Here is a 55,368-nt window from a genome sequence, read left to right on the forward strand (position 1 = left end):
ATAAAAATAGTAATACAATTAGAGTAATAATAATTTGGACAATTTGAATTAGGACAATATGAGACAATAGAGACAAAGAGTTACGGACGTCTGGGTACCTTTTTCTGGGCAGCACGAGCCCGAAAAAGGACACACGTTAACAAAGGATTAACCCTTAAAAACAATAGCCTGTTGCATATTCATACACCTCATACATGATGCATAAATTCCATTCAAACACAGGATTCTGTCTGGTCAGCGTCAGCTTCTTCCTATTAATCCTAACAGCGCCTTCGAGGCAGGAAGAAGTTCGTTTCTTCTGATAAGAGAGCAATAAATTCTTTTTCTCTGAAAGATTTAGGTGTCCTGTGGCTGCTATCTCACTGCGAGTCCTTTCTTTAAAAAAAATATCCTACATAGCAGTTTCTATTTTAACATTTTTATAACCTAAAACTCCATTTAACACACTACTTAACAGAATTAATACAGCATTACTTTCTAACACAACACATATAACATTCATTTTAATATTTGCGAAAAGCCGATCATAAAATACGCATTTTTCACATCAGGAAAATATTTTTCCCACAGAGGGTGGCTGGGCACTGGAACAGCTCCCCAGGGCAGTGGGCACAGCACAGCCTGAGGGAGCTCACAGAGCATGCGGACATCGCTCTGAGGCACTCGGTGTGACTGTGAGAATGTCCCAGCAGGGCCAGGAGCTGCATTGGGTGACCCTGAGGTCCCTCCGGCCGCGCCCATCCCGCCCTTCCCTCGTTCCCCCCATCCGGGGCGGCCCTGAGGAGCCGCGCTCCGGCCGGAAGTGACGCGCGCGTGCGGGCGGAAGCGGCGCGGGGCGCGGGGGCGCGGCCGCGGGCGGCAGGTGAGGAGCGCGCGCGGGGGCGGGGCCGGGCCCGGGCCCCTCAGAGCCCCGGGGGAGCCCCGGGAGCCGGGCAGGGCCGGGGAGCAGCTCCGGGAACCGCTCCGGAGAGCGGCCGTGCCTCCGGTGGGTGCCCTCCGGCTGTGCCGGGGCTGCGGCCTGTCACGTCGGGGGCCGCAGGCGCTGCCCGGGGGAGCCCCGGCGGCTCTTAGGCAGGAGAGCTTGGCAGCGCCTGGGAGGGAAGGACAGCAGGGCTGGAAAATGGTGCTTGGCAATGCTCTTGAGAGCCTGCAAATGGTTCTGCAGGTTCTGCAGAGAACCTGCAAATGGTTCTGCAGGCAGTGCTCTTCTTAACGCGCCCACTTTTCGTGCGTGCCTTTAGGAAGAGCATTGCCTGCAGGTCGAGGGAGGTGGTCCTGCCCCTCTGCCCAGTGTTGGTGCCGTGTCCAGGTCTGGGCTCCTCGGGGAGTGTGACAGACACATGGAGGAGCTCCAGCAGAGAGCGACAAAGCTGGTGAAGGGACTGGAGCATCTCTCCTGTGAGGGCAGGCTGAGGCAGCTGGGTCTGTTCAGCCTAGAAAAAAGACTTTCCCAACAGCTTGTGGAGTCTCCCTCGCTGGATATTCAAGGACCATTTGGGTGCAATCCTGTGCCAGGTGCTCTAGGATGGCGGCTTGAGCAAGGGGTTGGACCAGATGGCCCTCGGAGGTCCCTTCCAGCCTGAGCCCTTCTGTGATTGTTACGTGGTGCTTTGGTGCTGAGCCATGGAATGGATCTCCCAGGCAGGCATGGAGAATGGAATTCTCAAGTTGGCAGTGGCATACAACACTGCTGAGCTCCACACTCCTGAGCTCTACACAGTGTTTCAGGGAATGGTGAGGGCAATGCCTCTTTTCAGTGCAGGTCAGGTACCCTGCAGGGACAGATGGGAGATGCTGCAGCCTGAAGGGAGGAACAAAAAAAAGAGAAGGGGGTGTCAGAGAGACACGGGATTCTGTGTTATGTGATTTTTCCTCAGAATGTCGACTGATGTCTTGTGATGGGATTTGGGTGTTTTGTAGTATTCCAAGTAGTTGTACAATTTGTATTACAAATAGTACTTTGTACTGTTCCCAGGCCAGTACTTGTGCTGGTTGTAATGATTTGTCAAATAAACCATATTGTCAGTGTTTCACCAAAATTGCTGATGCATTTATTGGAATAATCTTTTTCTATGTTTAAAGTAAAGAATGAGTTGGCCAGCAATAAGGAGACCACAGGACTGCTAGACCTAGCTGTGTACATGAAGAAAGGATGCTGATGGATGTAGGGAATGCTGTGAATTCACATCTAGCAGTGATGGTTGTTGATAGTATTTATTTTAGTAATCAATAGGAAATCCTGTGATAAGTTTCCCCCCTCCTTTTTATTTTGTTTGTTTGTTTGTGGGGGTTTTGTGTTTTGTTTGGGTTTTTTTTTTCTTTTCTTTTTTGGTTATTAAATGTGGTTCAGATGTTGAATGGTTGAATAGCACCTGGATTTTCCCAAAGACCTCTTTCCAAAGAGGAGGCTCTTTATCCCTGTGCAGAGCAGGCTAATTCTTGACTCTGTGCAAGTCACAGTGCAGCTTCCAACAAGCAGTGTGGGGTGGTTGTGGTATTTCACGGGGCTGAGGCAAATGTCAGCTGGCAGTTTGCTTGGAATGACCTCTCTATTTCATGGAGAGTGCATGGGGGGTGTTGCTGCAGGCTGGGCTCACCCATCCTGGAGGCAGAAGTTAGAGCTGCCCCCATTCCTTGGCAGCTCCCTGCAATACAGAGCTTTCCTGGAGCAGTGAAAGGAAGCAGAGCAAAGAGTGCTGCTCTTGCCAGAGGCAGGGCCTGGAAGCAAAGTGGCTTTGGCATGTCCTTGTAGAGACCCTTCTGCATGACAGTTTTCTGGCAACCAGAGGTGCTCCAGTCAGCTTGCCCTTGCTTATTTTAGGAAGGTTGGCTGATAAGTTCTCCTGATATTTCATGATGTTTGTCTTGTCTGAGTAGTAAAGCTGGGATGTAGAGGCTGCCTGATATATCTCTGTATTCCTGGGATGCTTTGGATGAGGGGGGAAACAGCCACAGCTCCAGTGCCTGAGGCAGAAGGGTGCCTGAGGAATGCCTGGAGCAGCACAGGCTGCTATTCTTAGCATCTGCCCTTCTTCTATCACTGCAGATATTTAAACTGAGTTTTAAATCTTCATTCCTTCAGATGCAAAGTGCTGTTCTCTCAGCTCAGAGGTTCTTGGGCCAGAAAACTGAAAGCAGATAATTCCTGGGAGCTACTCTGCAATCTGGCTTCTGGGAATACCAGGTGACTGTGGTCACATCAAGCTCAGCTTGGGGAGTGAAAGGGAAGGGTAGGAATTGAGAGCTGGGGAAGAATAATATTGAGGTAATCCTGAAAGCAAGGCAGATTTTTTTTTTATAACATTTTTTTAGATTAAAGGTAATGTGCAGAGGAAGAAGAGGATTATGTCTGAAATTGTTATGTTTCCCATGGCTGTGGTGTAAGAGATTGAAGGGAATCATTTTTATCAGTCAGAAAAGCAATTTCTGTAGCTAATCAGCTCTGCTTAGACTCCCTCACGAGATAACCTTTCCCAGAAAAGACTTCATCCAGGTGTCATTTTTTTGACCCAGCTTTTCATCAGCTCCTGTCAATCAGGCCACTCTGCAGGGATATTCTTTCTAGCAAATGTGAACACACTTGAAGGCATTCCCTCTTTAGTGAGTTCTCCTCCTGTCATCTTCTAGAAATGCCAGCATTGCCTTTGCTTTTGAATGCATAAAACAGGCAGGAATTCATCTGGTCCCTGGTTTCATTTAGTTGTTTCCTTAACTGAATGTCTAAGGCTTTGTTGTAGTGCTGCACATGGAGCCTGGGGGCTGTAAAACTGCAGAACTTTGGAGCAGAGGGTGCTGAATGTGGAGGTGAGAACCAGGACACTGCAAGTTATGGTTTGTGGCAGTGGTTGGATCTGCAGCTGAGGTCCCTCTGCAGGAGGGTGGAGCTCATTTTGCATCAGAAAATAAAAGGGCAAAAGTAGGTGAATTTTTTTGTTGTTGTTTGGGTTTTTAGGTTTGTTTTTTTTTTTTTGACATGGTGTGTTCCTGGAAGTGAGTATTGTTGTGGTCTGATAGTGAGGGTGAGAAGCTCCAGACATTCTGCAGGAAGCTCTACAGCAGCATTCTGGTTAGCCTGGTTTTGGAATCCCATTGTTTAAAATTCCTTATTGCAGAGAAATGCCTCTCTAGAGGACTTTGCATAGCCAGTGGCTTCTGTGTACTTCAGGCATACAAAACCAAAGTGCCCCCATTTAGGACATCAGAGAAGGAGCTGTGTCTGCACGTTTGGGATGGGATCTCAACTTTAGTTATGAGGTTTGTAGAGTAGGTGTCACTAAGCTGTTTGTTTAGGCTTCCTTTGTAATAAATAGTGATAGGCAATTAGCAGAGTGTTTGTGGTCAGCTGTATGTGCTGCCCTGGAATCAGATCAATTGTTCATTCCAGCATCTGTTTGTCTCCATGACTGATGGGAGCCAAAGGTGGCAGTTGCAGAGGGGATTATCTGCTTAATTTATCAACATCTGTCTGTCAAAATGAGCTTTATGTATCCAGCTGGAGGAAATGAATTTCAGCCTGTGCTTAGAGGACAGGGCTTTCTCAGCAAGGTGATGCAGTGAGGGGGGCTGCCTGTGCTTCACAAACAGAGCTCTGTGTTGAGGGGAAAGATTGTCCTGAAGACAGTAGTGGCTTAGAGGGGGTCTTAGCTTATGGAGCTGGCAGGATTGAAGTGCACCTCTAAATTCCTTTAAGTTTCTACTTTTCAGATTCTCTTAAAAAAATTAAAATATAATAGCATTCTCTCTCTGGAGAGTCAATGTAATTTGTTGTATCTAATCCATCTTTAAATGTCAGGTATTTTGCCACATGCTAGTGTAAAGCTGGACTCTGAGATCTCAAATTTTGGTTCTTTCTCTTAAGCCTAAGTGGAATATGCCAGTAGTGACAAAGCAATAATCTGAGTGGCTCTGAGTAGTTTTTTTGGTAAGGGGGAATCTCCAGATTTCACCTAGAGAAGCTGCCACAGCTCTTTCTTTCAAAGCAAAGTGTCTGAGCCAAAGGTGTTTTTAACAGGCTCTGGCTTCTTGAGAAGGAGATGCCTTAAATGTTGGGCCCATGTTTTCAGAAGCAGATTTTTGACAGACCAGTGCTTTTCTCCAGGTAGTCCTGCTGACTGTCAGGTCCCTCAGTGCTCTACTGCTTCTTCAGGGCCATGGTGAGATTGTGAGGCTGACTCCTTTTGAAAAGGGTTTGGCTGTTCAGAGTGTCCCATATCAATGAACAGCTGTGGGAGCAGGAGATGCCCTGTAGGATTCATTTTCTACACTGAGTTTTTCACTTTCCTGCCCCTGTTGCCAGTTTCTGTGTCTGGGGAACTCCAGCTCCTCTGTTTAATTGACTCCTTGGTAGTGGGCAGGGTGGGACAGCTGGAATGGACAGAATTCCAGAAATAGCACTGAGAGGCAAAATCACAGCCAATGCCAAGCCCTCCAAAGATGGAGAAACCCCACTCTTGTCTAAAATAGCTACTAGAGGTCTTAAGACCAAAGCAGCAACATCTAAAAAGGAGTTTGAGGGTGCTACTATGAGAGACATCTAGTAACATGAGCACCCTGGTGGAGTACAGCCTGCTACGGGGCCTAATTAGGGGCTTATTAATGCTTTCTTTCATCACTGCCTTGCAGCCTTCAGATGGTGATTAGACCTATTTATAGGGACAGAGTTCCTTAATATACAGCACAGTGTGCTTCTTGCCAATCAAATCAGTAGCATCTGCATCTTTGATTGCTGCTTGATAACATTGTAGAAGATTGTTAATTAAAAAAATATAAATAGACCTTTCATCCTCTTAACTTACCAAAGTGCTTCTCTCCTGCCCCCACCTTGCTTCCCCAAAAAAAGGGTGAAGTTGGATTAGCACAGGGACTGTGGTGAGCCTCTCATCTCACTGCTGGAAATGCATCCTGCTATCCTATCCAGGAGAGTTACCTCTTGTGTGCTCTGCTGGAGGACTGAATTTCATCCCCTCCCATGAATGTCAGCACAGGGCAGAATGATTGTGTGCTGCATAATAATAGACTTGTATGTAGGCTCCTGTGCTGCCTTTGAGCAATTTCTAGCTTTTGTTTCACTGTCTACATTTGTGTGCACACACTGCCTTATCCTGCCCTGAACAGCATTTCATATGCAATGGCATATTTAGCTTTTCTAGCTTTTCAAGTCTCTTTTTAAAATACTGTTCTCTGTTTTTGCAACTGGTAAACTCACAGGAGTGTGCTTTATCTGTGGAGGGCAAGGTGTCATAATTAACTTTTTATATTGTTTTTAGTTTCTCCTTAGAGGATTTAATTCTGATATTTTGTTGGGATAGCCTCTAGGCAAGCCTCCAGAACAATCAAGGTATGACTTGAATATGCTAACAGATTTGACCAGGGGAAAATGTTTGCCCAGGTAAAAATGGTAGAAAGTATTATGTATATTATGTAGAAAGTATAATGTAAGAAATTACTCTCAGGGAGGAATTTGGGATCACTTCTTGTGGTTAACCAAGTTATGGACGTGACTTTCCTCTGTCAGAGGAGACAGCACTTTCTGATAAGCCTTGCCCAGAGCCTGTCTGCTCCATCTATTGAGTGTGTTTGATCTTAAACTGCAGTTCATTTGTGGTTTGGTCTGTCCCCACTTTGGAGCCATACTGGTGGTGGTGGAGTGTGCTGAGGGATATGGAGATGTGTTTTATTGCGTATTGCTGATCCCTGTGTCTTCACAGGTGGCTATGAGGCATTGATCTTTTATTAGGATCCTGTAAAAGAGAGATATAGGGTTAGAGATAGCCTGTCACTTCTTTTTGGGGATGTTACTGCCTGTGGGAATTAAAGGCCTCTAGTTCTTGCTGCCTTTCCAGTGCAGTGACAGAGCAGCAGCACAGTAATTGCTAAAGCAGCCATTGTAGCTTTGAAGTATACACACCGATTTTTTTCAAAGTATTTAATCCCTCTTCTCCCCTGAGCCTGCTCTTTTTAGCTTCTTGAAGCATGCTAAGGAAGCAGGTATTGTTGATGGCTTGCCTTGTTCTCCCTTTACTTTCACAGCAAAGTGCACATCTGGTAAGTGCTTGTACACAGCTTTACATTCTGCCTGTGTTAAGGGCAGCCATGCTATTTTTTTAGTATTGCCTTTTTTATGTTCCTTTGAAAAACTAAAATATTTTAAGGTTGTGGGGTTGTTTTACTTTTAGATAATCATCCCAGTAGTCAATCCTCCATAGAGCAGTATTTTCTAAAGAACTTAGGGAAGTGTTCTTTTACAGACTTTGTTTGCTCTGTAACAAGTTCTTCAGGGCTTGCCTTAACATGAGGATGTAATTATTCTTATGGAGAGAGGTGAGGAAAGCAGGTGGAGTATTTCTCTATCCAGAGCAGTGAATTATATCCTTTCTTTTCCAGGGACAGAGCTCCACATGTCCCTCCAAGCATTAGACTTAGCTGTGGTGAGTGAAGAGCAAGCCCAGTTGTTGGTTCTGAATGCCTGGAAACGCTGAAATGCTCAGCCTGGTTTAGGTCTTCTGGAGAGGCCAGACAGTCTGGTGGAGGCTGATTGTGTTTCCCACTCCTGCTGTTTCTCTCAGCTCTTGCCAGTGTGAGTGTTGTAACTGAGAGAGGGAGAGCAGCTTTGAGTGTGGAGGAATAGCCACCAGCCCTGAGGAGCTTTGGAGCAGCTTGCCTGAGGTGAGAGGCACAGACAGCTTAAGGCAGAAGTGCAAATCTAAGCAGTCAGGAGCTTTAGTCAGAACTTCCAAATCAGAACATAGCACTTGGAAGCAGGTGGTGCAGTGAGAAAACAGCCGTTTTCACTTTAATAAGGTAAATGAGGTTATTATATAACACCAGAGCATATTTGTCTTGATCATGAAAGTTGACATAGAAAAAATAATTGAATAAAAACTGGCTGGAGCCCCCAGATGCTGCAGCTCTTTTCCAGAGCCTCTTTGATCACAAAATAAAAAAATCTCTGTGTTGCTGTTTCTTCTGCTTTGTGCGACACACTGGTGGTCACACCACCAATGATTAAATTTCTTGGTTGATCTGACATCTGGTTTTGTGACTCATACTTTCTTTGGGCACGTGTCCATTTCTCACTGTAGCATCAGAGTATTTCATGTCAGCTGTCATAATTCCAGCATTGCTGTACTTCCTGCAGGAACACACCCTCTGTAAGATTCTGGAGTGATTCTGGAACCAGTTGGTTGCTTTGCTGGAAGTCCCTTCTGTATGTAAGATATAAGCACTTTATTTGCACCTTTGCTATTCATGTTACATGAAGGCGTGGCACCCATGGGATAGGGTAGAAGAGCTGACATATTTTAACACCCAGCAGTCACTTTTTTATTTTTTATGTACTAATTCTGATAGTGAAGCATGGCAAGAAAACGTGCTGCTTCCTTCTCAGTGCACTGGAGTTTGAGATAAAGGAAGAGTCGGTCTTACTGAGTGATGTTCAGTCTTTGCTTTCCTTCCTGACTTCTGCTGGGAATATTTTGAATTTCCCTTTTAAAATATTACTTATTCCTGCAGTCTCTCTCTGTTAAGTGAAGCAATTCTCCTTTTATTCTAACCACGTGGTGGCCTTTACTCAAATTGTTTGTAAAACTGGCTTATTTCTCCAATTCATTTGGTCCTAGGAAGTAACAAATAGCAGCTGTAGCATGGGATTGTGCCCAAGTCTAGTCATTTAGTTGTTGCTGGTTTCCCTCCTCCTTGCTATAGCTCTCCAACTTGTTCTCTTGCACAGAAAGAATTGTCTCTTGTATCTATCTCTGTAATTTCCAGAGTCTGCCATGTTTCTCCACTTTTAGGAAAGGTGAGAATGTGAAGCTCCTTTGAGAGTCTTCATGGAGAACCTGTGAAGGTGATGTTTACCAACAGATAAATTGTGACAGTGTGAGCAGGAGCACCCAGAATTGTCTCTTGTATTTGTCTCTGGCAATAATTTCCAGAGTCTGCCATATTTCTCCACTATTTGTTTTAGGAAAGGTGAGAATCTGAAGCTCCTTTGAGAGTCTTCATGGAGAACCTGTGAAGGTGATGTTTACCAACAGACAAACTGGGACAGTGTGAGCAGGAGCACCCAGGGATTTTCCTGCTTTGCCCAGTACTGGGGGCTCCTCTCTTTGCAAGGGAGCAGTGGGACCTGAAGGAGAGGCTGTAGCTTCTGACTGTAGGGAAAGAAATGTTTTGGAATTAGCTAGAAGAGCACTGCTCCCAAGTGGGAGCATCTGGCAGTCAGCAGCTGAACTGACTTTGGTTTTAGGAAGGACACTAGGGGAATTAGGATTGGTGAGAGTCTGAGAGATCATATTGGGGCTGCACAATCTTATGTGGCCTCAAGAGGTGAAAATCTTGGCTTTCTCAGGATTACCTTTACACAGGAATGGTTTTGATAATAAAACAAGTTCCAGAAGTTTCCTTCTTACCCCTTTGTTTTATGACTGGACAATTACAGCTGTTTATCTGGCTGTGGTAAATTGGGTCATTGAGCTGATTGGAGTTAAAAATAGGCATCCCAAACATCAGGAGCACTGATGCAACAACAGAGTTTTGACCAGCGGTAGGGAGGATTATAAACTCCTTTTGCTGCTGGGCCAGAGTAACTCATAACCATGTCCTTGCTGTGTTATCTGGCCCCTTTATTCCATGGTGACAGTCAAATAGTAGCTTTGAAAGGGAAAATATTGAAGCCTGATTGCGGTCAGCAGATCAAAAACTGCTGTCTCAAAATTAGCTGTACTCATCTCAGATTAACTTGTATGCTTTACAGCTCTAAATAATAATTTCCTGTCTGCAGAGCAGGCCCAGTCAAGAAGACTAATCAGTGTGCAAACATTGCTGCTAAAGAGTGCAGATACAGAGTCTTGCTGCCAGTGATGCATGAAATGAAACAGAGTAGGTCTAGGCTTCCTAGACTGGCAGCAGAACCAGCTTTGTAATGGCTGGGCTTGATCTTGCAAATTTGTTAACTGTGGAAAGGCTTCTACATACCCTTAAATCTCATATGATTCATTACTAACACCCCCACCAAAAAAAAAAACCCAAAACAACTCAGCAAACCCCACATCCCAAAAGAATTCCCTTAAATAACAGCCACATCACATTTACAGAAGGCTTTTCCTACCCTACTGTGGTATCATCTTAAAGGAAAAATTTGGAGAGAGTGATGTTTCTTAAATATACAGAAATGACTGCAGGCAAGTCTAATCTGTTATCTCTTTGTTTTGTGGAGCAAAATACGTAATGGAAGGAATGTGTGAAGACCCCTCTAATTTTCACATATTAAACTGATTTTTTATGTTGTGACTCTCTCTCTTCAGGCTCCTGATTTGTGAATTTCTCCAGTATGGGCTGTGTTTCTGTGTCATTCTCAGCCTGCACTGCTATGGAGCCAGGAATGCAGGTTGCACACAGCACTGCTCTCTGAACTAGCTCCTGCAGACTTCCAAGTACCACACAGGGAATGTGGTGCATCCTGAGATATCCCTGTCTGTTTGTGATACCTTGGATTTTCATCCTCCTTTGTTTTGCTTCTCCTAGGCTTAATGAATATTTTCTTATACAGATGTATGAGCTCTGTGTGATGAAACCCTGTAATGAGCACCTTGTAAACTGTCTGGTTTTTACAGCCTGAATGAGAAGAGACACAGAGAAAACAAGTTTGGAGGGAGTTGTGTAGACCTAGCAGTAGAGTATGGGTTAGAAAACTGTATGGATACTCTGTTCATTCTTTAGGATGTCCTAGTAGAAATGTATTTGTGAGTTTGCAGTTTATATTGTGCTCAAAGACATGATTTTTTTCTCTTTATGTTCTTCCAAGTCCCAGGAACTTTTTTGTTATTTTTGTGAGTAAAGACATGGGAGACCAACTTTTTGGGAGTTGCTGAGGGAGAGGTGAGCAAAGCTCAGGATGGAAGCATGGGTGGTGGGTGACCTTCTCCTGGCTGAGCTGTAGAGCAGTGGTACTGGCCCATCTGCTTCCAAAAGTGTGCATACAGCTCTGGAGTGTGGCACACAGCTGAAACATTCTGGTGACTGGTTAGGCTAGAGATGTAAAAGGATTCTAAAATAAGGAGCCTTCTTTCAAGATAGTTACTAAGGAAAAATCCAGTCCAGAAGCAACAAAGAGCTCCTGGGAGTGTCAGAATGGAAGAACTCTCATTAACCTACTTGGAGCAAGGGGGGGTGTGTGCCCATGCATGCTTTGTAATTTCCTGGCTTCTGTTCTTGGAAGGGCCTGATGGTGTGTTTGTTGGAGCAGAAGTGTAAGATGAAATACTGCCTTTTGCTAATAGGGTTATTAGCAAAAGGCAGTATTTCATCTGAGATATATCCACGTGGAATATGAGGAAAGGGAGGAGGGGACGGGGTGATTTGTGATGAGTCTTATTGCTGCTCTGAACCGACTTTGCTTCTAACTCTGGTCTTTGTTTTCAGCACAATACTGAGCAGAGATTTGTTAAGTAGCATGCTAAAATAAAATTATGGTTTCCAGGAACATTCAGATAAGCAAGAGAGTCTCACCTCGCTGTAGCTGCCTTGAATGTATTAAAAATCCAATATGTCAGCCTTACTACTTGTGCCTTTTTCCTCAGCTTACCAATCCTGTTGCAAATGCTTTCCTAAAATAATTAGTGGAGCAGAAAGTAGAAGCAGTCCCTGAATAACTGCTGTGATAAAATGGCAGTGTGTTTAATGTGTAATGACCTATTTGTTCTTTCCCTTAGGTACAATGGCCACAGTAGCCCAGAAGCACTTTTTGGAAGGGCAGACATACTCAGTGCCCCTGATCCAGCCAGACCTGCGCAGGGAGGAGGCTGTGCAGCAGGTGGCAGATGCACTTCAGTATCTGCAAAAGGTGTCAGGTGATATCTTCAACAGGTAAAGTGCTCTCCTGGGGGGTTGGGTGCTTAGCATTCAGCATTACACAACAAAGTGCTGGAATTAGGTTGCAGCAGTGAAGGGGAAAGGGCATTGGGTTGGTAAACAATGGAAGTTCAGAAAAAAGATGAAAAAGGACCAGATGCACTTCAATATGAGTTTATTAGATTTGAGTCTGTCAAAGTTAAGCATAATGAAATGGCTGCAGTTTGCCAGAGATTGTTGGTTATTAATTTTTTCATTTTTATTAATGACTAAAAAATTGCATTACTGCTTCTGCTGCATTTATCCCTTATTCCTTCTTGCTCATGCTTTGAAGGGGAGGCATTGTAATTTGGAGTATCTTGAAGATGTGTCTTTTTGAGTCATTGTACTTGAAGCAGTGAAGTAGAAAATGTCTCTTTGTTCTGATCTCTGCAATGTACAAACTGTTCTCTTTGTGCTTCTGGTGCTTCACGCTTCTCTTCTTGTGTGTTGGAAGAGCTGAGTGCCCTGAGTAAGACTGGGTTTCTTGCCACAGTATCATAATCCATCAAAGTCCATCTCTTCAAGGATTTGGTCCAGTCTTGGCACCTCTTGCATATGATCATCTTTAGGATTGGATCTTTAAGGCTGTCTGTATAGCAGATTCTTGTGTTTGCTCGCAAATGATGGTAGATAACTGGAGCCTTTTTCTGTCCAGTGCCCACTTTGACATCTCAGTGCTCTGAGGTGGTGTGGTCTATCAAGGGGAAGGAAACAGATCAGCATTTATCTTCTCAGTCTAATCAGTAAAAGCACATGCTTTGGTTTCAGTAGGTCCCATGACTATCTAGTTTAATTTCTTATGACATGAGCAGGATCATGACGTTCTGTCTTTGAGTTTTGGAAGGTTTTTTTAAGGGTAAATTGAAGTTCTGTGATTTCTGATAATGATATTTTGGAGGGTAGCCTCTGGTCAAAGAGCAGTCTCTAAGGCTGAGCTCAGGTTATTGAGGTTAAGGTTTTCCACTGGAATGGTCTGTCTTTGGGCAAGGGCTCTGTGTGGGCCGGATTAGGTTGAACACAAGGTCTACTTCATTTTGCTCTTCAAAGTAGGGGAAGCACTTCATGATCTAAGGCTGGGAGAAGGCTTTCTAGAGCTGCCATAAGCATGTGGAAAGCCCTTCTCAGACTTGGGCCTGATTGGCAGTGCTGTCCCTCTCTGTGGGGTAAATGAAGCTCTTGATAATGCAGGAGTTGCTCTTTCTGTGTCTCTATTTTCCCCTGTTTTTCCTCTCCACTCTGCTGTCTAACACAGTACCCTGCAATTTCCCTAGGGAGATAAGCCTGCTGCTTTGTATGCAAGTCACTCCAGAGTACTGAGCCGTGACTGTGATGCTGTTCCCTCTCTCTTTGGTGCACTCATGACTTTTAATTACCAATTTTCTCCAACAACAGAGGAGGCTTCATTGGCTTCTTTGTTTGCTTTGCCTTTCCAGTGAGGTCTTGGCTCTGTGATATAATTAAGAGTGATTTAGTAATTATGCAGGCATCTGATTAAAAGTTCCATGACCTTGGTTGTTCCATGTCAATCAAGGGGCAAAGCTTTCAAGGTGAGAACTTTGCTACTTAGTGACCTTTTATCTTCCTTTTCCTGAGATAAGGCAGCTCAGTCTTCCATTTCCAGGAAGGAGTTGTCTTACCTGGGGAAGCTGGCTGTTTGATCTGCAGAACAGCAGCTTGCAGTGTTGATGGAAAGGAAATTTGTTCACTGTGGGAGACTTGGCTGTGTGTGTCCAGCTCCTTACTTCAGTACAGCAGAGATGCAGATGTTCTGAGGTTATTTTGTGGGAGCAGGTAGATTGGTACAGTGCTTTTGAGAGTGGCAAGCCAATCTGTACTTTACTGAAGGTGGAGTGAAAGTGTCTCCTACTCTCTATGAAAAAAGGAATATTTCCACAACCAGATATTTGTTTCCATTTTAGCTAATCAAAGTTTCTGCTCAGAATTGTTGCTGACATGACAATTGAGTATGAAATCTTCAAATGAGCATGTTGAGATGACACAAGAAAGATACCTTTCCATTTAGGGAATTAGAAGAAAATGCAGGGAGCTTTCCTCCACTTCCCACCTTTTTGGACAATTTGGGAGATAACCCATGTGACAAGTCTCTGCCAACTCTTCTTTCCAATCATTCTCAAAGAAGTTTACTTGCTATTAACTATGGCAAGGTACTTGGTGAATGAGACTGCAGAGTTCATTAGTTCATAGACAATCAAGGGATATGTGGGTGCAAAACCACAGGCAAGCTATGGCTGAGACCTAGAGCATCCCCACTGGGTCCAGCCTTGGAGAACAGGCCTGGATTGAATCAGGAATCACTTAGAGCAGGATACATCAGCTCAGCATCCCTCTCCATCATATCCCTAACTCTCAGGAGCAGAAACCCACCTGCCTTTTTTCACATGGGGAGCATCGAAGCTTTGGTTGCTGGGCAATAGAGATTGATGTCTTAGGCCAGTGCTGTCCAGCAGTGCCTCCCTCTGAGGAAGTCCTGTCCTCTTGGGGCTGATATCAGTGCTATGACAAGACCAAGAGGTTGCATGTCCTTCTCAAGCTTATGCTCTGAAGTAATGGAAGTTTTAAGCTTTTGTGTGTTAACTGAATCCAAGTCATGAATCTGTTGTGGAAGCTGCTGTAAAGATCAGATTCACTGCCTGTAGTTACTTAGATATTAATACTGCTTAAAACATAAATATTCTAACATGGGCAATCTGACATAATATCTGTTTGAATTTAACTCCTGGGTTTTTAGGAAGGGTTTTTGATACAGGTCACAGGAGCTGGGATGACCAGTTTAAAAGACCAGTAGTCTTTCATCTATTTGTTTTCTCATTATCAGTATTTTCTGGGTGGGAGATTGTGTTGGAATCATGTGCTTTGGAGTATTTTACAGGAATGTTGTTGGGATAAGTGCTTAAAATAAGTGATGAGTTTAGATTTCCTGATATTCCCTCCTTCAGAATTTCTCAGTTTCTGAGGAGTTTATGTTGTCAGGAGATGTTAATAATCTCTAATATTGTCCATTTGCTATTCAAAGTGTTCACTTTTGAGTAATAGATGTGTGGAAAGCTGTTTTTGCAAGTTATCTCATGGAGTGTTACAGTAGCAGAAAGAAATCAAATGCTTGGGATTGGAAGGTTGTTATCAAGGTCCAGGATTTGCCTGTAATCCAACCCCAAGTTGTCCTGTATACAAAATTTCCCATCCTTATACTTCTTTTTTTTTTCAGTTAATGGAAAAATTTCTGGTTGTTATTTTTTAAAATCTTTATTCAGTGTCTTTTGTTTGTCTGGAATAATACTTTGCTAAACCAGTGTATCCTGTTTCCTCCCCAGCTGGATTCCAACTAATTTCATATTACATATTTGAAAAGGGCTTTAATATTAAGCAGAAGTTTAACTGAGAGCAGCACTTCTGAAAACCATAGCTGGAAAACAGAAGCACTGTGGAAATGCTCTTTGAGGTGGGGAAGAAATCTGGTAAGGCTGTGGTAAGGAAGGTAAGGAGTAGGTGGCTGGGCAGCAGAGCCTTCAGGGATGTTTATGACAGGAGCAGAGCTGAGATGTGAGTAGTTCTGAAATTGAAAATACCAACAAAATCTTAATCATGAGGTACACTTGTGGGTTTTAAAGACCTCCCTGTTTTAAACTTCCTACTTTAATTAGTCATGATCATCAATAATGGAAGTGGGGATTAGTACATCAGTGTAAATGTATTTAATTTAGGAGGTCTGTGGAGTGGAAACTTGCCAAGAAGGGTCTTGCTTCAAGCTGCACTGTGCTTTGTTGTGCGGTGGGGCTCTGGGATGCACCTTGGAGCTTGGACACTGCGCTGTGTGTGTTCCTCTGCTGGCTGCAAGGGTTGGTTTTCTAGGAACAGAGCTGTCCCCTGGGATGGCTCACTGGGCAGGTGGGTTTACACCAAGAGACACACTGTAGCACAAGGAATCAATTTGTTCTCCAGTTAATTTGAGAGTGTTATGACTCTTGTTTAACAACAAGGTGCCTCATGGTACTTTGAAGTTGTCCCAGAGGTCATCTGAAAGAGGATGCTAGGTCTAGTTTTGTTTCAGGTACCTCTCTTGAGAGGCTGTAGGAGCAGTTGTTTGCTGCCAGGAAGACAAAGCTGCAGCAGTGAGGTAAAGAGTGAATGGAGTCTCCTGCAGACATGCGGAAGTGGAGAACAGGGACATTTTGCCTGCAGCTAGTTGTTATTCTTGTAGATACATGTCCAAGTAACGTGGATTTATTTTCCTTTTAAGTGTAGCACACACTTTGTAAGGCACCATTCATTTGTTATGGCTGCCATGATCCTCTGGAAGATAACATTGGCAGCTTGTGAGGATGTAGCTTCAGAAAGGTTCCTAGACTGTAGCAAGAAGACTTTAGGAGGTGACACAAGAATGTGATCAGCATCCTTGGGAGGCTGGGAACAGCTAGCAGGCATCCTACATCCCCATAAAGAGGCAAAGGGAGTGTGACTGTTCTGCAAAAGACGAGGTCACAACTCTTTCTGGATGCTGCTAAAATCCTTAAGTTTAAGGTCTTCTGGAATCTGACCTGTGCAAAATTGCAGGAGAGGTGTTCTCCTACTTCTGGAATTAGTCTCAAACCTGCCAAGCAAAAGGAGGCACACAACAATTTCAGACTTTAAGGAGCTCTTGAGAGCATTCTTTCTACTCTTACAGCAGTAGTGGAATATCTTGTGGAAATATGAGACAGTTTGCTTTAAAACAGATGGCATGTGCAATAGGAAAGGCAAACAGTAAGGAGAAACCAAGGTAATTTCAGTACATATGAATTGTTGATTTATTTTAGTTCATGGGGTTTTTTTTAATGCTGACAGGGAAGTCTGTTGTTTGTACTCTGTTCCTTGTTGGAGAAATTCAATATTGAGTAGCAGCCTTCAAGTTCCTGTGAGCTAATTTTGTCCAGCAGTAAGTCTCTGTTAATTAAAAGGGTTTTGGCAAAGATCTTATGAACTTCCCCATGCAGAGAGTAATTCCTTTACCCCTCAGTCCCTGACTGCTGTGGCTGTTACTCTCTGGAAATAGGCAAGGAGAAGCATGTCATAACAGCAGTGTGAGGCAGAGTGTGCCCCACAGCAGAAGTGTTCCCTTATTTCTTAGCCCGTGGTTTAGGCAATATTGTTGGATTCTCCCACTCCCTCTATTCTTGATACAATAACATCTGCCATGTTATTTCTTTATTACACAAAGTGATAACTCTACCTTCTCAATCAGCTTCAGACCCTGGAGATTCACACATGTTGGAGTAATTTTCTATTCCTATGGATGACTTTTGTGTACTCAGTCAGCCCTGGAGGAAGAGATTCAAACAAGTAGTTTTGTTTCACAGGCATGATTTCCATTAGGGATCCAGCATGGAGAAAACTGTCTGGAAAATAACACTAAGTGGCTTGAAATGTGTATTACAGGCTCATTCTGTGGGAGTGCGCGCACTGAGGGGAGAGTTGGGGGAGGAACACCAGTGCCAAAGGTCTGTTCTTCACACATGACTGGTGCATTAAATTCCCTTTCCATGGTGCTTCTTTCTGTCTGGCTGTGGTGCTGTTGGGTTCTGCAAATGGGGAAGGTTCTAAGGGTTTAGGTGTAAATGCAACTGACAGCAGAGACAGAGCAGTGCTTTTGGAGACAGGAGACCTATTTGTAGGTGCTAATGAAGGAGTTTCTGATTTTCTTCCACCTACATCTTCCAGAACCTAAATTACTCACCTGGGGTTTCTCTTTAACACGCTATACCATCCAAATTCTTTAATTCAGGCTCCAGAAACTTTCATCCCCTCCTCTAAATCCACCAGACAAACATTTTATTGAAGGAATTCACCATGCTGTGCCATTAATAATTTTTATTCCCTGCTCTCCCTGGCACAGCATGGTGAATTGGATTCCTTTCTTAATTCATCCAAGAATATGATCCTTATTCTGGATTAATGTGCTTTATAAAACCAGGTATTTGCATTTTAATTTACTTCTCGGACTCTTGTTTTAGATTGACCAGCAAAGCTGAATCTGAAAACATGCTTGAGAGGCCTAAGAAGCATAACAGGACATTCCTTTTAGAAGAGGAGGTAAAGCTGTTGCATTTCTGCTCTGTGGGAGTGCAGTAGGAATAGCCTTCTGGTTGTCTGTGACATGTATATAACATTCCAATATATATACACATATATATAACATTCCAGTAGCTCAGGACCAAAAAGCAAGGAAATTCATGGTGTCTCCACAGTGCAGTTCTCTCTGTTGTTTTGTCCCAGTGACTGGGTAGTTTGGTTTTGCTTCAACAATGCTTTGTGAGTGACATCCTGGATTTAAGCTATTAAAGTGTGTGAATTTACAGTTCTGGCAGTTTTGGAGTGGGGAAGGAGGTTTGGAAGGCACACTGTATGAATTTGTTCTGGTATTACTGTGAGGATAGTGTTTCCATTCTTAATGACTGATTGTGAGTTAGTGCATGGGAAAGATAATTTTTAAAATGACAATGGGGGAAATGAAATCATGTGTCTAGACCAATTCTAAAGGTGTCTGATCACTGATGTGCCTTAGACTGTTTCATTGAAATGACAGAGCAGCTGTCAGTGCAAGCACAGAGATACCTGCTTTTTGATGCTCTTAGGAGCATCTCTGCCTGTGGCCCAACGTTTCTGGGGGAAGAGTAACTAGAAATCCCTCAAGAAAGTAAGAAAATGTTGTAATCACTCAGGAAAGGTGTTAGATGGATAAGGTGGCATAAAGAATTGTCCTGATTTGTTAAAGCACACTCAAATTAGCTTGTTGACGGGCATATCACAGAAGGTGACTTCTGAGATTTGAGTGTGACTGCAACTGATTGTAGGAAAATGAAGAAGTAACACTAAACAACCTCTGTTTCTGAAGAGTAAATTTTATTAAATAAAAAACTTTAGTTGCAAAAAATATGTGAAGAAGTCGTTCCTTTAAGAGAAGGAGGCCTGTTTGGAAAGAAGATCTGTTAAAGAAGTTCACTTTGGAAGCAAGGGTAAGAAAGGGAAAAGCTAAGTTAGCAAGGAGGTTTTGTAGCTGACAAAGGGCTGGTAACTGTTCCTGAGAAAGTCTATCTTATGTAGTTGGACTTGTTTTAATTGTAGCAAAATTTTGGGTGGATCTTGGGAATCCCCACTAGTTCTGGCAGGATACTGGAGAGTGTCATTGCTGAGCAGAAGCAGTGGGTGCAAGGAAATAGAAGAATTTTCACTGAGATGTAAGCTCTTGAAAAGTACAGGGATCACTGCAACAAACTTGATAAGCAGAAACATAGTGCTGAGTGCAAAACAGATTAATGATCTGCTTATTCCAAGTCATGCTTCAAAGGCCAGTTTGGTCATTTACCAAGTATCTGATTACAACTTCAACAGGTCAGGACAGTGAGGGAAGACCACAGAGGCAGACTCTTATTATGTGATCAAAATCAGAAAGGAAGTAAGAGTTCTGAGAAGACATGAAGTGTAGCTGTCTTTAAACAGACATTTTATGGTAGCAAGTCCTTTTTCTTGGTTGGGCTTTCCTTCTCCTGAATATTCAAGTTCAATTGTGCAGGACAGCAATTTTTATAGAGTAAGCACTAGCTTGTAAATGATAGTTTCTAGATATATTTTATTGAAAAGGAGACTGAAGGGTTCAACTTGTGACCTGCAAGTAAAGTTTCATGTGATTGGCATCAGCTACTTGGAAGTGGAGAAGATTTCAAGTCAATGCAAAAACCTTTACTTGTAAACATGTGTCTTAAATGTGGGTAAAGGCTGCATTTTGGATCACAAGAAAGAAGTGGTGGTGGTGAGAGAATTGTCAGTGTTTTGTGTCAGTTCTTGCTGGCTGTAGTTTATTCTGGTGAGCAACAGTGGGGTGGATTTGGCAATGGCAAGACATTGAAAAGGGCAGATGAGCCTGCACAGGTGGCCTTAAACTCAGTAAAATGGAAAATTAAGCAGCTACTGAAAAATATGTGGTAAGTCCTGTGAATTAATGCAAAATTGTTCAAGTTAGTGAATAATGGACTGAAAATCTGATCTGCTGAGACTGTACTGTGAATCTTTGTTCTGGGGAACAAATGATTCCACTCTTGGTTTCACAAGCAACCAAGACTTAATTAACACTTGGAAATTGCTTGGAGATCTTTGGGTGAAAAGCTATGAAGTTCTGAGGATATTTGATTAAATGCAAAGAAAAGCAGTGCTTTTCTTGGAGAATGGTGAGAATGTGAACTGCTATCACCAGGAATCATTTTCTGCTCTGGAGGCAGGCGTGTTTTGCTCAGCATTCTTATCCTTGATGACAATGATTTGTTTTGGTGAGATGAACAGACTAAGAGCAGTGTTTTTGCTGTGTGCTGTCACAGTATGAGAAACCTCCATCCCAGTAAAGGAGTGGGAGCTCAGCTTTCCTGATATTTTCAGCCTTACATCAGGGCAAGACCTTTAGAGATGATCACTTCATTGCGTTTTGTTTTATTTGTGTAGCTGAGTACTACTTACCTTAAGAAAACTGATTTAAAACCATTTGGAAGGTATGGGGGAAAGCTAGGAATAAAGAGAAACTTCCTGACTGCCTGGCCGGCGGGGGGAAGGCTCTGCAAATGTCATTCCTCCCAGATGATCATGGTGATGTATGTTTGGTCAAGTGAGGCACAGCCTAAAAGGGCTGCTGGGGGGGCTGCTTGTCAGTGCTCCTCTGCTGCTGTTGCTACCTTCATGTGAAGCTCAGAAGAAACAGTATTTCTGGCTGGTGGCTTATGAATTTCTCTTGCAGCCCCACCTGAGAGAGGGCACAGATCAGACATTTCAGTCCAGGCTGATCTGCCTCCTGTAACTATTGCTGGTAGGGAAACTGGAGCATAATGTCAAATAAGAGTGAGCTGTGTAACAGAAACATTGTCTGTGTAGAATCAGACATGGTACCCTCAGTGATCCAGAGGAATCTCAGGTCTTTTTAAAGACATCTTTTTGAAGAGATCAGGGTCACCTGGCCATTTCTCCGCTGCTTATGTTTGCTGTGACTCTGTAGTGATACACATTTTCTTTTCAATGGGAACACGGAGGAAGATCTTTGGCTAGCTTGAGAATGGAGCTTTGATGGGAGAATGAGAAACCTAATCTTTGTGTACACACAGTTGATTAATTTAAGGTTACAAGGTGCCAAAACACCTTCTCAAGCTATCTGCCAAGTATGATCTATTACTTCAAGCAATATGGAAGCAAAATTTATTTTTGACAGCCTTGTAAAATTCTGTCCAAACAGGATTAGCCCTCATTTGACAAGTGATTAAAAAAAAAAAGAACAGAACTGAAAACACTTAAGGCTATTACTACAAAAGATTGAGCTTCACTGAGTAAATACTTAAGAAATTTTTTCAAGGATGAGTGGAAAGTCTAAAGATAACAAACTATACTTTACTAGTACCTTTTACTGGTTACAGTACTAGTATCAGTTACTACAACTCCTCTCCTGTGAGGAAGGGCTGAGAGAGCTGGGGTTGTTCAGCCTGGAGAAGAGATGACTTGGAGAAGACCTCATTGCAACCTGTCAGTACCTAAGGGGCTCATAAGAAACATGAGGACAAACTTCTTAGCTTATTGTGATAGAACAAGGAATGCTGGTTTTAAATTAAGAGGGTAGATTCAGACTAAATATAATGAAGACCTGTTCTGTGATGAGGCTGGTGAAACACCAGAACAGGTTGCTCAGAGTATTCAAGGCTGGTTGGCCAAGGCTCTGACCAGCTTGATCATCTGAAGATGATTGGGTCCAAGCTTCCAAGCCAAGCTATTCTATGATTCTGTGATTTTATACTGACTATCATCAGCTGCCTGATATGTCAAGACTCCTTCTGTGGCTGCTGCTTTGGGAAGCAATTCCACTGCCAGTGGAAGAACTCAAAAGGTCACTTGTGAAACTCCAGCAACACTGGCAAAGAAACATTTTTTCCATTGCTTCTTTTAGGAGTTCTTAAAGTTGTCTTTCCCAAAAGTTGTCACTGTGGTGGTAGGACCTGTGTTGTAGTGTATATTAATACTGTTAATGGAGAAGTAGATTGGCCAAAAGTAGCCTGTATAGTTTAAAGATCTAATGGTGTACTTCATTTGCAAACAGACTTTCTGCATAGTTTACACTGACTTTCTATTTAATATATATTCTTCTAAAGAAATGAAAGTGCATCTGCTTTCAGACCAGTCAGTGGTATGAGACAAGTGAAAAGCTTGGAAGGTTAAAGAGGAACTTGTTTGTGACCTTTTTCTACAAAGAAAAAAAGAGAAGCTGCTTTTCTGGAGAGGAGAGCAAGCTGCAGGGGAAGAGGGAGAAGGGTGCTGTGATGGTAGGTCAAAATTCTAAGTTTCCAGTTTTTACATAAACTTAATTCACTGTAGTGGGAGTGCCTTCTGAAATGAGAGATTAAAAATCAAAATATTTTTGTGTGAGAACATGACCTGTGGAGAGTGATATATGCTGGATCCTGCTGAGGATAACCTGGCAACCTTGATCACTCTCAAATCTGCAAGACCTTTCAGCATCACAGGAACAGGGCAATATGCAAATGCTGGAACACCTGCAAATCAGGCTCGAGGAGCAATCAGAGTGAGATAAACATTAATTAGTATAATACCCAAACCCTTAATGGAGGAAGGAACGCTGATTACACAGCCTCACTTGGGACTTCTTTCTGTCAGAGATGGTGTATGATGACAGTTTCTGATTACACTTACTCAGATAAGAAGTAAGACTTTAAAAACTGCTTAAATATGGAGAGAGAAGAGCAGAAAGCAAACAAGTTGATCTTTCAGTGAGTGGTTGAATGTGCTTAGCTCTTCATAAGAGTATGTATTTTTCCTTTTTGCCTTTCAAACTTTTGAGGTGAATTGGCTTTGTGAGCTGATTTTGAATGCTTCCCTGGATCACTGTAAGCCATAAGTGTCTTAGCAGACTTTCCTTCGCTCTCCCCATCTTGATCCTGAGATGTTGCCAGCTGCAGGGGCAGAGGGACTGAGTTGGAGTGGGGAGTGGGCTTCTCACAGTGTTCATTTTGACACTTCCTTTCCTTGTTACCCTGCTCCAGTACCTGCTGCTTGGAGTGTCTGAGAACAAAATTAAATACAACCATAAACTCAATCCTTTCTTATTCATGCCTCCTGCAGTAAGGGAGAAATTTAATAAAAGCATACGTCATTTAGCAAAGAAAAAAAAAAAAGGTAGCTTGACTTTTAGGCAAGAAGCCAAAGTTTTATAGAATAAATTTACTATATGTACCCTGAAGTTTAGAACAGCAATGCCAAGCATCACCCTGCTATCTCTAAGGCTTGGAGCTTGGGCTGGGAGGTGATGAGAAGCCTGATTTTTCTGTGATGTGTACAGTCCTCATTTAAGAAAAAAGTAATTTAATACTTCGTCTGCCTTATCCTCCTGTGCAACTTCATTTCTCATTCTGCTCTGTAATGTTCTTTCTCCTTGGTTGATCGCTTACTTTTATACTTCAGACACGAAAATGAAGTTCTTTGGTATTCTAGAGAGGCTTGCTCCAGCCTCTGTTGCCTAACCTTTCTCGTTCACCTTGGTGTGCAGCTTGCCTGTCCTCTCTCCCATTTCAGAAGTTTTGTCATCCCTGTCACTTTCGGGTGACATAGACATTCAACATAGAGAGCAAAAGGTCTCTGGCTGCTCTGATGCTTCCTTGCAGCTGAATTCTGTCTTTCTCAGACACCAGTCTTGGAATCTGTTGGCCTATCTTTAAACCTTCTCTGATTTTAAACTTTTTCTCTGTTGCTGTCTGATCCTTAGCAGATACAGATGATAAGAGTCACCATTTCTTTGGTTGGCACTGTGAAGTGCTTGGACACTCCCATACAAATGTAGCATTATTGCCAGTGCTGGCAGTACCATCAGGCAGTATCCAGTGTCCTGAATGCCAGATTCCTAATGCCTCAAATCTTTTTCCTGTGGGAGTAAAGAAACAGTGAATTTTCCACCATGAATAGACACAGACACAGCAGAAGTCTTTCAGTAGCCACCTGAATGTGAGATTTATCAGAGGAGTTATAACAGAGTAAGAGGAAAGGATCTGCTCTGTGGTTGCAGATGGGACAGAGGATAGGGGGCCAGCAAGAGAGGCCCTCAAGGGGTTCCCAAGAACTGGGAAGAAGTATTCCTGGAACTTGCTGTGGGTGTTGGAGAAAATTGCCTGTAAAATGGAGAATGGCTTAAACACAGCAGGATGAGGATTTTAGGACAAAGGAGAAACAAGAACTGAGTTGGGGGTGAAGTGCAGAGGGCCTGAGGACAAAAATATTTCAGAGGGACAAGAGAAAGTGAAAGCTCAAATCAAAGCAGCTGAAAGGTTGGCTTTAATATCTGCTTAGATCAAAAAATAAAAGTCTGTATGGATTAAGAGATAATCCACTAGATAGATTTAATCTGCCATGTGTATTGCTTCCCCAAAGAAAAACACTGGGAGGGGAAGGTTGATTTGGCTCAGTGCCCTGCATTTGAAGGTAGGTGATGTGTTCTCCTTTTTCACAGACCCCCCCCCTTCACTTGTCCTGGATGAAGCACATCCTGCTGAAAGGGAGGGGCTGTAGCCTCCTGCTCCTTTGCAACTCCAAAGTCATATTGAATTTAACTAAAGGCGTTTCTCAAGCAGAAAAGAGCAGTGAGAGCAAAATAGCACAGCAATGACTAAGAAAACAGGCATGGGGTAGGTTCAGATGCTCATGGTGATTTTTAGAGGCAGTATTGGGCCATTTTATTAACACTTAATCCCTCTTGTCCTAATTGTCTTTGTCTTCCCTTTAACGGAAGTTAAGGTCTGCATGCCACCTTTGTTCCAGCACTGCCCCTGAAATCCTCAGTCATATCCCTCCATCCCTTCCTTCCTGTTCCCTTTCTGTACAAAAACTGGTTGAGTCCTTTGACTAAGTTCTGTTTCCACAGCAGTAGAAATAGTTGATGAAACATAAGGAAGTTTTCTCCATGTATTATTTTCTGGTAAGGTATATGGTGTATGATCTCTTCTAACTAACACATACAGCTGTATCTTGAGCTGTTCATGCTAACAGTCATGCACTTCTAGGAGCCTGTACACATGGAATTTGGATTGGTTGGATTGAGGGGGTTTAATTTTTATTTCAAAGTTATCTTGTTCAGCAACAAATAAATTAATCTGTAGACTGATATGTATGCCTTCTGTGTTGTGGGCCTGCATCTGTACCACCTCAGGTGAAGGTTTTTTGTGGATCCTGTAGGATCAGTGGGATTTGGCCTGTCAAATCCTTGAGCAGGAGATCACAGGGGAATGTACAGAGCACCTCAGAGAAGATCCATCATGGTTTGAAGCCCCTAAGCTGGCACTGGACAACTTCCCCAGCTTGTGCTGGGAGCAGGCTGTCTGCCTGAGATGGTCTCCTTTCATTGATAATATTTGGTGGGCAGTGGGGTTGGATGTCTCCCCTCTTTTTTTTTTTTTTTTTTTTTTTTTTTTTTTGAGTGAGGGAAGGGAGGGGCAGAGGTTGGTACCTGGTGAAGCACTGGGGATAATGTGGGGCAGGAAAGGGAGTGAGGGAGGTGTTTGACTGCCTCACTGGACCCACTTACATTCATGAAGTGAAAGGGAGGAGAACACTTACTGGTTTCCAGGCCTGAGCTTGCATAACTATTTGCTTAGCACTTCCTTCTGGGAGAGAAACATGTGCCTTGTCAGATCCTGAAAATTGTGTCTGAAAGTCAGCAGGGTACTGGCTAAAAGGCAGTTGATACCTCACTTCTATTTGGAGCTTCAGGAAAGCTTTGTGGAGTTCTTCTAGGAGAGAGGTCTACTCTCAGGTGAGAGAGAAAATTGCATCATTGATTTGAGGGAGAGCAGCAAAGCAGAAATAAATGACTCAGTTTTTTCAGCTTTGAAGGAAGCAAAAATAGTCAGATGCCCCTAGAGAGCAGTACTGGAAATAGTGTCAATCAATACAATTATGAAACCTCTAGAAAAGAGGTGAGCTGTGAGGTAGGAAAAGCTGCTGGTGAGAGCAGTTAGGAAAGATTTAGGTGCTTCAGAGGCATCTCACACTTGAACAAAACACGGCAATGGGACAGCCCTGTGACACATGGAATTTGCTGCAGACAGGTGCTAGGAAATGCAGACTGAAAGGAACAACAGAAACTACTCTGAGAACCTATCAAGTGTAAAAGTGATATGAACTTACTCCACTGAGGCAAAGGGAGGGTGTGGGAAGGAAATCATGAACAGATTTGTACTCAGTGTTGGTACAAAATACAAGCTGTTAGACTGTGTTTAAAATAAAACGGGGTAATGGAGAGTAATTCTGAGAGGGAGAATCTCATGAGGTTCAATTTTGCTCATCTCCCACTCCAAGCAGAATAAGGTAGAAACAGGCTGTGTGCTATCATGCCATATGCATAAGGAAGAATTTTTCATGCCTCCAGGAAGAGGAGAGCATGGCTATAAACAAACAGAAATGCTTCAAGTTTAGAGAAAGTGAGGGTTTTTTTTTAGAATGGTACAAGGAGAGCAGGCTGCTTGTTCTTGCTGTTTTTCACTATCTGCATTGAGGAGGGGCTTTATATTTCTATACTCTAATAGAGAATGTGCTGCCCAAAGTGAAAATGCTGGAAAAGATGGATTTGGTACAGTTTGGAATTGGGAATCATGGATCACTGCTGATCTCAAATTTATTACTGAAGGGAATTAGAGCAGGAAAAGAACATGAGAGCTCTCTCCTCAAAAGCAAAGAGAAACTCTTGGTGAAATTTAAAGACAATGCTTGAGATTGCTTTTCACAGGCACAGAATGACCCAGTGGAACTGAGGTGAAAGTTTAGAAGACTTTTCAGCTTTTGCCCTTGTAGCTGGGTAGAATCTGCTGGTTATGCATGGGGAAGGAGGCCTCTTTGAGAAGGTGACTCCATCATTAGCTGTAGCTGATGCCTGCTCCCACCATCCCAAAGCGTTCTGATGCTGATCTAGTGGTATGGGTTTAGATAAAAACAGTTAAATTTAATAATAAAAATGATGATAATAATAGTAATAATAATAGTAAAAATAATAATAATAAATAATGATAATAATGTAAAGGAAAATAATAAAAAAGAGAGAGAAATACAACACAATAAAAAGAAGTGATGCAAATAAAAACAATTGCTCACCACCAACTTGATGAAGCTTGCCAGTCCCCGAGCAGTGGACCCCAGCCAACTTTCTCCCTAGTTTATATGCTGAGCATGATGCCATATGGTGTGGAACATCCCTTGGATCAGTTGGGATCAGGTGTCCTGGCTGTGTCCCCTCCCAACTCCTTGTGGTGGGGTGAGAGGCAGAAAAGGCCTTAACTCTGTCTAAGACCTGCTTAGCAATAATTTAATCATCCCTGTGTAATCAACACTGTGTCTGTTTATAGTTTTCCATCTTTTTGTGCCCCAAACAGCCACAGGAACATCATGCTGTGAGTCATGGATTAATCCTACTTCATATTGGAGTACCTAAAGCTCTCAGTGGGATGGATGCAAGCATGGCCCAACCATCACTGTTTTTCACTGTGAAACAACCCCTCCCCTGAGATTCACATCCTTCTCTGAGGGGCTGGGAACTGCTGTTTTGAAAAGAACCACTGGTTGTTCAGCTCAAGAAGTGTTCTTCCCTCCTTCCTAGGATCTCTCAGCGGGTGGAGGCCAGCCGGGCACAGCTCCGGGCAATTGGGGAGAGAGTCACCCTCGCCCAGGCCAAGATTGAGAAGATAAAGGGCAGCAAGAAGGCTATTAAGGTAGTGACTTCAGTGAAGGCTGCATGGCCTCTTCTCTTCCTTCTTTCTTTGCTCCTGACATAAGCTCTGGAGAAGAAAAGGTGCTCAGCTGCTACAGCTGCTGCCCACTCACCTCTCCATGCCTTAATGCTGAGCAGGATTGTGGTGAGAATCCCATTCCTGACTTGGCCAATGGATGCATTTTAGACCCATGAGCCACACAGCTCCAGGCTTTTTGTAGCCTTTAGAGGTTTCTGTCCCAGCTGCTTCCTGAGAACGAGAAAAGAATGTGCTGAGCTAAGCCTAACTAACTCCTTCACTTCAGGCTCATAGACACTTACTTGAATGAAAGCTGCTGTCAGAGAGACTCCCTTTAGTGTACCTTAGTCCCATTGAGCCATGTAAAACTGGTGAAAATCCTCCTTTCCTCCTTTCCCCATTCTTGCTCCATTTTATACAGTATTTCCAACTCCCTTCCTGCCACTGGAAGCCTTTTTGCCAGTGATCTCCTAGCCCTTTTAGAGAGAGAGAAAAGCTCTGGCAATTCCAGTTTCAGAAGTGGCAACCCATGCATATTTGGTCTGTGCACACAGCCCTTAGGAGCCTGTTGACTCCAAGGCTGTCCAATCCCATTGGCAGCACAGGTTGCATGTTTGCTCCTCTCCATCTGTGTCTGCATTGTAGGATTGCCTAGTTGTTGGGGTTTTTTAGTCTCTCCTTGTTTCTCCATAGGTATTTTCCAGTGCCAAGTATCCAGCCCCTGAACGGCTGCAAGAGTACAGTTCAATTTTTGCTGGTGCAGAAGACCCAGCTAAACAGAAATGGCCAAGACACAAGATTCAGAGCAAACACCAAATGCTGGATGAAAAAGCTCTGCAGGTAAGGAGGAGAACAGACCTTGGGAAGGACAAGCAAAGAGAACCTGGAGGCTGCTAATCTCTTCCATAAAGTGGGCAGGGCTTTGGGACATAGGCTAGGAGTAGAACATATTTTCATTTGGCCTGTCAGTGGGGAGGGTGTGAGGTCAGACTGGAAAGCTTATGGAGGTGCCAGTTGGAAAGGGCCACGTCAGTATGAGAGCTTGTCTGGGTGAGTGTGAACTGCCAAGTCTCTGGAGCAGTTCCATTTCCTGAAATGCTGCTGTTTCCTGCAGCAGTGTTGGTGGGTGCTGCTGCCTGGGCTCAAGGCTTTGGCTGTGCATAGTGAGGCAGCTGGGATCAAGCTCATAGTTGTTTCAGAAATAGTTTCTGAAGGCTCTGATATAACTTCTGGGACAGGAGGAAGAGTTGCTGTGCTTAAAGTTTAAAAGTTGCTCTGTATGTGCTGTGTCAGGAGTAGCAGATGTGCTGTTCCTAGCAGGTTAAGGATCAGTTTGACAACTTCCCTGCTCTCCACCCCTAAAGAGACTTCCTTCCTCATCCTTGTGTGACTTGGCCAAAAATAAAGCTGCCACTGAATAATTTATCATGCTAAACTTCCCTGAGTGTTAATGGAATTGCGACTTCACACAGAGAGGTAGTTATGAATATTTCAGCCAGGCCAAGGAAGCAGGATTGCTGGCCAAATGGAGAGCTGGCAAACTTGAGCAGGGTTCCTGCTTCCTTCCAGTCCTGGCAGTGGCACAGGCAGAGCTGCATGGGACATGCTGCTGTCTGCAGGGAGGCCAGAGGCTGCTGTCTGGCTGATGGCCCCATCCCTCTGGAGTGGGGGGGAGCAGAGGCAGGCAGGGAGCAGACAGGGAAATAGGCTCCCACCCTGAAGGGCTGGTGCTGAAGTACAGCCCCTTGCACAGGGAAGGGATTGAGAAGAACATCAGCTGTTAAAAAGCAGTATCCCACAAAGAGCAAATGGTCCACATGCCATTCCCCACAGTTATCTGCCTGAGATGCCATCTCTTCCAGTCCCAGTCAGTCTCTTCACCACTGCCATGTTCTGCCCTTTGTGACTAAAGCTGCCATCACCACAGGGGCTTGGTTTCAGGCCCTGGGGGATGTTTGTTGCTCCCCTCCTGTGACCCATCTTTTGATCCTCTTTTGGGACTGCTGGTCTTTCTCTGGCTTTGCTGAGTCTGCCTCATGCAGCAGTTGTCACTCTTTCCAAGCTCACACACACGAGCTCCTCTGTGGGGTGGGTGATGCTGCTGTCAGCTGGTGAAGGATGGAAGGGCTGATGTGCTGAATAGGGCTCAGTGTGGCCAAGCTCTGACCACATTCCAGGGGGACAGGCCCTTCTCAGCCATAGCTGAGCAGAGAGCTGGATGTGCCTTGCAGTAATGAAATGTGACAGGGAGAAGTCTAATGTTTGCATTTATGCTTTCCTCAATTATTCAGGGCTTTCAGCAGGGGCTCACTGCCTGTTTCCAGTTCTGATGAGAGCCTCTTTGCTGCGAGCAGTCGCAGTGGCCTTTGCTAAACTCCACTTGCACACGTGCACACAGCACCTCCTCAGGAAAGCAAACTCTGCTGATGTCAGTCTGAGGGGAAGTGGTGGCAGCCTGTGCTCAGCCTTTAGGGTTTTTGCTCTGGGGAAAAAGCAACTGACTTGGAAATGTGAGTGATTCTGCAGTTGATTTTAAATGCTTCCCCTTTGGAATTTCTTCTTGCGCCCTCAACCCTAAGCAAGTGAAAACTCAGCTGTTTAGAGGATGCTGTTGGTGTTGGTAGGGTAAGCACTGATGGTAAGAGTGCCAGAAACACAGTGCTTGTGGTAAGCGTGGAAATCCTTTTGCTTTGCACATTGCAGTGGTAGCAGCAAGGCAGGGCTCAGCAGGGAGCTGGCTGCAGCCCTGTGGGGCTTCCCTTTTGTGGTGGGAGCTGTGTCTCAGTGCACATGGGAAGAAGTCCAAGCAAAAGTTACCATCCACTGCTGGAGTAGCCTTGCTAAGCTTCAAAAGTGTCAGTAACTTGGCATGTCCTTGTGAATTCTGCCTCTCCCAGAGCCCACTATAGGCATGTGGAGACTAAACCAGGCTCTTGTCACTTGCTCATCTTGAAATACTTTCCCAGCTGGCCTCAGCACTCCTTTGGTGTGGGGGGAGTGGGATTTCTGGTACATCCCACCAATTCCATTTGTAATAGTTTGTGTTTAATTAAATGAAGAACCAGAATGACTTTAAATATTTTTAACTGTAGGTTCTTTGGAAGAAAAATGCTGTGTCCTTGGGGGTGTGATCCTGCCAAGGTGCCAGACCCCAGGCTAGGGTGCTTGAGCCTTCAAGCAACCCCCATGACTTCAGTATGTCAACGTTGCCAAACTTTGGCTTAAGAACTTAATGTTCCTATAAGAAAACTAATTTTTAACTTGTGGAATTCACAGTTGCAGGATATTTTTGACAGTGTGTGTAAGTTCCAAATTTCAGAGCATGTCTAGGTACTTGAGTAAGACTAGCACTTTGATGGCATTTAAATTGAAAGGATTATATTTCACGTTTCAGAATACTCGTACTTAGTGCTTTTATAAATTCCTTAGATAGGGTTTGTAAGTAAATGTAGGTAATGGTTGTTTTCTCACTACACCCTTAAAGTGATGCACAATCTTCCAGTGCTAACTGAAGTATACAAAGAGAGAATTTAAAAAGATATATAAATGACTTGAGGGCTGTGTCTGAACAGTTCTAGCAAAAAAAGTCAGTACTCCCTCATGCTTAAAAAATTAAACATTGGGAAATGAATATTAATGATCAAAAGAACTTTCATTTTTGAGTCTCTGTTTTTACAATCTCTAAATAAGAATTTATATATTTTTGCCTATTTGCTTCCATTAAAAAATAGAAGGTGTTAACTTCAATGTATTTTTCACAAGTTGGAACCTGAAATAAATCAAAACCTTACAGGTTCTTTGTTACATCATTTTATAGTCTCAGAGCATCATATAAACTCTTGGTGGATTAACTGAACTGTGACTAAGCCATTTCCTTGGATTTCTGGCTACCAGGTTCAAGACTGAAATTTCAATAAGCAGGAACTGCTTGTGTCCCTGAGATGTGGTCTTAAAATTGAATCACCAGTGGTTTCCATTTCTCCCATACAAGCACAAGGAGGGAAGAGGGACTCAGAGAATGGGATGGTGCAGGGATGTTGGAAGTAGTGAGGCAGTAGGAAGCTGTGGACAGTATCTGGAGTGGTGGTAGAAGAAAACCACAGGTGTGGTGAGTTGCTTAACCTGACAAAGTGCTCTGGTTTCTCCTGGTATGAACACTTACTGCTGCTTGCCTTAATTGTGAGGAAAGAACTGTGTAGAGTGGTGAAGGGGCTGAGGAGGGGTCTACAGAGGGGTCTGAGGTGGAGGTTTGTTCATCCCAAAGTGTCTCTGTTCAGGAACTGATGTCTTTCCTCCCTCTAGAGCAGAGTGCTGTGGGCACTGAGCTTCATCCCCAGAGCACGTGGCAGCGGGCACTGTCACGCCAGCTGAAGCACTGCTCTGATGTGGGATGGCAACTCCTGTGCTCTGTAAAAGTCAGGCAGCTCAGATGTAATAAGTCCTTTTCGAAAGGGAGCTCTATATATTATGCATGAAGTTTTAGAACTGAGAGAGAGAAGATTTCAGTTCATTAGAGTTGAAAACTCCTGCAAATCCCTCAGGCTTTGCAAAACCATCTGGCACACGTTCCACCCTGTGCACTCCTTTCTGCCTGATCTCTTGCTTAGTGCAGGCACTCTGTTCTTTCCTAACCTCTTTTTCCTTTGCCTCCCTGCCTGCCCCACCAGTGCAGCTCTTAAAACATCAAGTGAAGGCAACAGAGGGGAGGTAATAGAGATGTGTGGGAAACTCTGCCTGCATGAAAATGTGTCGTAATTGGAGACACTGTAACAAAAGCCTTTTAGGCTGTGGTCCTTGATCCCTGCCTCTGACTATAGAGCCAGAGTGGTGTTTTTACTCTGGTGGATACTTGCCAGAGTAACAGTGTTCAGTATGACCCATCCAGGACACCAAAAGCACTTGCTGCCAGTCTGAACTGCCAACACTTGTCATGATTGTAGGGTTGCAATGTTGCCCACATATTTTCTAGCTCAGAGGGAGGTAGAGAGGGAGCAGCAGGGTTCCCAGACCATACAGTGCATCCAGCAGTGTGGGGTGTGGTGGCTGGGGAGAGCTGCCTCAGCAGCCATGGTTCTAGTGTCTTACCACCTTTTATCTGTCTTCTTGCAGGAAAAGCTCAAGTATTTCCCTGTGTGTGTGAGCACCAAAATTCACCAGGAGGATGATGCAGAAGAAGGCCTTGGCAGCCTTCCCAGGAACATCAGCTCCCTCAGCTCCCTGCTTCTCTTCAATACCACCGAGAACCTGTGAGAGCTGGAGCAGTGCTGTGCTGCTCACCTGCCCCTGCTTGTCCTCAGAGGAGCTCCCTTCCTCAGGCATAGCAGTGACTGCTTGCTTTCCTGGGGATGTTACCTATCAGGCTCTTGATAGGACAGGGTTTGATACCTCTCTGCTGGCTTCCAGCTGGGAACCTTCCCTGCTCTTTGCCTTGGGTGGAAGCAGTTATTTTGTCCGCTCCTGATCCTCTACTCACCTGATTCAACCCAATTTTGCACTTTCTTTTGCTTAGTTCTTCCTATGGTTCATCTAATTTCTTTCCAGCCTTGAGATATGCAGTCACTCCTGCCCTTCTCTGCCCTGTGTGCCAGCTTAGATACTGCTTCTTCTCCTGACAACTCTTCACAGCATTACTTTTATTGCTTTTGCTGCTTTAATGTCTCCACCACCTCCCTCACTGCAGTTCCTTCCCACTGGACTCACATCATGGTTCTTCTTTCTGCTCTTATTGAGGAGCTACTTAAAGCTCTTCTTGAGCTTTCAGCTGCTGGACCTTGTCTTTTTTCTCCTGAGCCATGGATCATTTCTCCTTTCTGTCTGTCCTCCTGCACCTTGAGTGACAAGTCACTGGTGTCCTGCTGCAGACTAGGATGGTTTCAGGCCAGATGGTGGAAAGGGGAGAGCTTGGTCATGTGGCAGTACAGTGGGGCTTTGCTGTAGAATCAATCTGGAGGCTGCACTGGCAGGGTGGGGAGCTGCTTGCCTCCTGGTTGTGGAGAGGAAAGGCAGAAAAATGGAGCTAAAAAAAGGAACCTGAAAGGCCCAACATGTTCCATCTTCATGAGTGAAGTCAGGTCTCTGCCTCCAAGGCCCTCTTGTGTACACTGTTTCTTCTGGCCTTGGCTCTCACTAAAATACTTGTTTTCTGCCCTTAGGTACAAGAAGTATGTGTTCCTGGATCCCCTGGCTGGAGCAGTGACCAAGACCCATGTGGCTCTAGAAACAGAGACAGAAGAGAAGCTCTTTGATGCACCTCTCTCCATCACCAAAAGGGGACAGCTAGACCGACAGGTGAGAGGCAGCTGCTTACATTTCACAGGGTTGTGCTCAGCTCGCTGAAAAGAAAGGACTTTGAGAGGGTGGTGAGCAGGGAGGACAAAAGCCCCTTACAGGGCTGCAGAGTATTCATTGATCAGAAGGACCTTGCCTGGTTTTGTGCTTGAGGTCCTGGTGTGAGCTTGATGAGTGAGACAAAAGCCTCACACTTGGCAGGCTTTCTCTCTGCTCAAGCCTTTGTTGGGTGGTGAAAGGAGAGTAATGGGATGGGATATCAACTCACCTTGCTGCTTGACCTCAGGGCTGTAGGGAGGTTTGGAGGATCTGTCACTTGATCAGCTCCCTTGTGCCAAATCCTGAGCCTCAGAGTCTGAGGGTGAGGTGCTACTGTTAGAAGGTCCCTGGGGTGAAGTGTGGTCCCCATCATTCCTGCTGGGAAGGGATGCCTACTGGTGCAAACAGAAGGGCCAGCCAGACTGAGCAAAGGGCTGTGCTTGGTGTACACATGGGGCAGGCAGTGCACCAAACCAGTTGCCCCAGCATGTGACTGGTACCTGACACCTTATAAAGGCCATAACTGGGGTGTACCAGCTTTGCTGGAGTGTCATTTGGGACTGGGAAAAGGAGCCTGGGAATCATTTGCTCATCATGTTGGACTGGAGGATATAACGTATATAGTGATATAATGTATATAGTGAACTCTTTATTCACAGTGCACCATCACTACTGTGTTGCCTGTGTGTTAAACACAAAAGCAAACCCCTGTAACTACTGAGTTGTGCTTCTGCATTTTAGTCTTTGAAATGGTTCAGACATTATCCTCTTCTGGAGGAGAAGGGACTGGTTTATTTAGGCTGCAGCAGTTAGTACATGAACGCTTCAGAGTTCACGTGCTACTGTGAAACTAAGAAAAGTCCTGCACTTATTCCTCCTGCAGTCTGCCTTTCCCAAGCCTGGCCTGCAGGAGGTAACCTCTAAGCACAGAGGTGTAAGGGTAGCTGATGTACCAAGGCACACCAGCACAGCTCTGACTGCTGCCCAGACTGTTCCCTGCAGTGCCCCTGTTTGCAGCAAGCACATAGTCACTGCCTTACCTTGTTGCTTTGGGTTTCTTTAGGTCGCTGAAAATTACTTCTATGTGCCAGATCTGGGCCAGGTCCCTGAGATTGATGTGCCCTCCTACCTGCCAGACCTGCCTGGCATTGCTGCAGACCTCATGTACAGTGCTGACCTGGGCCCTGGCATTGCACCCTCTGCCCCCAGCAGTGCAATTCCAGAGCTGCCCACTTTCAACACTGAGTCGGTGGAGCCTTTGCAACCAGGTATTTTCAATCTCTGATCCCAGGACTCCATGAAGGAGGAAGGCAGGGATTGCTAGAAAGTGGAGATGAGGCAGAAAGTCCCTTGGTAGAAATTTTAAAATAGATGATGGATTTTGCACCTCTGGTTTAGGCCTGAGGGAAAGCTGCAACCTGCTCAAGTTCTGGCCTGACTGCAGCCCCTTTACTTCCTTCCCTCTCTCTCTGCATAGCTAGGGAGGAGGGAGCACAGTGTGTGTGTCAGCCTGGTGGGATGCCCTTGTGCAAGTGGGATGCAGCTGGGGAGGGAGAGTAGGGGAATCTCAGACTCTTGCCTTGGCCCTGCCTGCTGTTAAGAGATGGTGCACAGGGCTGGAGTGCTCTACTGCAGGTGCTGAGGACTCTGATCTGTTGCTGCTGAGGTGTGTGAAGCTCATAGCTGAAACTGGGACTCTTCAAATACAATTTCTTTAATATTTCAGATCTCCAAGATGCTAAGCTCTTGCCACCTCCTCCCCCTCCACCTCCCCCTCCGCCTCCTGTTGTGCCAACTCCGGTGCCTCCTCCACCGCCCCTGCCCCAGCCCACGGCACCCTTGGAACCAGCTCAGGCAGTCAGCGAGGAGAGCAGCAGCACAGTGCCTGCAGGTAAGGGCTGGGCTCCTCCACAGCTGCACCAGCCTCCTTCCCTTCACCTGTGTCCTTGGCGGCCTTCCCAGCCTTCCAGCAGGGGCGGAGGTGCAGTGGGATGAGATGCTGTCAAGGTCTTGGAGTAGCCCTTGCCATGGGAATTTGGCTGGGCCTGTAGCTGATGCACTGACCCATGTCTGCTGCCTGTCCTTCCTGTCCCTGCAGCTTCAGTCCAAGGAGCCCCAAAGGAGGTGGTGAACCCCTCCACTGGGCGTGCCAGTCTCTTGGAGTCCATCCGCCAGGCCGGGGGCATTGGGAAGGCCAACCTTCGCAGTGTCAAGGAGAGGAAGCTGGAGAAAAAGAAGCAGAAGGAACAAGAACAAGGTGCTGAGACTCTTTGGCAGAACTTCTTTTCCTTGCCCAGGCTGGGGAGGTGTTGAGTATGGGGGCAGGCAGGCAAGGCAGGAGCCCAGTGAAGTCGTAGAGCAGAAAGGAGTTGTCTCCTCACAAGGCTGATGGAGGTCTCAGTGTTCACCACTCAGCCAGAGCTCTGTGAACTTGCTAAACCCCACTGGCCTGAAGGGCATCTGTCTCAGGGCTTGTGGGGAAGTTTCACATGTGATGCACAGGACCAGGCACACAAATGAAACCCTGGGGGACAGGGCTGAACCGGTTAAGGCACCTTGGCTGAGGTGAATTCCACTCAGTGGAATTCATTCAGTTCATTCCTCAATGAATTCCACTCTTGGTTTTCCCCAGGAGATGCCATTAACCCCGCTGTGCCGAGTGTTTTCCTCACCTGTAAATGGACTGTAGTTTTGGGGTGTCATACAAAATTAGAGGTTTGGAGTTTTTTCTTTAATCTGAAGGCAGTACTGCAGGGAAATGTGTTTGCCATAGTGCTTAGCTCAGACTAATCTTTCTTCACTGACTTGTTCTGCTCTGTTTCAGTGAGAGCTACGGGACAAGGTGGAGATTTGATGTCAGACCTGTTCAACAAGCTGGTGCTGAGGCGCAAAGGTACTGTCCTGCAATGTGGGCTGCTCCTTCCCTAGGAAGGAGGGAGAGCACTCCCTGGTACCCAGGCTGTGTCAGCCACAGCCTTGGAAACAGGAACAGATTTTCCTAGGCAGTGTACCACAGTACAGCTGGGAGTGTGTTTGCAGAGAATGAGCAGAGGAATCTCTACCTCAAGTCCAGCTGGAGGCACTGGAGGGGTTTATATGTTTCAGAGGATGGACCCTGAAAGCTGCCGTGCAGAAGGGACAGCAGTGCCTTTTCTAATCCAGTGCTTGGGCAGCTGGGCCCACTGCCCATATGGGCACTTGAGATGCTGTGGCAGGTCTCTGGGGCATTTAGATTGAAGGTCATACCTCAGTGCTGAGCAGACAACAGCAGCGACTTGCTCAGGGGAGCTGTAGTTAAACCTTGGCATAAGTGTATGGCAGCATTAAACATGTTGGCTGTTCTGGTTACCTGGGTGGTGAGAGCATGGCTTTCCCCCTCCCCTTTGCTGAATGTCTTTAGTCTCTAGTCCCCAGGTGTCACTCACTGTGATTTCCTTCTCTCACAGGTATTTCAGGGAAAGGCCCAGGAGCCTCTGGGAACACGGATGCTCCTGGCAGTCCTGCCGGTGCCTTTGCTCGCATGTCGGACTCAATACCACCCCTCCCTCCCCCACAGCAGCCCGTGGGTGAGGAGGATGAGGATGACTGGGAGTCATAGATGGGATCCATTGAGTATTAGTGTGGAACTATTGCTGTCTGAAAAATTTCCATGAAGTTGAAGGAAGCAGGTCCTTACTGCCTTCACTTTGGTAAAAGTGGGAAGTGTAATTAATTAAGAGTGTGTAAAGGGAAAGCCCAGCTGTCCAGCCTTACATCCCGGCACCACAGGCTGGAGGGCACCAGCTGCTAGAAGCAGGTGCTCCCCTCCCTGAAGGCAGAGCTTGTGCAGACCACAGGGTTTGGACCTACTCAAGGGGCAGGTGACTCACAACGGAAGTTTCTCAGAGGCAGCTGTTTCTTTCCCTGTGGGGCTAATTAACATACAGGGAGCAGGTAACAGCTCTGTGCCATAAGTACTTTGTTCCTTGTGGAGAGCCTGGAGAGGTGGCATCCAGCTGCTGAAACTGGAAAAGAAGCAAACAAGGCTTCTGGGATGAGACTTGCTCAGGATGACAGAGGTAGCTGGGAACAGCTGAGGCATTATGTGGCTGTCCCTGGTGTTATTGCTGCCCTCCAGCACTGACCCATAACCCAGGAAAGACCCCCAGGAAAATTAAATTTAAGAAGTTACTTTGAATTCAGAAGCTTAGGGGTTAAAAAGAGCAAAGCAATCCTGTGCTTAAACATGATCAAAGGAGAAGTGCTCTATTGTGGCCATATCTTTATTCCCCTTGTAAGAATGAACTGCTTCAATCTATTGGCTGCTTGAAGCAAGGTAGAAAGAGGGTGAGAAAAAATGTTACCCACAGCTGCTCCATTACCACTCTGTGTTATTCCAATATGACATAAATGAGTGGCCTGCTAGTTTACAATTCCTGTGAAAAGCTCAATGATGGCATTGGTCACTCAGGCCTCCTACACTTGGTGGTTGATGGGAAAAAATCATATGTGTTCAGTCAAAATAATTACTCCCCATACTTAAGTGTACTTAAATAATACTCGCCATACTTGAGTGTTTTTATTGAAAATATTTAATCAATTTAAATAAAACCTTAACAGCTGTAAACAAGTAGGTGCCTGTTGCTACTCTCTTCACCTGCCTCAGACCTACAACCAGTTTCCCTCCTGCCTGTGGTGCTGAAGGCTCTCTCACCATCACAGCACTCAGATACTGAACAGCAAATATCCACAAAGGAGGCAGAAGGCAGAGAATTTATGAAGTCCATGGTACAGAAAAGCAGCAACTTGTGTTACTTTACCTAGTCTTCAGAGGTGTAAGTCATAATGATGAACACCATCTGTTCTCTGCTCCACATCACAAAGCATCCAACTTGCCTCGGTGGAACTGGGAACACACAAAACCAGGCAGTTTGTCCTTGGCCTTACTCTAAAGGGAAAGGTCTAAAAAGGTCCAGATGAGGACAATGGGGAACAGTGACACAAAATACAAGGAGTTCTGACCTTTCTTAACTCGGCAAACGCTAATCCAAAGGCAGGTTTCACCTGGGTCCTCTCCCTGATCCACTGGGGCAGTTTGTTAAAGATGGCAGGGCGTGCGTACCTGTGGTCCAGGAGCAGGATGCTTGCAAAGTCCTTCTGGTGGCGAATGGCTCTGCCTGTTCAGAGGATAAAAACAAAGAATGGCCCAATCAATTGTTTGTTCCCATCATCTGTAATGCATTCTTTTTCCTACCCTCCTCCTCCAGTGTATTTGGTATACCCCAGCCTGTCCAAGGAAGGATGAATTACCTATTGACTGGTTTACTGCCTTCATGCACAGGTTTTCAATCAGCACTCTGCTTGGTGCCTGGCCACCAGCTCTGGGCTGGAAAGAAGAAATAGGCAAGTCTGAACACAAGGCAGATGTAAATCAAATTGAGGAATCTTGCTGAGAAAGTGAGGTAAATACTTTTACCCCTGCATGGTGAGTGGGTAGCCCGGCAGACCCCAAGTGGAGAGGAAGGAGGAAGAGAAGAAAGGCTGCAGTCAGAAAACTCTGTTGAGCGTTCACAAAGAGCCAACCCAAGGTGCCCTTGAAGGCAGAAATCTTGTCCCCAGGAACAGCACCTCCAGTGAGCAATGAGAAAGGACAAATGATCCTGGCAAGCAGCTTCTACCACCCTGCCACCCTCTGTGGGTTGAAGGGTCCTTGCTCCCCTTGGAGCTCAGAGCTGCCAGCAAGTCCTGGTGGCATTTCCCTCCACCAAAGCTCCTCTGTGTTTAGGGCCACCTGTCCAGGAGCAGCCTGGAGAATGCTGTGCTCTCAGTACCACACTGTCTGGGAAATGAGGGCAAGTTCAAGGAAAATAAAACCTCTGAAGGCAGCTCTGGGACTCATGTGCTGGGAAGTTAGTACCATAAAGCAGAATTGAAAGAGACAGAGGTGTAAGTGGCTCTTACCATTGTTTTATCAAGCCAAGTCATTTTTTCCTGGAGTTCTGGAGATTTAATGTTGGGGTAAGGCATTCCCACCATTATCACACACCTGCAAGGGAGGACTGCATTATTCTTAATGTCTCATCCTAGGGCACTTTGCCAACAGACTGATAAATTAGAGGTCACTGCACCCCTGAAAGACAGCCAGCCCTGCAAACCAAAGGCAACAATAAAGCACAGCAGTCTGACAAGCACGTGCTGAACAGAGCTGCAGAGGGATTCAGGGTGCCAGAACAAGGGATTATCTAGCACAGCAAGCCTAACTGCATTATACACAGAAGAGTGGCCTGGACAGGCAGGTTTTACACCACCCAGCAACCCCTCCTGTTGCTTTAAGCATCAGCTCAGTCACACATTCCCCAGGATTTTCTATCCATGCAAGTACTGATGTGCCCATCATGCTTGGAGTCATTACAGCACAAGCCAGAGGTGGCTTTCCAAGGAGCAGTCACCTTACCTTCCCAGGTCATCAGAGAAATTGATCCCTTCACTCATTTTGCCTCCAACTACAGAAAGCAGCAGGGCCCCCGTCATCTGTCCTCCTGTCTGGCTGCAGCGCTGCAGGAGAGGGACAGCAGCTTAAACCAGAGCAGGGAAGATTTCTGTGCTTCAGAAACACTCCCACACCTAGGCTAGAGCCTTCTTTCCTTGTTAAAAGTGCCCTCCTTTGCAGCATTCCCATACCTGCTGGGCTGCCACACTCCCACCAGACTGCCAGCTCAGCTTACCTTTATGCATTTGGCATATTCCACTAGCACCTGCTCCACCTGGTTGGCTTTCTTAGGCTCCTGAAAGATCTGTCAGACACAGTTCATCAGTTCAGCAACACAGCAATAGGAAGCAAACAGTTCAAAGAAAGCAAATCATTTTACCCCCATGCCATTAAACAACATGTGCAACTGAGGTCATGGAAGGGAAAATTGCCTGAAAAACTAAATAACTAACTAACTTTCCTCCACCCTGAAAATGCAATACAGCTTTTTTCAGCTGGGCTCTGAAGGGAGCAGCAGCTGCTCCTGCCCCTCCAACATTCCCTTTCAGGTCTGGGAGACTTGTTCAATACTGCAAGAAGTTACAAGTCATCCGAGAGCTGAGAGGCAAAAAAACAATGTGCACCTCTTGCACCTATGAATCAAGACCCTCTGGGGTCAGGGGGCTCTACAGCTGCAAGATCTTGGAGGATAGGGACAGGATCAATCAATTTGAATCATCAATTAATTCCAAGCAGGGGCTCCCCTTGCCCAGTGAATAAATTGGCTTTCCATGCAAAGCATAAATGAAGTAGTATATCTTTATGTTATTCTAGCACACCTAATTAGTTAATGAAAACCTCTGCAGTTAATTAAGCTGCATTTTATAGGTGCTGTACCTCAACCTAAACCCAAGTAGTTTTCCTAGTAAACAAGAGGTCCAACATCTGTCTTCTCTGTAACAGTAAAGAACCTACAGAATGGTTTTTCCTTTGGTTAGCAAGAAGTAATATAAAATTTTACCAGTCAAAGTCAGTCTTTCAGTAGAAAAAATAACTGGCAATTACAAATATAAGTCAAAACTGACTTATTGAAAAGTAGCTATTTAAGCTTCTGATTTGAATTCACTTTCCCTGTGTGATTTGTATATAATCTCAGTGTGATCTCACCACAGCAACCCCAGGAAAGCCTTGAACCTTCCCCTGCTAAGATGTGATCTGTGTGTGGGCAGTTGAAAGTCTCACTTGCTGCACTTACACCCAATTGCCTTGCTAATGCATATCCAATTTGCTGGAGACTGCAAAGGCAAAACAAAAACAATTTGGAGTTGAAATTTGGAACAAACTGTGTGTGGTCCAAAACCTTGCAGGGACCACGCAGAGCATTGGGACCCTGACAGGACACAGCTGAAAGGCGCTCAGAGTGGTAACTCTACAAACACAGAGGAAATGAAGCACAGTGCTTCCATGTGCCAGAATGCAAAAAATCACCAAAGCTATGAAATACCTGGGACTGTGGTAAGTTGTTTAGCTTTTGGTGCACACAAGTCACAGCCAGGGTATATGTAATTTTTCTTTACCCTGGTACATGATCCAGGATCCCTGCACCACAATCTGAACTGCCTGACTTTCAATACCCAGCTTTCAAATACCTGTGAGAGTCATTGCAAAGATTTCATATTTGCAGTGATCTCCCTATTTAATGTTTCTCACTGCTCCTTCAACAGGAGTCACCACTGCTAGTCTTCCAGTTCTCATCTCTACTTCTGGCAGATAGTAAAATGCCATTTCTCTTATGAACTGCCCTGTTGTCTCACTTGGCTGTGTTGGTCTGTGCTCGAGGGACACACAGATGAGCCTGGAAAAACAAATTCCCTGTAGGAGCTCAATCTGAACAGCCCCTCCCAGCCACAAGAGAACAAGGCTGCTGGCTATGGATAGCAAAGACTATCTGCCCCCATGGCCACTGCACAGGGTGTGCACTTCAAGGATGTATAGCTGCAATCAATCTCATTTAGATTGCAGCTCAGTGCTCAGCCACCCAGGAAGTGTAATTTATTTGCTCCTGGAGGGATTAGCTGGATAAACATCCATTCTGCTCTGTGCACAGACCATGGGAACAATTGTGAGAGAGGTTCATCATGCATATGGAATTGTTTGGGTTTTGACACCTCCGTGGAAAGTCCCAACTGCCCTGGCTGCACAGTCACCTTTTTCCTGGCTGCCAGGCGGGAGAGCAGCCCTGTCTTCTCCCAGTGTCCATACACCTGCTTCTCGTACTCATAGGAGGGGAAGAAGCACACCACACCTCCCGGGATCACATTGCACAGGTTGCAAAGGATTCGACCTGTCTCATCCATCTGCAAGAGAGATTACAGCATATTGCAGCTGACAGCAGCCCCAGCTAATGCTGCTCCAATTCTCTGCTCAGTCCCAGGATCACACCTTCCTTATGACATGCCTTAGGGAAGGAAAAAATGTGGGAAATAAGCCAGGTCTGCGAGAACTCCCATGGGGAGCTGGGCATCACTAAAAAGCTCTTGACTGCTTGGCCTTCTTCCCTAGCCCAGGGTTTCTGTTCTGGCTGTGGAGCCATGGTCATTCAGGAAAGGAAGGTTTGCCTCAGTGGATGGAAGCTGTCCCATTAGAACAGATACTGAGAGCTGGTCAGCACATCTGCCTGAGATTGAGCAGGGGCAGAGCAGACCTAGTATCTAGCCTTGGGTGCCCACTGGCCTGCCACAGGAAGAAGGAAGATGTGCCAAAATACCTGCAGCTGCTTCTGTGGTTTGGGATTTCCTTTGCCATGGCTTTTGCTCAGCCCCCCTCTTAAACACACAGTATACCCTGCTCTGAAATATAAGCATGTGAAGCAAAAAAAGATCCCAAGGAAGGGAACAAAGGACAAACTGACCATCTGAGGCAGGTCTCTGGTCTGGTAAGTGAACTCCAGCTGCTGGTTGGAAGGACCACTGCAGAGGATGATGGGTAAAATATTTTCTGGAGGAATGACATGTCCTGGGGACAAGAACAAGTAAGGAGAGTCAACATCACTGCTGCTGGCACAAACCCCACGAGCTGAAGAACTTGAATTGCATTCTAGTGACAGAGGCAAACATTTGCCTGGCTAAGCCAAAGTGCCTAAGTCACTCAGCTGCTCCAACTTCCATTCCCTCAGGCCCTGGGAGGAAGGCATGGCACACTGCCTGCTAATACCAGTCAAGACCACAGGGGAAGCTCAAAGTGAAAGGGAACCCACACCCCTTTGCTGCCCTGATTTTTAGGAAAGATGCCACATTGCTCTGAGTGCTGACAGAACAGTGCTGAAGGCAAACTGCAGCCCTTGCACTGCTGAGCCCTCCCTGCCAGCCCAGCACACTCACCACAGGAGAACTCCACGATCCGGGCAGGGTCCACACCAGCACAGCACAGCAGCTGCTCTCGGAAATCAGCCACCTAAGATCCACAAAACAAAGACAAGTGAAGTACCAGTGTCCCAAAAAACTCTACACCAGCAGCAGCACTACTGCTGGTCAAGCAGAGGAGCGGCAGCGCCCTCTGCCCGCACACAGCGGCGCCGACTCTGCAAAGCTCCTGTGGCACGATCCCGGCGGGATCCCTGGCCCTGCAGAGCCAGGATGGATCACGAGCTCCTCCCACCGCTCCCCGTGCTAGTTCCAACCTACTACCAGCTCTCTTTCCACCCCGGCTTGCAGATAGCACCCCCGACCTGCCGAGAGCCCAGCACAGCATCCTTATTCCCTCACCGGCTGCATGGTGCCTCCGGCGATGACGACAGCACGGCATTCTTCCACAACCTTGGCAAAGTGGACAGCTGGATTCAGCAAGAGGAATTTGAGGCTGCTCTGACCAACTGTGCCTGGGAAAAGGAGAGAAGAGTATTCAGGAGGGAGCTGTGACACATACTCAGGGATATGAGAGATTCTCCCTCCTGACCTAGGCACTCTGGCAGGTACCCACCTCTCAAAGTAAAGACTTGCTGTTCAACACAGACAGAGGCAGCAGCAGGTAATGCCAACCTGGAGGTTACCTTCTGCTTCCTAATCTCCCTGGAGCTGTACAACAGGTGCAGTAAATTGCAGGAAAAAACTTGACATCCAAAGTGGGAGCAGACCTCTGCAAACCCTGGCCCCAATGCCCTTAGTTAAAAATTCCCTTGGGGTCATAAGCATCCTCAGACAGACCAAGCCTGCCAGCCTACATCACAGATGGCACAAATGCAGGTTCCAGGTTCCCCAGAGACTCTTCTATCTCCTCCCTCAATGCCAGTGAAGCACCCTGCTTGTGACTGAGTCATGCCACCCCTCCCCAGTTCACCCTTTCCAGTACCTTGCCTGTTGAGAATGACTCTGCCATCTTGGTTTGCATTTGTGAGGGCTGAGAGAAATCCTTCAATCTGCATCAGTGGAGAGGCAGTTCGGAGCTGGTCGTGCTCAGCCTCCATGGGAGGGCTCTGGGAGGTACCTGCTGGCCCAAAAAAGAAAGGAGAGGCAGGCAAGGCAACTTAGAAAGGGGTTAAGCACAAAACATGCTCTACAGGAACACAATACCTGGCCTACATATGCAGGCAGAGAATAAATACCCATTAAAGGGGAAAATCCAAATTCCATCTCATTGCTAAAAAAAAAAAAAAAAAAAAAATCTGATTTTTGTGGATGGCACCACTAAGCAAAGCCACTACACACAGTAGGTCAGGTCCCAGAAGTGCAAAGCTTGAGTGCATGTGGTGTGGACATGGAATTACATCATTCAGCTTGAAAGGGACCTCACTAATCCAATGTACAGTTGCCTGGTCAGCTAGTGAGACCTGTTAAAAAACACCCATGCAGGACACCTTCTTCAGTCTCTCATTCTGCACATCTGCCTCCTCCCTTTCCTCATGCAGAGATGTGGGTTCCACATCCTCACTCTGCCCACAGATGCACAAGGAGATGATGCCTGAACTGCCTGAACTCACCCTCCTTATCAGATCCCTGCTGAAGGGTCAGAAGAAAGTCCTGCAAACCAGCCAGCTTCTGGTTCTCCTTGTTGGTCTTCACAGCTGAGGCAGGGCCCCCATATCGCTCCACAAACCCAAAAAGCTGCCAAACAAAAGCCAGAAATACTAAGACTACCAACAGCAGGAATCAGAGAAGATAAAGGCAGGTTTGCTGGTCTGTCACAAATTAAATTCCTCAGCAGGTGTTCACAAGCCAGCCTAATCAGAATGTATCAGCTCCCATTACCTTCCTACACCCACTGAATCAAAAGCAGAACAAGTTTCTGATGTCTGTTCTTCCAGTGCAATGCAGCCTACCTGGCTGGCAAATTTGAGGCCAAGCAGCACAGAACTGGCACCCACTGGAATACCGTGGTAAACAACATTGTATTTTTCTTTTCTGGATAAGCAAGAGTTAATCTGCCCATACAGTACTTTTTAAAGGAACCAGTTTGTTTGCAGAACAGGGTGGAGAAGACAAAATCCCACCCAGCTGCTGCATCTTCCATCTCAAAGTGCAGGTGTGAAACAGCACTGGAGCACTGCTGAGCATGAAACCCCAGGGCAAGTACCTTCCTGCTGATAAGGCTCTTCTCACAGTACCGCTGAACCTGTTGGAGGAGGACAGGAAAATGAACTGGCATTCAGCACCCCTTCTCCATCCTGCTGCCCTTGATCCCTGCCCAGCAAGGCTGTCACTTGCTGTGCTTTTGGGGAGAGGGGCACAGCTCTTTGTGGGCACCACCAGCCAGACCAGAGTTTATTACAATGTGAGAAATGTTTATTACAATGCATTCCAGAGTGCAAACACACAGTGTTGAGGTGCTGTGTTTGGAGATTCAAGGGGGTGGTTAGGTTACTAGAGTAGCAAAATTTCTGCTTGACAGCCCTTACAGTGTAGCTTTGCCTTACAGACAGCTGGAAGGCATGGGCTTTGGCTCTACTTCCAGCTCTCACACAATAATCTCAAACAAGTCACCACCACCTGTGCCCCAACAGACAACATTTGCATTACCTTGAAGAGGTTGATATTGTCAATCTGGCTCTGAAATAGGAACTCATTGATGGATTTTAGTACTGTCCCTGAAAGAAAATAGAGAGAAGGGGAAAATAAATTATTGGCTGCTGCTGGGCCTGCACCCCTTACTGGCTGCACCCATGTCCCTGACTGATAGCTCCAAACCCCAGGAGTTCACTCCAGTCTTACCTGTTTGGGAAACTGCCTGACATCCAGGATTCTGGTTCACATTACCTGTAAAGCATGAAACCAATTCAAAGAAGGCTTGAATCTATCTCAAAATTAAGCAGGAAATTAAAGACTGAGCTTGATGGGTACAGAGCATGAAAAACCCAAGAAGTAACTACACATCTGCAAAATGTGTCTATGCAGACAAAACACCAGCTCCCACTCAGTTTTAATTTGCCCTGTAGAGTAGCCCTACACTGCAGAATAAGTGTGCTGCTCCATCCTAAGGAACACCACCTACATTCCTAAGATCTAGGAAACAGATCATTGGAGAAAAGGAGCGAGCCCTGCACATTCCTGTGGACCTAAAATCAAAGCAAAATATTTTCCCACAAAGGAAAGGCAGCACTCAAGAAAGATTAATTCTGCAGATGCATGCTGACACACATACAGGCCTTGCTACCAGATGACCTGAAGATTTATTTCATGCAGTTCTTGTGCTACACTGTTATACATGTTACATATCTGCTGTATTCCTCACTTGGCATCTTGCATCATCCTCACTTCAACTGGATCTCAAAACCACACAGAAAAGGAAACTGCCTCTACCAACTTACAATGTCATCTGCTGCTCCTAAGCTAGTGAAACAAAGAGAAAGGTTCCAGTAGACATCAGTCAACTTCCCCATGTACAAACCAGCCTGCAAAATAAAACTACTGGAATCTGAACCTATACATAAGCAACACTTCCCTGCAGTCTCTGCAGAGGAGGAAGGAGGACAGTGTCCTGAGGAAGTACTAACTAGCTCAGAGTTTATCAGTATCCCTGGAGACACAAAAGGTTTGCTTACCTCCCAGCATAGCCACAAACTTCTCCAGTAAATACAGGATCTGCTTAATGTACATCAAGTTCTTTGCCTTCAAACGTTTCCTATGAAACATGAGACATGTTTAGGCCCCAAAACCTCTTCAGGGACTAACTGAGGCAGATGAGCTGCAGAAACAAGTACATGAACTCTTCTTCATTTTGGAGAGTCAGGAACTAAGATTTCTTCCAAGTTCACTCTCCCTGTTTGTGGCAGGGCACAGTCACCTGGATATCCTGCCAAGGTCATCCCAAAGCATTTACCCATGCTCCCCCCACTGTTCCTACCATTGCACTTCTCCTTGCATATTAATTATAGTTGGTTTATTACAATGGCAGCGATGCCTCATGACCCTGTTGCAATAATGCTCCAAACATTCAGAGTTATTATCACTGAACACAACAATCAGCCACTGCAGGGATGGCGAGGTGCAGAGCCAAAACCCACATACAGCTTCCTCCTCCTCCTCCTCAGAGCTTCCTGCTTCTACCATCATGCCAGTCAGCACAATGGGAGACTAAGGGAGAGACATGAAAGACTGAATCTTTTGAAACTCTGCATCACAAAGTAGAAGTGATTAGAGGGAGATATTGGGAAAGGAACTGAGTGTATAAGGGGAAAACAGAATCCTCAGGTTATCCCCTTCTCACTGCTTAATACCAGCCCCAGGAGTCTGACTTAGACAGATTCTAGACAGAGATAATGAAGCAAGTGTCTTTTCATCTGCAGAACTCTTAATGCAGTAATCTTCCACTTGGGAAAAGCAAGCAAGACCCTGCAGCCATGGGGCAAGCCAGGTCATCCACAGACCTTGCCTGTGCTGAGCTGTTTTCCCCCAAGAACCTCACCTGTATCGCTCCATGTACTGCGACAGCTGGGAGTGGGCACAGCACAGCTGCACAAACAGAAAGCAGGAGCTGTTGTTATAAAGGAGAGAAGAAAGAGCACTGCTGGAAGCAGAGCTCCCTCTCCATCAGCAGGCCAGGCTGTGACTCACCTGAGAGCCGCTGACCTCGGCACTGTGGATGCAGGTGATGGTGTCTATGAGGTTGTGGGCCTCGTCAATGATCACAACCTGGTCCTTCAGCTTGATCCCAGCAGCGTTCCTGGTAGGCTCATGCAAAAGCATCTGATAGGGCAGCACCACCAGCTACAGGAGAGGCACACACTGCCCTGATTCCAGCTCTCATCCTTACAAACTTAAGGCATTCTACAACCACTCATTAAGAGCCTGTATCAGAGGGGCTGTTAATTCAGAATTCAGCCAAGTGACTTACTCTTCTTATGGGAAAAGTAAGAACAAAACCAGGAGCACATGCTTGAGAGGGGCACTGGGATGTATGCTGAAGAGAAATGATTATGCTACAATTGCATATGGGCTCAGGATACCTTCTAAATCTACTTTGGAGCACTGAAACTCTTCAGAGAGAACCCAGCAAGGAAGAAGAGTGGCGTAAGATCTAAGAGTACACCTGTATGTCAGTATTGCCTCACACTTGCTGAACTGCTCAAGTATTTCAAAATGCTGAGACATACAGCATCCTTATGAATTTCTGATAGGAATTCTCATTTTCTTTTGCTTTCTGAGCAAAACTAGAGCTGGCAGAAACACAGCCTGTTTACAGACTCCCCCAATCTAAGTCACAGTACTAGAGGGAGCAGGCCAGCAGTTCATTCATAGAGTGCCTGGCATTAATGCCACTAAGACTGTTACACCTTACCTGAGCAGCAGGGATAGCAAATCGACTCCCATAATATGGGCAGGCTTTGGTCTCCCTTCCCAGGGACACCAACTGCTCAATATCCTTCACTTCCACCAGAACTTCATCACGGAGAAACTGCATTTGCTCAAAGGAATAAAATGGGCACACGGCTCGACTCACACGTCTCTTCTTCCCCTCATTCTCCTCATTGCTCTTCTTTTCTAACAGCAGAAATCAAAAGTAAGCTATGAGCAACAGACACAACAGCCTAAAATAACCATTTTGCAGAACCTCATAGATTTCAAAGCAAGCTTTGTCCTGTGTATTCCTGACCTATCACCTATTTTCAAATTATTCAGCAGTAACATTTCCATCTCCATAGTGGAAACTGCCAGTTAGATTTAGCATGTGACATCTTCCAACATTCTAGCATTGAGTTAACAAACACAAATATCTTTCTGTGCAGAAGTCCTGACCAGCTTAAGACACAGAAAATTTATCCTGATCTCAGCATAGCCTGGAGATCAAGAAAAGCACCAAAGATTCCTGTTCCTCCAACTTGGCATTTTCAAGCTTCTACCACTCTTGCTACAACTGACTGGCAGTGCCCACTATCTCCACACTCTCATGACACCTTTATCAGGAATTGCTTCCCCAGGCTGGGAGCATGTGGTATTTTCGGGGTCCCTTGTCGTGGGGAGGAAAGATGAATCTGATTCCATGTTCTTAGAAGGCTAATTTATTGTTTTATGTTACTATATTATATTAAAGAATGCTATACTAAACTATACTAAAGAACAAAGGATACTTACAAAAGGCTTAACAAGATACTACTGAAAAACCTGTGACTCTCTCCAGAGCCTCGACACAGCTGGCTGTGTCATTAAGTTAAAACAATTCACATGAAACCAATGAAACAATGACCAGTTGGTAAACAATGTCCAAACCACATTCCCAAGCAGCAAAACACAGGAGAAGCGAATCAGATAATTATTGCTTTCATTTTTCTCTGAGGCTTCTCAGCTTCCCAGGAGAAGAAAACCTGGCAAAGGGATTTTTCAGAAAATATGACAGTGACAGGAGCATTCTTACCATGTTTGTTCTTCTGCATCTCCATGCAGCGGTCATTGATTAGCTGGAGAGTGCCCAGGCATCGCACCTCCTCATTCACACACAGGTTCTGGCACGTGCAAACAGAGGAAGAGGAAGTCAATTCACAGCTGAGTGCCCCCACGTATAGCCCCTGCTGTAAAATGAAAGCTTTTCTTTAAAGCAATCTCAGGCCAGACTCCAAAAATGGAAAGTTTACCAGTTAGACATTGTACATACTAACTGCTACAAACATGCTCAAGACTCACAGAAACTTAGGAGGAAAAAATGAGACAAAGAAGGCTCACTGCTACACAATAGCTTCTGAAAAATGCTGCCAGAAGTCTCCAAGGTGACTTCTGTGGCAGCAGATCCACACAGCTCGTGGCAGTGTGTTCTGGGTCCCTGAGAAGAGCAGCACGTACCTGCCTGGATCCCAAGGAGACCAGACGTGTGTCTTTGCCAAAAGGACTTTTCTGCACCTCACGCACGAACTGGGACAGCTGGGAGTGAGTGCGGCTGCAGTAGTAGATCTGCAGTGAGGAACAACAAAGAGAAGACAAGAAGAATATGGAAGCCATTTCCTACCCTATGACCAATCTTACAAGGAAGCAGCCAAGCACTTCAGCAAGCTTCACCTTGCTCAAGCCTTCAAAAGCACAAGGCACATGTTTGAGAGTCACCTTAAAACTGCTGAGGCCAAAAGCACCATCTTTGTTTTCTCCTCTGCATTTGCTTTTGTTGCCATTTAATTTTCCAAGGTCTCTATAAAACAGGGACTCACCATAGGAGAATAATAATAAACTATTTATTGCTGTGTACTTTTACAGCAAGCCACAGCAAAAATGAAGCAGTGCTAGCACAGCAAGCTGCTTAGGCAGGCAGTGTAGTCCAGAAGGAGATGAGCACAGCAGAACTAGCTGTCTTTATCAACAAACCTGGCAGGTCTTGGAAGCTAGCTCCTAAATCCTTCTGTACTGCCTGACTGTTGGAAAGTGCAAGGAAGCCATCATTCTGCTCACTCCAACACTATTCTATGAAGTGACACTATTTAATTTCCTCCTCTCACCTTAGTCACATGCTCCTCTTCCAAATCATCATCATCATCTTCTTCCAGCCTAAGAAAAGAGAAAGCTCAAAGAGTTTCCTTTCAGCAGACCACTGACAGTAAGAATCAAATGATGCTCCACCACAGCAGTGAGGTCTCAAGAGAGATGATTAAGTCATCTCAAAAAGAGCCTCAGAACTCATCTCACGTGGTAAAAGAAAATTTAACTTTTTAAGAACTGTGTAAATGTGCATAATCAAGTCAAGCCTTTCTCTTTAAAGGAAAAAACTCTCCTGGGCTGTGCCTTTTTTCCAAGTCCAAGAATTTATTTTTCTTTTGATTGAGGGGCCTCTAAGCCTCAGGCATAAGCTAATCAGTGCTATACTATTCTTTGGTGACTATTTTTGTAAAGCTTTCCCATTAGAAGCAATTTACCACCCTTCAGATATTGCATAAAGAAGGGCTTCAGGAAAGCATTCAGCTGCCATTGAGCTCCTCAAAGGCACCAGCAGTTCAATGTTTGATAAACTATCTACATATAAAAAAAAAGTATTTAAGTGCTCTTCAATTTTTAAGGCAGAAGGATATGTCTAGACAAGAATTAGTAAATTTGTAATTTAAATGTGTTTGATTTTTTGTGCTGAAGTATGGCTTCTGGCTTTCTACATAAAGCAAATGCATGAGGGAGAAAAGTGTGCCTGGGATTTTCAGGCCAAAGCTCTGTCTTCAGAAATGAGAACATCTCTGCCTTTAGAGTATCAAAAGATGCCAGTGCTAATCTGTAGAACTGACAGCTTCCTCTGGTGTCCTGAGTTCCATTCTGCTTTTCTAATGCAGGGAACTTGATCTCGAGTCATTCACTCAGCATCCAGAGGCACTCTTTGGGAAGGCAGGACACTGCTGCACATTTTAAGATGCCCTTTCTCACAAAGCACTTCAAGTCACTCAGATCGGTCTAACAAAAGTTTAAAAAAACCAAAGCAAACCAAACTAAAATCCCCCCCAAACAACCAATTAAATAAAACCCCAGAACAACCACCACCTTAAACTGTTTGAAAAGGTGAGAAACACTTTTTAATAAAATCTGCACAACTTCTTTAATCAGGGAAAGACAAAAATTAGATGGAAAATGTTTCCTTAGCATGGAATCCCCTCAGTCCCCGTCCTTACCCAGATTCCACTTTCTTTTCATCATCACTCTCATATTCAGCAAGAATCAGCTCCTCCTCATTGTGATCCAGCTGGTCCAGAGCATCCTCTCCAGCTCCCTGGGAAAGAGCCTCCTTGCTGAGCTGAAGAAGGCGCTTTGCCTCATCCTCCTCGCATCTCTGGAAGGAATACAAAGGCACAGCATTTCCCATATAAAAAGAGAGTGGCACAGGGGTTGCTTTATGGCATGAACAGGTCAGAAGCCAGCACAGTCCCTCACAGAAGGCTGAAGCTGTTCAGCCCTACAGAATTTTTGTTAGCTGTTACCAACATCCAAAGGCTTGCTCACACAGATGGTTATGAAGGGGAAACATGAAGGACCTTCTCTGCAAAAGGCCTGCTGAACTAATAGACTCTCAGTGAAGTGTTCATGTAATCCAGTATTAGCTGCTTAAAGTGGCCCATAAAAGATGTCTGCCTGAGAGAAAATAGTGTGTAAATAAACCTGAACAAGCAAACATGTAAGGACATAATCAAACACTGTGCACACTTAACTCAAAGCTAGAATCAGCTCAGCATCGGGTTTAGAACAAGATTTCTCTTGCTGATTTTTCTCCAGTTGTATGACTGTTACTCTAACATAAGTCTACAAAAATTCAGTTGAACTGTTGAAGAACAGTTTTCTGATTAAGTTTTGTGTCACAACAAAGAAAAGTTCATTTTTTCCATCTCAAAACAGTGTCTTCCAATGTCAATGAGCATTTTATTACCATGGAATTGTAACAGAAAATGCAGTTAGTAAGCACTACAGAAAAGATGAATCAGTCGCTTTTCTAAATCTCCCTATTTCTCTCAGTTGCTTTCTTGCTTTTCATCATGCTTCTTATTTCACATGCTCTTCATCCTCTTTTAAGAGACAAATTCTTTGCTCCATTTGTTTTTTATTTGCCATTCTTTACTATTTCCTTTTGACAGGAGTTGACCAAAACATTAGACAGTATTTGAGATAGAGCACACTAGAAATTAATAGCATGGCAGCCTAATAAATCTATTTGGGGACCTGAACTGAATATTTCTGGGAAGTATAACTCATACAATCAAAAACCATCAAAAGCACTGAGGCCAGTTCATGCACCTATATGTGAGGAAATATGTATCTGTGAACTTTAATACCATTTTTATTCCAGAAATAGAGACTGTTCACATATGTTCATAAAACAGAGATCTTTCCAAAAAATGCCTCTGAGTATTAAAGCTTTTAAAAGAAAAGCAGAAAGCCAGAAGGCAATCAGAACACACATCATTTCTGCCCACACACAAAAACTGTCACAGGAAATTATCGATGCACAAATTGTTTTTCACATCTGTACTTTTAAAAGGACAATTAACAAATCATTTTGGATGACCAATTTCAGAAACCTCATACAAAGAGCTCCTCAAACAGGTGGGTTGGAAAAGTCAGTGTGAAGTCACACATAAGCAAATATGAACAACACTGAAGGTAACCAAAACAGAAAGTTCTCATCTCTGTGGAGTAACTCACCTTCCTCTTTGCTGCATATTTTAGCTGCACATTTTGCCGAATCTTCTCAAGACGATCTTCTCGCTTTTTCCTTCTGATCTGCTCTTCCTGCAAAAATGGGAGAGCGTAGGCAGGATTAAGTGGATTTCGTCCTCAACCTTTGGTATCATTACTTATGCTCTGGGCATAGAAAAAAGACTAAGGGAAACAAAATTGCCGGGACAGAGTCCCGGAATGATCGCCTACTGAATGTTACTCTGCTCAAAGCAATAGTTTCCTGTCTTGGGCAACCTGCAGGCAAAGACACACCACCACCAAATTTGCCTGACATGTTCTCCACTCACCATCCAGAATACGGGAACAGTTTGCCCAGAGCTGCTGGAGTTCCCTTCCCGGGGGATGCTAGAAAGCCGCCTGGACACTGGGTACCGCGCTCCAGGGAGAGGCCGTTCTAGGTGACCCCAGGGTCCCTTCCAGCCCCAGCCATGCCGTAACTATGTGATATCAGCCCTCCGGATCCTTTCCTCGTTTTTCCACCTCGTTTTTTCACCTCGTTATTTCATCCATCCCCTACACACGAGCGCTTCCCCACCTTCAGCCTGTCCACCATGTCCCGCTCCTCTTTCCTCTGCACGAAGGCCGTGACCCAGTCCGGCTGCCCGGCCGTGTCCGCGCTGCCCGGCCGCGCCTGCTGTGGGCTCAGCGCGTCCTGCCCGCCGGCCCCGAGCGCCAGCAGCCGCTCCTCCTCCTGCCGCCGCTTCTCCTCCCAGTCCCGGAGCCAGGACAGAGCCCCGCAGATGAGGCTCAGCGATTTTCCCTGTCACGGAGAGCCGGCAGGGTGAGCAGCGCTGCCGCCACCGCCGCGGCCCTGCCCGGCCGCAGCCGCGGCTCGGCCCCGCCGCCTCACCGTGCCCGTGGGGCTCTCGAAGATGCCGACCCGGCCGGCCTCCAGCGCGCCGTACAGCGCCTCCATGAACTGCTCCTGGATGCGGTACGGAGTGTAGGGGAACGGGAACCGGCCCGGCACAGGGCCCGCTGCCGCCGCCCCGCTCTCCATCCCGCCCGCTTCGAACCGGGCGCCGCCGCCGCGGCCGCCCCTTCCCGTGACGCGACGGAAGAGCCGCCCTGCGCTGCCCTCTAGGCACGGAGCCCCGTTCCCCATCCCCTCCCCTTACGCACGGACAGAAAATTACACTTCAGGGGGAAAAAAAAAATATTTAGGATATGTGAAAAATGCATATTTTCTGATTGGCTTTTCGCAAATATTAAAATGAATATCATATGTGTTATGTTAGAAAGTTATGCTGCATTAATTTTCTTGAGTAGTGTGTTAAATAGAGTT

General features: G+C 45.4%; 2 protein-coding genes across 5 annotated transcripts; one reads left to right on the forward strand and one right to left on the reverse strand.

Moving 5' to 3' along the window:
• Positions 1-813: 813 nt before the first annotated feature.
• On the forward strand, positions 814-38,629 carry WASHC1 (WASH complex subunit 1). Of its 3 annotated transcripts, none has more exons than XM_030959724.1 (11): positions 814-862; positions 11,712-11,865; positions 27,563-27,674; positions 28,386-28,532; positions 32,802-32,938; positions 33,845-33,980; positions 35,083-35,287; positions 35,746-35,910; positions 36,118-36,276; positions 36,844-36,912; positions 37,466-38,629. In XM_030959724.1, the coding sequence occupies exons 2-11, from the start codon at positions 11,717-11,719 to the stop codon at positions 37,615-37,617; spliced, it is 1,431 nt and encodes a 476-aa protein (XP_030815584.1). In that variant the 5' UTR covers positions 814-862; positions 11,712-11,716; the 3' UTR covers positions 37,618-38,629. The 3 variants fall into 3 exon arrangements, with proteins under 3 accessions (XP_030815584.1, XP_030815585.1, XP_030815583.1); XM_030959725.1 differs by lacking the exon at positions 814-862 and adding an exon at positions 863-985; XM_030959723.1 differs by lacking the exon at positions 814-862 and having other exon boundaries at positions 11,672-11,865.
• DDX11 (DEAD/H-box helicase 11) lies at positions 35,828-55,112 on the reverse strand. 2 transcript variants are annotated; one of them, XM_030959722.1, is made up of 27 exons: positions 54,934-55,112; positions 54,619-54,843; positions 54,048-54,134; positions 52,526-52,683; positions 51,377-51,425; positions 50,733-50,840; positions 50,311-50,398; positions 49,237-49,439; positions 48,513-48,665; positions 48,364-48,410; positions 47,501-47,580; positions 46,671-46,715; positions 46,479-46,546; positions 46,036-46,074; positions 45,443-45,566; positions 44,815-44,949; positions 44,232-44,344; positions 43,848-43,920; positions 43,379-43,482; positions 42,675-42,824; positions 40,724-40,792; positions 40,453-40,553; positions 39,960-40,044; positions 39,309-39,384; positions 39,021-39,175; positions 38,819-38,904; positions 35,828-36,242 (listed from the first exon to the last, which is right to left on the reverse strand). In XM_030959722.1, exons 1-26 carry the CDS (start codon positions 55,081-55,083, stop codon positions 38,875-38,877), a joined length of 2,715 nt encoding a protein of 904 aa, XP_030815582.1. In that variant the 5' UTR covers positions 55,084-55,112; the 3' UTR covers positions 35,828-36,242; positions 38,819-38,874. The 2 variants fall into 2 exon arrangements, with proteins under 2 accessions (XP_030815582.1, XP_030815581.1); XM_030959721.1 differs by having other exon boundaries at positions 44,815-44,952.
• Between the last annotated feature and the right edge of the window lie 256 nt (positions 55,113-55,368).

The sequence above is a fragment of the Camarhynchus parvulus genome, chromosome 1A, assembly GCF_901933205.1.
Source record: "Camarhynchus parvulus chromosome 1A, STF_HiC, whole genome shotgun sequence".
Classification (NCBI taxonomy): domain Eukaryota; kingdom Metazoa; phylum Chordata; class Aves; order Passeriformes; family Thraupidae; genus Camarhynchus; species Camarhynchus parvulus.

Excerpts from the sequence above, each read along its gene's own strand:
- DDX11 (XM_030959721.1), bottom strand. The coding sequence starts at position 55,083 with ATGGAGAGCGGGGCGGCGGCAGCGGGCCCTGTGCCGGGCCGGTTCCCG. Across the intron at positions 46,716-47,500 it reads GTTTGTGGCTATGCTGGGAG|GTAATGTGAACCAGAATCCT; the intron begins GTAAGCAAACCT and ends CATGCTTTACAG. Across the intron at positions 38,905-39,020 it reads CGTTTGCCGAGTTAAGAAAG|TTCCACCGAGGCAAGTTGGA; the intron begins GTCAGAACTCCT and ends GTGTGTTCCCAG.
- WASHC1 (XM_030959723.1), top strand. The coding sequence starts at position 11,687 with ATGACCTATTTGTTCTTTCCCTTAGGTACAATGGCCACAGTAGCCCAG. Across the intron at positions 28,533-32,801 it reads TGGATGAAAAAGCTCTGCAG|GAAAAGCTCAAGTATTTCCC; the intron begins GTAAGGAGGAGA and ends GTCTTCTTGCAG. Across the intron at positions 32,939-33,844 it reads TTCAATACCACCGAGAACCT|GTACAAGAAGTATGTGTTCC; the intron begins GTGAGAGCTGGA and ends TTCTGCCCTTAG.